Here is a 72,089-nt window from a genome sequence, read left to right as displayed (position 1 = left end):
TATAGTTGAGCCGTGGCCTATGTGTTGTGATGACATTGGTATTGCTGATTTTGAAAATGTTGTAGCATATGGGTACGGTACACATGGTGCGAGTTGATTATTGTGTTGCGATATTGATGTGCATGCAGTGGTATAAGGGTGGGTATTGATGTGCATGCGGCGAGATAAGGTGGGATTTATATGCATGTTGCTTGTACGGAAATTACTTGAAGCCACGCGGTCAGATAAGGGGGCTAAAGCACGTGTAACTATTTCAAAAAAATGTTTTAAAAATAAATACAAGGCTCACACGGCTATCTAAGGAAGATTGAGATTATGACTTGTGAAAAGTCGATATGAGGTGTGGTACCTCGGTTGTGATGCTTGTTGTACATTCTATATTAAAAAGGCTTGTTGATTTGAATGGTTATTGATTTTCCTTCATTCGTTTTACTTGTATTTTGATTGAATTTGATTACTTGTTATTCATATCATACGTTCACTCATTGTTATCCTTTATTGCTTTAATTTTCATTGTTATTCATATATCATCATTATGTTTCGTTGTCATTTATCCCCTTATTTTCCGTTATTAGAATATATTAATATTCTGTTCAGGTTTCTATAACTAGTATGTATCATGACCTTGCCTCGTCACTACTCTACCGAGGTTAGGCTTCATACTTACTGGGTACCGTTGTGGTGTACTCATGCTACGCTTCTGCAAATATTTGTGCAGATCCAAGTACTTCTGCTCATGCCGGACACCAGTGAGTTGACCCAGATATTTCGGAGACTTCAAGATATATATGCTCGACGCTCGCAGGCCTCGGAGTCACCTTTTATTATTGCCTTTACTATTGTTTATCTTCATATAAACAGTGTTGTATTTAGAGATTCCTAGTGTACTTCTTTAGATCTTATGACTCAGTTCTATCGGTTTTTAGGGATTATGTACCTGTTGTTCTGTGCTGGTTTTATTGTGATAATTATCAGTTTAATTTTATATCTTATTCGTTAATTCTATTAAATTCTCAATGTATGTTAGGCTTACCTAGTCTTAGAGATTATGTTCCATCACGACTATCTAAGGTGGGATTTTAGGTTCGTGACAAGTTGATATCAGAGTTCTTGGTTCATAGGTGCTACGAGTCATAAGAAAGTTTAGTAGAGTCTTGCGGATATGTACAAAGACGTCTGTACTTATCTTCGAGAGGCTATAAAACTATTAGAAAAAATATACTTCTTTGATTCCTTATTGTGCGAATTTGTTGATTTCAAAATCTGAGCCTTTGTATTTCTGTTGTCTTACAGATGGTGAGGACACGCACTGCTAGATCAGATGATCAGGAACATGCACCCCCTGCTAGAGCCGCGAGAGGCCGGGGCCAAGGTTTAGGCTGAGGAGGCGCACGTGCTACAGCTAGAGCACCTGCACTAGCAGTAACTGAGGAGCCACCAGTATTTTCGGTTGGGGAACATGCACCCGAGGCACTTTGGCATATTATTTGAGTATGATAGGCACTTTAGTACAGGCGGGGTTGATCCCGGTTGCACCAGCTACATCACAAGCTGGGGGAGGAGCTCAGACTCCTGCGACCCGTACTCTAGAGCAGCGGGTCCATGTTGATCACGTTTCAGGAGTTATGTTAGCACATCCCATTATTTCTGTTCAACCTGAGGTCAGGCCAGAGGCATCTGAGAATGAGCAGAGGAGACTTGAGATATTCAAGAAGTATGATCCTCCTACTTTCAGTGGCGCAGTTACAGAGATGATGCGTAGGACTTTTTAGACAAGTTCCATTGTATTCTCTGAACTATGGGCATTGTGGAGGTGAGTGCAGTTGCTTTTACTACATTTCAACTTTGAGGGGCACCATATAGGTGGTGGCAGGCTTATGAGAAGGGCAGGCTAGTTGATGTAGCGTCACTCACTTGGGCTCAGTTTTCAGATATGTTTTTGAGGGAGTTTGTTCTCTAGATACTCCGGGATTCATGGCACAAAGATTTTGAGCAGCTGCGTTAGGGGACTATGACAATGTCGGTGTAAGCCATCAAATTCAGTGAGTTGTCCCGTCATGCACTTGCTTTGGCTTCTACAGTTAGAGAGTGAGTCCGTAGATTTATTGAGGGGGTCAATTATGGTCTTAGATTCAGTATGGCTTGGGAGTTGGAGATAGATACTCAGTTTCAACAGGATGTAGAGATCGCTAGGAGGATGGAGCGTATACGGGGCTCGGAGAGTAAGGATAGGGAGGACAAGAATTTTGAAGGATTTAGTGGTGCTCGCGCAACAATTTCAGCTCGTCACGGCAAAGGTTATGTGAGTCAACTAGTTCACTCAGAACTTCCAGCTACTCGCAGTGCTCCACCTATTTTGTGGTCTCAGGTCGCCCATTATGCAAAGCCACTTTCCAGTGCACCTCCTGCACGAGGTTCCTTCAGCGCTCAGTCTAGCCGACCAGGTCAGGTTCAATTTCAGTAGCCACGCCCACTGAGAGGTTGTTTCGAGTATGGAGATACCAGGAATATAGTGAGGGACTATCCCAGACTTAGGAGGGGTGCACCTTCACAGGCTCCACGGATTCCATAGGGTTCACAGCTGTAGTTGTTGCTCCAGTTTCCACTCCACCTGCACCGCCAGCTAGGGGTGGAGGTCAGGCAGGTAGAAGTCTCCCTAGAGGGGGAGGACATGCTCATTTCTATGCTTTTTTGGGTAGGACGGAGGCTGTTGCATCAGAGTTTGTCATCACAGGTACTATTTTGGTCCGTCATAGAGATGCTTCAGTTTTATTATATCCGGGTTCCACTTATTCGTATGTGTCATCTTACTTTGCTCCATATTTGAATATATCTTTTGATTCTTTATGTTCTCTTGTATATGTTTCCACGCCTGTGGGAAATTCTATTATTGTAGATCGTGTTTGTCGGTCATGTGCAGTCACTATTGGTGGTTATTAGACTAGAGTTGATCTATTGCTACTTAGTATCATATACTTTATTGTGATATTGGGCATGGATTGGTTGTAGCCCTATCACGCTATTCTGGACTGTCATGCTAAGACTGTGACATTGTCTATGCTAAGGCTGTTGCAGTTGGAGCGGAGGGGTACGTAGGATTATATTCCTAGCAGGGTGGTGTCCTATCTGAAGTCACATCAAATGTTTGAGAAGGGGTGTAAAGCATATCTAGCCTTGTGAGGGTTGTTAGTGTTGATACTCCTACTGTTGAGTCAATTTCGGAAGTTAGAGATTTCCCAAAAATGTTACCAGCAGACCTACCGGGCATGCCACCCGATAGGGATATCACTTTTGGTATTGATCTGGTGCCGGGCGCTCAACCCATTTCTATTCCACCATATCGTATGGTACCAATGGAGTTGAAGGAATTAAAGGATCAGCTTCACGAGTTTCTTGATAAGGGTTTCATCCGACCGAGTGTCTCGCCTCGGGGTGTTCCAGTTCTATTTGTGAAGAAGAAAGACGGCTCTATAAGGATGTGTATCGATTATAGGCAGTTGAACAAAGTTAAAGTGAAGAACAAGTACCCACTACCATGTATTGATGATCTATTCGACCATCTTCAGGGTGCTCGGGTATTCTCGAAGATTGATTTGAGATCGGGGTACCATCAGTTAAATATTTGAGATTCAGATATTTTGAAGACTACTTTCAGGAGTCGCTATGGTCACTATGAGTTTTCGGTGATGCCATTTGGGCTGACCAATGCCCCAGTATCATTTATGCACTTGATGAACAGTGTGTTCCAGCCGTATCTTTATTCTTTCATCATCGTGTTCATTGATGACATATTGTGTATTCTCGCAGTCGAGAGGATCATGAGCAACACTTGAGGATCGTGGCGAGACCTTGAGGGAGAAGAAGGTATATGCAAAATTCTCCAAGTGTGAGTTTTGGCTTGATTCGGTGACATTTTTGGGTTATGTGGTGTCTAGTGAGGGGATTAAGGTGGATCCAAAGAAGGTGGAGGCAGTTCATAGTTGGCCCAATCCGTCTTCTACTAAGATATCCGCAATTTTCTATGTTTGGCTGGCTATTATCTTCGTTACGTAGAGGGATTTTCATCTATCACAAATCATTTGACTAGGTTGACTCAGAAGGGTGCCCCATTCAGGTGGTCCGACAAGTATGAGGAGAGACTTCAGAAGCTCAAGACTGCATTGACCATAACTCCAGTTCTGGTTTTGCCTTCAGCATCAAGTTCTTATATAATTTATTATGATGCTTCGCGGATTGGCATTGTGTGTGTATTGATGCAAGAGGGTAGAGTGATTGCTTATTCTTCGTGGCAGTTGAAGCCTCATGAGAAGAACTGCCTCGTTCATGATTCAGAGGTGGCATCCATTATTTACGATTTAAAGATTTGGAGGCACTATCTCTATGGCGTGTCTTGTGAGGTATTCACAGATCATCAGCATCTACAACAATTGTTTAAGCAAAAGGATCTGAACTTGAGGCCGCGGAGGTGGTTAGGTGTATTAAACGACTATGATATCACCATTCTTTATCACCCTGGGAAGACCAATGTGGTGGTTGATGCCTTGAGTAGGAAGGCGGAGAGCATGGGTAGCCTCGCTTATATTCCAGTTAGAGAGAGACCGTTTACATTGGATGTTATGACTTTGGACAATTGGAGTCTTTGGACAATCAGTTCGTGAGATTGGATGATTTGGATCCTAGCCGGGTTCTTTCTTGCGTGGTTTTTCTATCTTCTTTGTATGAGTGCGTCAACGTGCGTCAGTATGATGATACCTATCTTCTTGTCATTAAGTACGCGGTGAAGCACGGCGATGCCAAGGAAGTTTCCATTGGAGATAATGGGGTGTTGCAGATGCAGGGCGGATTTATGTACCCAATGTGGATGGGTTGCGTGAGTTGATTCTTGAGGAGGCCCACAATTTTCGGTATTCCATTCATCCGGGTGCCACAAAGATTTAACGAGATTTGAGGCAGCACTACTGGTGAAGAAGAGTGAAGAAAGATATTTTAGAGTATGTGGATCGGTGTTTGAACTGTCAGCAGATGAAGTACGAGCATCAAAGGCCGGGTTGTTTGCTTTAGAGACTTGATATTCCAGAGTGGAAGTGAGAGTGTATCACCATGGAACTTTTTAGTTAAACTTCCATAGACCTTGTGGAAATTTGATGCATTATAGGTTATTGTGGACAGACTGACCAAGTCTACACACTTGATTCCGGTTGTGACTACTTACTCTTCAGAGCAGCTAGCTCATATCTATATTCATGAGATTGTTCATATTCATGGCGTGCGGTGTCTATTATCTATGATCGAGGCACGCAGTTCACATCATATTTCTCAAGAGTTGTGCAGTGTGAGTTAGGCACGCAGGTCGAGCTGCGCAAATCATTTCATCCCCATACGGATAGGCAGTCTGAGCGCACTATTCAGATCTTAGAGGATATGCTACGTGCATGTGTTATGGATTTCGGGGGTTCATAGGATCAGTTCTTGCTGCTCTAAGAGATTGCCAACAACAACAACTACCAATCGAGTATTTAGATGGCTTCTTATGAGGCCTTATATGAGAGGTGGTGTCGTTATCCAGTTGGTTAGTTTGAGCCGGGGGAGGCTAGGTTGTTGGGCACAGATTTGGTTCGGGATGCCTTGGAGAAAATCAAGTTGATTTAGAATTGGCTTCGTACAACGCAGTCCAGGTAGAAGAGTTAAGATGGTCGGAGGGATCGTGTTGTTGTATTTATGGTGGGAGAAAGGGTTTTTCTTAGAGTTTTCTCGTGTTGTTGTATTTATGGTGGGAGAGAGAGTTTTTCTTAGAGTTTCACCCATGAAAGATGTGATGAGATTCGGGAAGAAGGGCAAGTTGAGCCCTTGGTATATTGGTCCTTTTGAGATCCTTGAGAGGGTTGGTGAAATGGCCTACAGACTTCTATTGCCACCTAGCTTATCGGGAGTTCACCCGGTATTCCATGTTTCCATACACCGGAAGTATTTTGGTGATCCATAACATGTATTAAATTGTAGCTCAGTCCATTTGGACAAATATTTGACTTATGTTGAGGAGCCGATGACTATATTGGACAGGCAGGTCCGAAAGTTGCGGTCAAAGAACATTGCTTTAGTGAAGGTTCAATGGAGAGGTCAAATGGTCGATGAGGTGACCTGGGACACCGATCATGACATTTGAAGTCATTATCATCACTTTTTGGCACTTCAAGTATGTATCTATGCATGTTCGAGGACAAACGTTTATTGTAAGAGAGGGAGAATGTAACGACCTGACCGGTCATTTTGTGTATTTGAGCCCCGTTTCCCCTTTTGAAGCTTCTCGTATGTGTATTTGTGGTTTTATGATTTACACAGATGGTTAGTTTTGTTTCTGGAAAGTTTTGGACACTTTGGTTCGTGGTTTAGAATCTTAAGTTGGAAATATTGACTGAGGATTGACTTTTGTTAAAACGGCCCTGGAACGGGGTTTTGATGGCTTCGATAGGTTCGTATCTTAATTTTGGGGCTAGGCATATGCCCGAAATTAAATTCAGAGGTCCCTAAGTTGATTTGACTTATTTTTTTCAAAAGTTGGTGATTTGAAGTTTAGAAATTTTCTTAAGTTTGATCGTAGGTTGACTTTATAGCTATCAGGGTCAGATTTTAGTTTTTGGACTTGGAATAGGTCTGTTTTGCTAGTTTGAACTTATATGCAAATTTTGGTATAATTCAGAGTTGGTTTGATAGGATTCTGATGCTTGGTTGTGATTCTAGAAGTTCTTGAATTTTCCTTTTGAATTTCATGCATTTTGGTGTCCGATTCGTGGTTTTAGATATTATTTTGGTGTTTTGATTGCGCAAGCAAGTTCGTATGATATTTTTAGACTTTTGGGGATGTTTGTTTTGGAGCCCTTAGGGCTCGGGTGAGTTTTTGGACGTGTTCCAGAATGGTTTGAGCTACTTTCAGGTTTGATGGTATGCGTGCTGGTGCTCTAGTTATCGCAATTGCGAGCACCAACATCGCATTTGCAATAATAGCAGTGGGGTCTTAGGTATTACATTTGCGATACCTTGGTCGCATTTGGGAAGTTTAGGCTAGGCTGGCTAGTTCGCAATTGCGACCAATTGGTCGCATTTGCGAGAAAGACAGACTTCGCAAATGCGAAGTCAGTGTTGCATTTGCGGCTTTCCTCTAGGCTATCAGGCACCGCATTTGCGAGTCACTCTTTGATGTCCTCTACCTCTAAGACGACCTCTACCTAGAAGAACGTCACCTCTAGCAGGCTGGCCTCCACGCCTGGCTAGTTGACCCCACATCTAGTTAGCTAAGTGGGTGATGTAGCCACCAGTGCTAAAATCATGGCATGAGTACCCTTGTTGTAGCATATTGCTCTACAACTTGGGACAAAACCTACTGATGTGACCTGTATCTCCGCCCTCAAAGAAATTCTTCTGCTAGAGTGGATGCTGAATCTGATGTTGTCCATGATGACCGTAAGGACCACCATAAAAACTCTATATCGGGGGTGTACTAATAGGACCCTGAGCTGAAGGTGCACTGTATGATAACTGTCTCGGACGAGAAACATAAGCACCATGGCCACCTAAAGTACAATGAGAAACCTAAAGAGCTGACTGCACTAGTCGAATAACATGAGCTTTACCATAAGAACCCATGCCTCTAGACGAAGCGCCACTTATACCAGAAAAATGACGAGGCCACTCGTCAAATGTCACCTCTCTCTCCCCTGGACACTAATCTGCTCAATCCTCCTAGCAATCTCAATCACCTCAGTGAAAGAAGTCTCAGTCTCAGCCTCTCTAGCCATCGAAACTTTGATACCATAGGTAAGACCCTCTATGAACCTCCACACCTTATCCCTTTCAGTAGGGATCGGGATAGCTGCAGGACAAGATAAATCAACAAACCCCGTCTCATATTGAGTGACTGTCATACTACCTTGCTGAAGACACTTAAACTGGCTGCGTAGCTCATCTCTCTGAGTTAGGGGAATAAACTTTTCCATGAACAACTGAGAAAACTGAGCCCATGTAAGAGGAGATGATTTGTTGGTCTACCCATCTCATAAACTTGTCACCACCTCTTGGTTGAACCATGCATCTGAAAGATGGTAAAATTCACTACATTGGACTCAACTAGTCCCAAATTGCACAGAATCTCATGATAACGGTCCAAGAAGTCATGTGCATCGTCTAAAGATGTACCGCTTAAATGCGGAGGAGAAAACTTCAAGAACTTATCCGTCATCTTCAGCTCATCAACTGACATAGCATGCCTAACCTCATGTTGTGCGAAAATAACAGGATGAACCACCCCAACTGGTAACAGCCCTAGAGTCTGATATCCCTGAGCCATCTACTCTGGAGTACGAGTGGCATGAATCTGAACTCCTCCCCCAACACCAGAAGCTACAGTTTCTATTGGAAACACACCAGCCTCAACCATACTCTCCAAAAGGCCCACCATATGTACCAAAGGGCCCTAAAGCACCGTACTAGCAATAAACCCCTGTGGGACCTATGTTGGTGCTACTAGCTCAACCTTAACTAGAATCTCATCCACTGGATCCATCTGATGCTCAATTGATGTTGCACTAACATAGGCATATGTGGCTGTGTGTGTTGTTGCACATGCCCTGGGCTGGGCTCTAACTTTGCCCTTGCCCCGACCTCCACCTCAGCCTCTACCCCTTATAACGCCTATGATCTGGGGATTCGACTCATGATCAGCTGCGGCTGAGGCACGTGTCCTCACCATCTGTGAGAGAATAAGAGAATGTATATTCAATCCTTAGGACAGAATAAAGTCGCATGATAAAAATGAAAGAAAGTGAAGTTTCTTAAGCCATATAGCCTCTCGAAGATAAGTACGGACGTTTTCGTACCGATTCTCAAGACTCTATCAAGCTTGCTCATGACTCATGAGACTTGTGCAACCTAGGTCTCTCATACCAATTTGTCACGAGCCAAAATCCCAACCAAGAGATCGTGATGACGCCTAACACTGCTTGCTAGGCAAGCCAACACTTAGCAATAATAAGTAAAGCAAGTTTAACAATTAACAACATTATAATAAACATAAAGAGCAAAAACTCATAAATATATAATAAGGTTACAAACCAACACTGTCTAATCCTCTTCCCAAGATTTGGTGTCACAAGTACATGAGCTAATAATAGTACTAAATACAAAGTGTGCAAGAAAATACAATTTTGTTTGGTACAATGAATAATAATAAAAGGATGGGAAGGGGACTCCAGAGTCTGTGAACACCATGCAATACTACCTCAAGTCTCCTAAATAGTCAGAGCTAATCACCTCTTGGAGCACCGCTAGGACCAACATTAGGATCTGCACAAAAAGTGCAAAAGTGTAGTATGAGTACAACCGATTCCATCTACTCAGTAAGTATCGACCCTAATATAAGATACATAATATAAACCTGTGCAAGTAATCAGCAGAAAGCAATGGTAGAATAGAAAGGCAAGTAAAGTCATAGAATTTAAATAAGAGTATAAATAAAAATCTCAAAAATAACATCACGACACAATCTTATAGTGCAAACACCATAGCCGAGAACAACAACAAAGAATAACTACAAGACATCTTATCCTTTGCAGCGTGCAACCCGATCCAAACATATACCATTGTAGCATGCAACCAGATCCAAAAACGTACTATTGTAGCGTGCAACCCAATCCAAACACATACAGTTGCAGTGTGCAACTCGATCTAGTATCAATATTTTTAATATTCAATATCTTGCGACATACAACCCGATCCAGCATATCAATTCATATTAAATCACCCAATACATGATCAAGTATGACGAAAATAAGATAACTAAAATGCATTATCCCCCAAGGAAATATGAATACGAACAAAGAATGATAGACAATCCAATGTTCAAGAACTAGCTACCCTATCCATATGTCAACAAAGACTTCAACAAGTCGAATAGAACAATCTAAAGGTCACACAATCCGACATAGCATAGTAGAGTAAACAAGAAATAAGTAAAGTCAATAAAGCAAGTAAAGGCATGAAGCAAGTAAATGCATCTATCTAGTAATATGTAAGGGCATGTAACAAGTGAAGTCATACGATAAATGAAGGAATGAAACAAGTAGAATCATGTAACAAATAAAGGCAGGTAACAAGTGAAGGAATATATATATATGAAGGAATATATATATATATATATATATATATCGAGTAAAAACATGTATCAAGTAAGAGCTTATAACAAGTAAAAGCATGAAATAAGTAAAGACATGATATAATTAAAGGCATAAGATAGACTAGTCACCTTGTATATAGACCGTCCCCGTTCATAGATCACATTTAAAATAGGTCAATCACATCCTAACTCCCTCAAATCAAGGTCAACCACAATACTTACCTCTTTACGAAACTAAATCAATAATCCAACATAGCTTTTCCTTTAGAATAAGCCTCCAAACCACTCAAATCAAGTTAAATAATACCCAAATACGTCAAAACAAGATTTCAAAACTATCCTACTATAAAAAAAGTTTGATCTTGAGATATTTGAAAAAGTCAACGAAATTTTAACCAGGGCCCACATTGATGAAATCCAAAATTAAGACCAATTCCTGTTTACTTTTCTCCACCGATCCAAATATGTTATTTGCATCAAGATTCAAATCGAAGTCCAACTACCCAAAATTAGCTCCCATATATTTTTCCTCAAAACCCTAATTTCTACAATTTAAAATACTAGATTTAGGGATAAAAATCTATGGGGATTCACGAGAATAAATTAAAACTAGGTAACTTACTAAACTTAGAATTTGGGATGAAAATGCTGTCAAAAATCTCCAAAATCTGTGCTCAAGGTCTCAAAATGGTGAAATATGAATAAATCCCAATTTTCAGCCTTTTATATGCCTGGGTGCCTGGTGTTCTTCACGTAGAACCTGTCGTGTTCGCGAAGGTCACTAGCAAACTGGAAATCACGTTCGCGAAAGCTTTCGCCCCCTAAGACATCGTGTTAGCAACCCTGTTATCGCGTTCGCGATGAAGAATGCTGCAGCAACCCCCCAATGCCCAGAGTCTACGCGTTTGGATGAGGCAACCGCGTTTGCAAAGGCCAAATTCCCTCAGGCCATCGTGTTCGCGAGAAAACCGTTGTGTTCATATAGAGTAAAGCCACCAACCCCAATTAACCCTTCGCAAACGTGAGACACGCGCCACGTTCGCATGGCACACTACACCAGCAGCAGATGAGCTGCTGCAACATGTGCAAAAATGATCCAAAACCACCTCGAAACTCACCCGGCCCCTGGGCCCCACTTCAAACATTTGCACAAGTATATCAATCTCATAAGAACTCGCTCGTAAATCGAAAATATAAATTGACACCAAGAACCAAGAATCACACGTCAAAACTCAAAAATTTAAAAGTTCTTATGTTTAAATTTTTTACTTTTCACAATAAGTGCCAAAATGGCCTCGAGTCACCCCGGGACCCCAATCAAAGAAGCATACAAGTCGAAATTCATCACACTAACCTACTGGAATTGTCAAAACTTAGATCCGAGGTCGTTTACCAACAATATTGACCGTGGTCAACTACAACCATTTTAAAGTTCAAAAATCAAGTTTTCTTTGGAAAATCATATTAACTTTTCTAAAATCAAAGCAAACCATGCACGCAAGTCATAAATTGTCAAATAAAAGCTATAGAATGTCTCAAATCGCGAAATGATAAAATATAACTCAAAATGACATATCAAGTTGTTACAATCTTCTTGCAGAAAAACTGTTAGCATAGTTCGATAGAAACAAAAAGCAAAGAAGAGGTGCAGAAACTAAATGAGATAAGGATTTTTATACCGGTTTGTGTTCCGATATCGTGCCTATATCCAGTTCCCTTGGGTCACAGGGGTTCTCTTAGATCTTCAACTTGAGTTTGGTTACAACTTGAGTTATGATTCTGTATGTTCATCACAAACGATCTACAATTGTTGAATTCTCTCGTTTCAACCATAATTTGTGATACAACCTCTCAATTTGTTTTCTTTTCTCTCTATCTTTGATGACACTAGTAAACTGGAGACTAAAGTATGATCCCGGGGTCACTTTTATATCCAGTTATCCTTTTATGTCTGGGCTCATTATTTTGAATATTGATTATTACCTCTAGACAAAATCTTGATTCCTCATTTTGTGTTTCTTTATGTCTCTTCTTTCTTTTTGATGAAAATCTTCTTCGTTTGCTTTGATTCTCATTGATTATGATTTCCTTGAGTTTGTCCTACCCTTTGTGATTGCCGATCTTGAATTGTGTTGATTGTCACTCATGAGTTGTGCTGATTGATATCCATTTCTTTGGTGATCTGTATCTTATTGCATCAGCTATATCTATTCCATGTGATTGCCAATTTTGAGATGTCCTCCTTGAGCTATTAAAATTAAATTATCGTCTGGTATTTTTCTCCTTTTTCACTTAAATATTGACCTGCACATGTAGCACCTTAATTACTAATGCACTTTTCCCTAATTTTTGTCATCATTAAAATAAGCTTAACATCCATCATATTTATACAACTAGGACAATAATATTTCTGCAATTTTACTCCATTTCTCTTGTCAAATCCTTCTCCAACCGGCATTTAGAGCCTCTAATCTGGAAATCGTTGTTACTCGCTCAGTATTAGCAATATTAGAAGGATCGGTACTTGAAGAACTTAGGTCCCTCCTGGAGTAAGTCTGATTTATTTACTGCAGTCACAACTCTTCTAAATTTCTATCTAAAACTCATCTATCACATTCGTATCCTTCTACTTCTACATTGGAGCACCTAACCAGTCCGGGGTAATATTATTATTTGAGGTATAGCGTCTTAAATAAGGGCGCTATACCCAGTTGAACTATTATTATGTCAGTTAAGCCCAGAAGAATTATCGGTGGGCCCACATAATATATATAGAACCTTTCAAAAAGGCTTTATACATATAGCGACTTTCAAAAAGGATTTATACATATAGCGTATTTTAAAAAGACGTTATACTTAACTGGGCAAACGTCTGTTAAGGTATAACGCCCTTTAAAATGACGTTATATATAAAATAGTCACCAAATTATTTTTTCACACATTTTGGTTCTTTGAATCCAAACGAACCACATTTTGGTTCCGGACTCTCCCGTGATGTACTCATGTTAGCCTTCACCTGACACACCTAGGATATCTCCTATTTTTACATCATTAAACACTATACTCTACTCTCATAGAGCTAGAAAATACTTTCTCAAACACAATACAGCGGATGAAGAACTCCCCTATCCTAGCAGAGTATGAGTGTCTATATCTTCTGAGAAATAGTTCTTCCAATCCTATTTCTCTTAATTTTACTGCAACATCCTTCATACCATTCTCTGCATAACAGTAACAATCTTCCCCTTACTATTTTGGCCTTTGTGAACCTTTTCACTCTGTTTACATCACTTTCTTTTGTCGTCATTGACTTTTTCTTTTGTGGCTCCTCTTTTTTTACTTTTTCCTAGGAGTGGAAGAAGAAACAGTTTTACCAACTTTCTTCCCCTTATTTTCAACCATTCTCACTAAAATTCCTCTGTCAAGAACTTCAATGGGTTCCTCAGTAGTGTATTGGACTTAGCTATATTCCCTTTTCCCTTCTTCTTACTTCTTTCAAAAGCTTATACTAGCTCTACATCTGCCTACCTTCTTTGCTCTCGAGTAGTTGGCCATTTAGTAGTTTGAGCAGAGGTATTAAATATTTGAGCTCTTCACTTATGTGTATGTTAGTGTAGCCCAAGTGACCATGAGTTTGATGTTGCTAACTTTTTATTTTTGACTCTACTAACACTTTATTTTCGATGAAGCCTAAAGAAAAAGGTTAAGGATATGTGTATGTTAGTATTGAAATGTTTTAACGATTATCACAAGTTGTGTCGTGTGTTTGCAGAAGAATGTTGAACCGATATGGTTCTTACGCCTAGTCATTTGCAGGGTTACAATTTGGTTCTTAAGCTAAAGACCGTACATAGGATTGACAGAAGATTGAATTGCATAGGGGTTTATCATCATATAAAAAATAAAAAAAAAGGAATTTGGTAAGCAAAGGATAAATTTATTTTGATGATTAACAAATAATTGTCAACGAATCAGGTTTTAAAAATATTTATCATGCCGACATACAAGGTTGCAGATGTATCATGCAGATATCAAAAGAACCGAGTAAGAAAATAAAAGAATCAGATTGCCTAAAGACGTCGATCAGAAGCCAAACGTTGATTCCTATTACGAGTTGGAATCCATGAAGGATTTATTTTTGAGCTAGAAGTAGGAGTGTACAAACCGAACCATAAAACCACACCAAACTGAAAAGTCAAACCAAATCGATTAAAAAACCCGATTAGGTTTGGTTTGGTTTGGTATTGAGTAAAAAACTCGAACAAAACCGAAATATAAAAATATAATTTTTTATATACTTTTAAGATTTTATATAGAATTTTCTTTGAAAAATGTCTAGAAATATTTGGGATTCTCTTGTGGAATTTAATATTTAATAGTATATGAAGTGCTCCATATTTATTAACCTTAAAAAATGGGTTGTATGATCACTTTCTCATCAAGTATTATTGAAATGCGTCAATCTCTTTGTTCTTCCATATTCATATCATATGTTAAGATCGATTAAATTTTTATATTTTTTTCGAATGTGAAGTAATTATTATTTTTTAGGTATCATATTGATTTTTATGTTTAATTATTAAATTTGGTTAACCTTGAAAGTGTACATCAACAAAACATTATTATCAAACGACTAAAAAATAACTATTATATGTTACTAAGAAAATTCTCCCATGAGGATATTTTAATAGATAATATGTTTGTCAATTTTTTATATTTTTACTAAACATATATTTACTTATAAAAAATTTAACAAAGTAAGATTAAAATAATATTTAAGTAACAAAAAAACCCGACAAAATCGAACCAATCCAAACCGATATAGTTGGTTTGGTTAGGTTTTGATAAAAATCGAATCAACCCGGTCCATGTACACCCCTAACTAGAAGTATGAAAAACCAAGATGTATTTTTGGTCAACAAGAATTTATTAATTATGATAATATACTTACATTAAAAGAAAAGCATGTGGAGGAGTCGGTTAAGGACACAAAACAGAAACCTTTTCGGAATTAATTTCCTTAATGAGGTGACCGAATTATTTTAGGCTTTTGGAGCTAAACTTGAAAAAGGATTTCGATCACCTAGCCTCAATCCTATATAAAGTACCATATTGCTTCTATTCAAGATGGCCTCTATTTAACACAAACTCAAAATTTATTCAAGGCAAAGAGCATTAGTAGCAACAGATGCTTTGAGAGATTGAAGCTACTCAACAGATGAACCAGGTCCTAAGACGAAGCAGCTGAAGTTCTATAATTGTTTAGGTTTGAGTTAATTGTTCTTAAATTGTGACATATTTTTCTTTTGAGAATATCAAATCTGAAATGTTTGTTTTGCTTTCTAAGCTAGATAGTTTAGAAAGAGGTAGCTATAATTAGGTTGATTATCTGAAGGTACTAGAGTTAGTCATTGTGGATATTAAGTTGTAATCTAAAACTGCTCCTTGAAGTTAGTAAAATTTTGAGGCAAATCCTACGAGGGTAAGATCGTAATTTTTATTCTCTTGAACGAGGAGGTTTTTCACGTAAAATTGTGATGTAGTTTAATTTTCGTACTTCACTTACAATTTGTGTCATAATTACTTAGGTTAAAGAAACAAGTTCTTTAATATGCGAAAGATCGGATAAGACAAAATTACCCTCTCTTTATCTAGGCCCATGTACCAAACCAAATCACAAGCTCTACTTTTTTCATTGTCTGCTTCCCATAGGATTAAATCTCGGCCATCCATTGTTCGCTGCTTCGCCGGTAAAGCTTCGTCCTCTCCAACGAATGGCCATCACTGGCCAATATTTGGCTACAGTAAAGGATCGTTCGGATCTGGTGGGATTTTCGAATGGCAAATACAAAGTAAATACAGTGTATTTTTTGATCTAACCGGATTTCATTTGTCTTTAGTGACGAAAATCCTGGAAGCCTCATTCCCAAATCTGGCCGAATTTTGGTAAATACATTATAATATTGTATTCTCAGATCTGGCCAAATTCTTGTTCGTCTTTACTTTTAGTTTTAATATAATGTATACAGTGATTTGCTTGGCCGGAAGATACTATCACCAGTGAACTTTCTTCTCTTCTTTGCTATGGAGTCGCATACATTGATGCACTACATACATTGTATTCTTAGATCTTGCCAGATTTCGAATGGTAAATACAAAGGAAATATATTATATTCTTAGATCTAGCTGGACTTTAGTTCGTCTCTAGTGACACAAAGTCCGGAAGCCTCATTCTCAGATCTCCGAATTTTCAAATGATAAATACAGTGTATTTAGTATGATCCCGGATATGACTGAAATTTTGTTCGTCTCCATATTGACTATAAATATAGTGGATACAATGTTTTTCTTGGTCAACAAGTTCCATCTCCGACAAATTTTCTTCTTTTCTTTGCCTGTATACATTAAGAATATAGCTGTATTTGGCTTTGTTTGACTTTATTTATCGATGTTGTTGCTTTTTAATACAATGTATGATTGAGCTATTTGACAACTGTATTCTGATTTTAACATATTGAATGTATTTTTCTAGCATGTATTCAATCTCTCATAGGTTGTAATGATTGTATCCAAATTACAGCCATTATGTGCGAATGACTATAGTTGATATAACTTTCCATACAAATAGTATTCATTGATACAACCATTATACAAGAATAAATACAATTAATACAGTTTTTCTATCAAAATTGTATTCATTGATACAGCCTGGCAACATATTGATACATCGAAATTTGAGTTTGGTTCTATGCGCTTGATACAACAAAAATGATACATTAGCTAAGAATAGTAATTAAGCAAATTGTAGCTACGTGGAGTAATTAGCTATCAAGCTATAGTGAATTCTGAAAGTTTTCTAAAGACAATTGTTTACCCGTAAAATGGTACAATTAAATTTGTTATGTGGGTTATAGACACATGAATTAATTTGATCCAAAAAATATGAAATAGATAAAAATAGAATCAAGATTATGAAAATTACTCAAAAGAAATACAACCCTGGTTGTATGATGAGCCTCTCCGGAAGCGGTAATAAGAACAATATTAAGAACAAAATAAAGCAAGTAATTTTATAATGAGAGAAAATTATAGCCTTTGAGTACAGATAATTTTTTGTGTCCCACTATGGATATATGTTTCCCTATTTATTGATCTATTCAGGGAGACAAGATCCCAAATCAAGATCTTCTTGAAGGAGAATAAAATCCATATTGATGGTTGTATAATGGTTAATCATTAATACAGAGATTTCTTGTAATGGCTGCTCATTGAATGCTGTCTTTTCCTACCGATATTTTACTTTAAACCTTCGTTCTCGGTTTCAATGCCTTCGGAACTCACTCAACACCAGTTACATGCTCGTCATATCCAGTGCCAACTATTTGCTGACTCATATCTTACATGTATTCAATTCCACATGTCATCTAGTCATTCGTCCAACTATCACTAACCAATAAACCCCATATAGATAGTCCACCTACTTTTCTTGGCGGTAAAGTTTCTGAACGATTTTTAACTTGAAAGGACGCATGTCTTCTTGCATTTAATGACCTAAATACGTGTTATCCCGTGATTTATCAAATATTTATTCCAGTTTTCAAGGTAATCATGACCACAAATCTTTTTGTCTATAAACTTCTCCATTACTCATCATTTTTACCCTTCACTTTTACAAATTCTTCTTCTTCTTCAAATTTCCTTAGAACCCTACAGAAAAATTCATCTTTCTCAGTAAAATCTCCCTACTCAGATTTCTTACCAACATGTCTTCCAACACCATTGTTCCCTAGAAACTTTGTCTTCTCTTCGGTGGAGGCCCTAAGAAGAACAAAATGAAGGAGGCCGATATTGAATCTGAACTTCATACCGTTAATATCATTATTCCTCTCCAACTCGACTCCAGTTGGATCTTCAAGTCCAAAAGAACATATTAATCCTAAAAGTGACAGACATTGTCCTATTCGTAGGTACCTTTCTTCCATATGTCTTGCTAGCATTCCCATCTAGAAGAAAGATTATGATTGGAAAAAACATAAAAATCTTCACCCCTAATGAGGTGGAAAGGGTCACCTTCTACATACCAGAGTTCATGTATGTTTATACATACCGCTTAACTTTGGGATTGGGTAAAGAAATTGACCCTATAATTATAGAATTCTGACATCGTTACCAAATCTGCCTGGCTCAAGCAGGTCCATCAATATGGCATACGGTGGCTTGCCACCAAATATTGCGCTCCAAGACTCGAGAAACCTTAATTCTCGCTCACATCATCAACCTCTACTATCCAAAGATCTTTCGTGGGGGTGTACTAAAGCTCGGAAAATGCGAACACCACACCTTCCTTACCGGTGTTGATGATGACAATAATCGTGGCTAGATGGAACCGTCCATTGTTATCGCTACCAGGGATATTCTCCCGAAACCAACACCTGCTATTCTTCAATCGTGGAACCATTTTCGTAAGTCTTCGGATATCTTTTCCTTTCCGTTTTTAAAAAGACTTTCCTCCTCCGTTAACATTGTATTTTCCTCATTTTAGCTACTTATTGGGAACTTCCACAGGTTAAGAACCCGTCCCAATGGGTACAGAAACATTTGAACATTTCTACACCAGACTCTCAAAGGTGGAATGAAATGGTTCCCAAATTTAATTGATAAGCCAAAAATCATGGTAAATAAAAGTTCTTCCTTCCATCTTTCAATCTTTCAACATGAGTTAGAATCAATTCACTAACCCTTTTTCCACAATACATAGGTCTTTCAAAAATATCTTCCATTTTCCACCACCGTTGAGGTTATCTATGAGCTAGAGAAAGCCTAACGAGAATTGAAAAATGTCCTTGACAAGAAGAGAGCCCGTGAAGACACTCTTACTTCTGTTGAAGGCGCCTCCTCCCAGAGTCCCCAACCCAAGACAAGAAACCAAAGAGAAAACTGTGATGACCCAAAAGGTCATCTTATATTTTAGAACTCGAATCTACGCTCTTAAGCCCTAAAAATATCCTTTTTACCCTCCTCAATTTGTGTGCGCAGTCCGAGAATGTTACCGAAAAGCTTTTATGTTGAAAATTGATGAAACTAAGAATTTATGCCTTTAAAATTGATTTTAGTTGACTTTAGTCAACATTTCTGGTAAACTGGCCCAGATTCGTATTTTGATAATCTCGGTGGATCCGTATCGAATTATGGGACCTGAGCGTATGTCCGATATCGAATTTGGAGGTCCCTAGCTCAAGTTATAAATTTTTGATGAAAATTAAAAGTTGGAAAATTAATTATTTTTAAGAATTGATTGATATTTGGCATTGTTAGTGTCTGGTCCGTACTCTGGTTTTGGATCCCGGTATAGGTTCATTATGATATTTAACACTCGTCTGTGAAATTTGGTGAGAAACTGAGTTGATTTGACGTGATTCAGACGTCTAGTTGAGCAGATATGAATTTTAAAGTATTCTTGAGAATTTCATTTGATTTGGTGCTAAATTTGTAGTTCTAGGTCTTATTTTGGCGATTTGATCGTGAGAGCAAGTTCGTATGATATTTTTAGACTTGTGTGCGTGTTTGTTTTGGAGCCCCGAGGGCTCAAGTAACTTTTGGATAAGCCACGAGATGTTTTGGACTTTGAAAATCTGGTATTTTGCCGCAGCAGGTGTTCTGGCATGTCCTTCTTCGCGTTCGCTAAGGTACTCTCGCGAACGCGAAGAGTAAAACTGGGCAGCTGAAGTTTTCTTCTTCGTGAACGCGAAGCGATGGGGGCGTTGCCCTTCGCGAATGCGACCAACTCGTCACGAACATGACCAGCTAGTCACGAACACGTAGTATTAGGCACACCTGGGGGAGAGTCGATTGTTCCTTCATCGCGAACGCGAGCAATGTATCGCGAACACGAAGGCCATGGGGGGTAGCCTATGCAAACGCGAAGGCTTAGCAGCCTATACTCCTCGCGTATGCGATGAACACTGTCGCCCAGCACTTAACAGAATCCAAACATGGGATTTAGCCAAAAAATTATTTTTCTCAAAAACCAAATGGTGAGAGGCAATTTTTCAAGAGTCATTTCTTCCCCAAAGTGTTGGTAAGTGATTATAAAAAACTTTATTTCAATTACCCATTACATTTTATAATTTATCAACCAAATATTTAGAGTTTTCATGGCTGAATTAGCGGTTAGGGTAGAAACTAGGGATTTCAAAAATTTGAGGATTTAGACCCCAATTTGACGTCGGATTCCAAAACTAATTACGTATTCGGGCTCGGGGGTGAATGAGTAACAGGATTTTGGTCCGAATCTCGAATTTTGACCAAGCGGGCCTGGGGTCGATTTTATGACTTTTTGGAGGAAAATTGGGGAAATTTAATTTATGAAATATAGTTGATTCCTTTAGCAATATTTGATGTTATTGAGTCATTTTTGCATAGATACGAGTGATTTGGAGGTGAATTCCTAAAGAAAAGCTGTGATTGTGAATTAAGTGGTGTTCAAAGCAAGGTAAGTGTCGTGTCTAACTTTGGCTTGAGGGAATACGTATTATGTGTTTATTTTCTTCGTGTTTGGTTGTTAAATACGATGTATAGTTGAGGAGACGAGCATCTATGCGTCGTTGTCGAGTCATAGCATGCGAGTGAAATTCTATTCTTGTCTATTTGGTAACCTTAAATTCTACTATCCATGCTTAGCGGGTTATTTGAAATGTTGGGTGACTTATATTTGGTTTCATTGAGATTTGGTAACTTTCGCATATTGATTCAAGGTTGAGGTTACATTGTGCTATTGATTATTGGTAAAATATTGGTTTCTTTGTGATACTCCTGTTTATCCGTTGTTATTGATATTTGAGAGGAGGAGTGTAAAGAACGAAAGGTGATGTCGTGCATGAATTATTTATATTATGAGAAAAAGTGTAAAGCACGAAGGGCGATGCCGTGCATGCATTATTTATATTGTGAGGAAGAGTGTAAAGCATGAAAGGTGATGCCGTGTATATTATGAGAGGTTTAATACACGAAGGGTGATGTCGTGCCGTACTATTTATTTATTTGGTGAGGTTGGAAGCCCTAGGTTGCCTGGGTCTCATGATTCACGAGCAAGCTTAGTAGAGTCTGGAGGATCGGTACAGAGACGTCTGTACTTATCTTCCAGAGGCTATGGAGTTTAGGAACAAGTTTCACTTCTATTCTTCTCCGTCGTGCGATTTTGCTTTCTCAATACTGATTGAACTCTTCTACACGTATTCTCTCACAGATGGCTAGAACACGTACCGCTTCCTCAGCTGAGCAGCAACCAGAGCCTCCAGTGGAAGCTCCTATGCGGGGCAGAGGTCGAGGTCGTGCCAGACGCCGAGGTAGGGGCAAAGCTCAGTCTAGAACCCGAGCAACAACCCCAGTAGTGGAGCCTCAGATAGAGCTTCACGAGGAGGTTCCATCCTAGACTATTCCTACCAGACCAGCTCAGGTTCCGGAGGGGTTCATTTCCACCGCAGTACTTTAGGATGCTTTGGTCCGTTTGGTGGGCCTTATGGAGAGTGTGGCCCAGACTAGCACATTTACCATGGCACCAGCAGTCTCTCAAGCTGGAGGAGGAGCCCAGAATCCCACCACGCCCGCTCCGGAGCATATAGCTCCCCAATATCAGTCTCCAGCAGCTCACCAAGCCGAATTAGTTTAGCCAGTTATTGTGGCACAGGTTGGAGATGGGCCAGCTATGTATTCTGAGGCTTTATGGAGATTGGACAGGTTTATCAAGCTCTTTCCTATTCACCTCAGTGGTTATCCTTTAAAGGATCCCAAGGAGTATATTGACAGATGTCACGAGGTTCTACGGAACATGGGTATAGTGGAGACCAATGGGGTCGATTTTGCTGCATTTTAGATGACTGGTTCCGCCAAGAAATGGTGGAGAGATTACTTGTTGACCAGACCAGCTGGGTCACCTGCTATTACTTGGGACCAATTATCTCAGCTCTTCATAGAGAAGTTTCTGCCTATCACATTGAGAGAGGAGCGTCGCCGTTAGTTTGAGCATCTCCAACAAGGCAAAATGACTATTACTCAGTATGAGACCCGTTTTATGGATTTGGCCCATCATGCTATTTTTCTGCTTCCCACCGAGAGAGAGAGAGAGAGAGAGAGAGAGAGAGAGAGAGAGAGAGAGAGAGAGAGAGAGAGAGAGAGAGGAGGTTTCTTGATGGACTTGCTCAGCCTATCAGACTGCAGATAGCTAAGAAGACTGGGAGTGGTATTTCTTTTCAGGCGGCTGCTAATGTCGCTAGACGTGTCGAAATGGTTCTTACTCAGGGAGGTCAGGGGTCTGACAAGAGACCTCATCATTCCAATGAGTTCAGTGGTGGCTCATCTAGAGGCAGGTGTACTTTTGGTAGAGGCCATCCTTCCAGGTCGTTTCATTCAGCGCTCTAGGCATTCCACGATGCTTGAGGTGTATTATTCTGACCAGCTAGCCTACAGTGCACCACAATGTTCCGATCCGCATATTTTTCGCCCAAATTCGCCGCCTAAAGGGCTGCCAAATGAGCTAAACTAGGCTGGCAAAGACCAGAAGGTCTTTGCACATGGAGGCAACAATCTGACAGGCTGTCCGGGCCCTCATAGAGGCTACTTTCCACCAGCAAAACCAAGTGTTGCGCCGCTAAGTAGGGCCACATCCTGTCTGGAGGAACATGGGAGCAAATCCCGCCAGCAAGAAAGGGATCCCAGCAGCTGGACAAGTCAAATGGCAGCTGGACTGCCAACATCTTCCAGGAATCCAACATAGAGCAGTGCATCCCAGGCTGGCCGGTCCCACAGCCAACTTAGTTGTCTGTGGGCATTTTTCTGTATAAATAGGATACATAAGTCTTGTTAGAAGACAGATCTTTGTACTTGTATTTCCTTCTTTTGTATATGAGATAAACCCCGAAAATTGGCCTTGGCCTCCCATCTTTGTGTCTTTCATTTCGTTATCCCTCCAACCTTTGAGTTTAAGTGATTGCCTTGGTCCCAAGCACGATTTTGTGCTTGTTTCTTGTTAAGGGCTGAAGCAAGAGTAGTAGTCAAGCTATCTTGCTGCCCTCGCGGAGTCCTCAGAAAACGGGTCCGTGACAACTGGTATCAGAGCAAAGGTTATCGACCATGGCAACTGATGGAGATATCGCAAATTTAGACAACAATCGTGGCAGAGACGAGTCACCAACAAAAAGGCAGAAACCAAAGAAGAGAGGAACAAGCAAAGTTCGAGATCCCACCATAGCCATAACAAGTGAGGCGCCAGCTTTACCGCCGCCCCCACAACAGGTTAGACTTGGTGAAGATCATGAGGCTTCTGTCTCAGATCCTTTAAATGTGAGAATGGGTCTCACTGAAGCTAGTTTAGATGCTCTAAACCAGCACATGGGGGAAGTTCTGCATAACTTCCAAGCACTTGAGTCTACGACCCTTGATGGACTTGACGAAGTCAAAGAGTCGATAGATCAAGCGACTTTCGAGCACAAGGAAGGACTGACCAACCTTGAGCTGAAGCTGACCGAGGCTGTATCAGCATTGCACGTGGAGATTGAGCTCCTAAAGAAGTAACTGAAGGCAGTAGAGTTAGCCGGTGGCACTGGTCATGTGACAGTGCGGGAAACCAAGATCGAGGGCCCAAAATCGAAGGAGTTTAGGGGTGAACGAGACGCTCAAGAGGTAGAGAACTTCATCTGGAAGATGGAAGACTACTTTGAGCACCTTTACATCGTTGATGAGGCTGCCAAGATCCGGGCAGCAATGATGTATCTTGCCGAGACCGCCATACTTTGGTGGAGACAGAAGAAGGACGACATGGAGAAGGGAACTTGCTCCATTAATAGCTGGGATCAGTTCAAGTTCGAACTGAAGCGCCAGTTTTACCCACAAAACATTGTCACTGAGGCACGTAGGAAGTTGAGAGAGCTCAGGCAAACAACTTCCATAAGTGAGTACGTGAAAGATTTCACGAAACTCATTCTGCAAATTCCAAACTTAGCAAGCGATGACTTGTTATTCACTTTCATCGATGGTCTTCAAGACTGGGCAAGATAGGAATTGCAGTGACGTCAAGTCAAAGACGTCGATGAAGCTATTGCGGTTGCGGAGTCCTTAAATGATTATAGGACAGAACCCACAAAGGCGAGGGACACCAACTTCCAGACCGATGAAGACCATGGATATCAGGATAGGGGCAAACAAGTTGCTGCCCCAAACCGCGATTCCAGAGAACAAGGCAATCAGGCGCCTTGGCGCGATCGGTACAACCAAAGGAGGAAGGATGCTGGTTCCCGCCCGAGTTGTTACATCTGCAAGGACACTAGTCATAATTGCAAAGATTGTCCTTCTTTGAAGAAACTCGGAGCCATAATTATTACCGAGCGGAAGCTTACAGAGGAAAGATTCCAAGAAGGTGAACAAGCCAGAGAACAACCCCCGCAAATAGCTCATCTTGGCAACATGGTACTGGGCGCAGTAGTTGCCGAAAAGCCTGCTTTGAAGCAGGTCGCCCAGGGGAAGCATGACATTGTCAAACTGGTTCACGTTTTAGGCAACGATGTGATTGACAAGGAGCGTCAATCAGGAGAACCAGGATCACTGTTCGTGGATGCACAATTAAACGGACAATCAGTCCACATCATGGTAGACACCGGCGCGACACACAATTTTGTGTTCGAAGCAAAGGCTATGTCACTTGGCCTTGTGTTCGGTCCTAGCAGTTCTGTACTAAAGACGGTGAACGCCAAACCCACCAACGTGAAAGGTATCGCCCGCAATGTGCAGCTCAACTTAGGAGCTTGACAGGGAAACGTGAGTTTCTTTGTAGCTTCCCTGGATGTGTTTGATCTGGTTCTGGGGCTAGACTATTGGGATGCAGTGAAGGCATTCATCTGCCCATTTCTCAACCAGATTTACATATATGACCCAAGGGGTCCGTGTGTGGTGCAGGCAGTTCGGGTGCCACAAGTTGTTAGTTTGCTGTCCGCAATTCAAACTGTAAAAGGCTTCAAGGAAAAGGGAGCACCGGTGTTGGCAGTCGGGACAGGGACTAAGGAGGTCAAGAGGGACAAAGCCTTGACTCCTTCGGAACAACGAGTCCTTAAAGGTAAGGACTTAATTGTGTGGGCAAAGCCACCTGCCAAGGGTCCGTACATGGCACCTCCAAAGTTGGGGGAATCAAGGAAGCAACGTGGAAAGATACATGGGTCGAGGCATGTCAGTCCGTTCAAGGCACCTTGTAGGGACAAGGGTGATAAGGAGCGGAGGCAATCCAGGCGACCAACAGTTTTCACAAGTTCTTCGGTCGTCGACAAAAAGGTCGAGACCATTATCAAGCATCGGGTGATACAAGGAACAGGTTGGGGCAATTCAAGCGCCCAATTCCTTGTCCGATGGAAGGGGCAACAGACAGAAGGGGCAACGTGGGAAAAATATGAGGCATTGTGGCCGTTCAAAGATCAAGTTCACGACTACTTGAACCGTTGTGGCGCCGAGGTCGTCGCCATTTCAAGTGGGGGAGAGTGTTCCGACCCGCATATTTTTCACCCAAATTTGCCGCCTAAAGGGCTGCCAAATGAGCCAAACTGGGCTGGCAAAGACCAGAAGGTCTTTGCACATGAAGGCAACAATCTGACAGGCTGTCCGGGCCCTCATAGAGGCTACTTTACGCCAGCAAAACCAAGTGCTGCGCCGCTAAGTAGGGCCACATCCTGTCTGGAGGAACATGGGAGCAAATCCCGCCAGCAAGAAAGGGATCCCAGCAGCTGGACAAGTCAAATGGCAGCTGGACTGCCAACATCTTCCAGGAATCCAACATAGAGCAGTGCATCCCAGGCTGGCCGGTCCCACAGCCAACTTAGTTGTATGTGGGCATTTTTCTGTATAAATAGGATACATAAGTCTTGTTAGAAGACAGATCTTTGTACTTGTATTTCCTTCTTTTGTATATGAGATAAACCCCAAAAATTGGCCTTGGCCTCCCATCTTTGTGTCTTTTATTTCGTTATCCCTCCAACCTTTGAGTTTGTGTGATTGCCTTGGTCCCAAGCACGATTTTGTGCTTGTTTCTTGTTAAGGGCTGAAGCAAGAGTAGTAGTCAAGCTATCTTGCTGCCCTCGCGGAGTCCTCAGAAAACGGGTCCGTGACAACAAGCTCCTATTAGTGCACCTCCACTCCAGAGTTATCAGGGTGGTTATTCAGGTCGACAGGGTAAGTTTCAGGGTGAGTAGTTATAACAACCAAGGTTATATTATACTTGTGGTGATCCGAGACATATTACTAGATTTTGCCCTCGGGCAACGGGCAGCTCACAGTATCACAGTTCTCGCACCAATTGCTACACCACTTGCTTCGCTAGCTAGAGGTAGGGGCTAGGGAGCCAGAGGTAGAGGCCAGACTGTTAGAGGTAGAGGTCAGGCCGTTAGAGGTGGAGACCAGCCAGTTAGAGGCCGTCCCATAGCCGTAGTTCAGGGTGGTGGGGCCCAGCCCTGGTATTATGCTTTCCCAGCTAGGCCTGAGGATGAGTCATCTAACGTTCTTATCACAGATACTATTTCAGTTTGCAGTAGAGATGCTTCAGTTCTATTTGATCCAGGATCTACTTACTCCTATGTGTCATCCTATTTTTCTTCCTATTTGATTGTGCCCCGTGATTCTTTGTGTGCTCATGTGTATGTATCCAAACCAGTGGGAGATGTTATTGTTGTAGATCGTGTTTAACGTTCGTGTGTGGTCACCATTGGGAGTCTTGAGACTCGTGTAGATCTTCTACTTTTCAACATGGTTGATTTTGATGTCATACTGGGTATAGATTGGTTGTTACCTTATCATGCTATATTAGAATGTCACGCCAAGATGGTGACCTTAGCCTTGCAGTAGTTGCCTCGATTAGAGTGGAGAGGGAATCTTGGCCATTCTGCCAGCAGGGTTATCTCTTATGTGAAGACTCGACATATGGCCGAGAAGGGGTGTCTAGCTTATTTGGCTTATGTCCGTGATTCTAGTGCGGAGGTTCCTTTCATGGATTCAGTGCCGGTTGTTCGTGAGTTTCAAGAGGTATTTCCTGTAGACCTGTCGGAGATGCCACCCGACAGGGATATTGATTTCTGTATTGATTTGGCTCCGGGCACTGAGCCTATTTTCATTCTGCCATAACGCATGGCCCCGCTAGAGTTGAAAGAATTGAAGGAGAAGTTGCAAGATTTGCTTGATAAGGGCTTCATTAGACCTTGTGTCTCGCCTTGGGGTGCACCTGTGTTGTTTGTGAAGAAAAAAGATAAAACGATGCGGATTTGTATATATTATTGGCAGTTGAACAAAGTCACCATCAAGAACAAGTATCCATTTCTGAGGATTCATGATTTATTTGATTAGCTTTATGGTGCCAAGGTGTTTTCAAAGTTTTATTTGAGATCTGGCTACCATCATTTGAGGATTAGGGCATCTGATGTTCCTAAGACACCTTTTCGGACTCGGTATGGGCATTGTGAGTTCTTAGTGATGTCATTTGGGATGACAAATGCCCCAGCAATATTCATGGATTTGATGAACCGAGTGTTCAAACCCTACTTGGATTTCTTTGTGATTGTGTTTATTGATGATATCTTGATCTACTCTCACGGTCGAGAGGAGCATGAGCAGCACCTCCGGATCATTTTTCAGACTCTAAAAGACAATCAGTTATATGCTAAGTTCTCAAAATGCGAGTTTTGGTTGGGTTCAGTTGCTTTCTTAGGTCACGTTGTATCAGCAGAGGGTATTCAGGTGGATCCTAAGAAGATTGAGGTAGTTTAGAACTGGCCTAGACCCACATCAGCTATAGAGAGCTATAGTTTCCTGGGTTTGGCGGGCTATTACCGTCTATTTATGGAGGGGTTTTCATCCATAACAGCCTCGTTGACCAGATTGACCCAGAAAGTGCCCCGTTCAGGTGGTCAGACGAGTGTGAAGCGAGCTTTCAGAAGCTCAAGTCTGCTTTGACTACGAAAACGGTATTGGTGTTACCCACAGGTTCAGGATCTTATACAATGTATTATGACGTATCCCGTATTGGTCTGGGTGCGGTATTGATGTAGGGTGGCAAGGTTATTGCATATGTTTCGTGGAAGCTGAAGGTTCACGAGAAGAATTAACTTGTTCATGATCTAGAGTTGGCAGCCATTGTTCACACGCTGAAGATTTGGAGGTACTATCTTTACGGCGTTCCATGTGAAGTATTCACTGATCATTGAAGCTTGCAGTATTTGTTCAAGCAGAATGAACTCAATTTGAGGCAGAGAAGGTGGTTGGAGCTATTGAAAGACTATGGAAGGCCAATGTGGTGGCCTATGCTTTGAGTAGAAAATCAACTAGTATGGGTAGCCTTGCATATATTCCAGTTGGTGAGAGACCACTTGCATTGGATGTTCATGACTTGGCCAACCAGGGAGTGAGGCTGGATGTTTCTGAGCCTAGCCGTGTTCTAGCTTGTACAGTTGCTCGTTCTTCTTTGTTTGAGTGCATCAGAGATCGGCATGATGGCGATCCTCATTTACTTGTCCTTATAGACACAATGCGTCACGATGGTGCCAAGCAGGTTACTGTTGGAGATGACGGAGTTTTGAGGATGCAGGGCCGTATTTGTGTGCCTAATGTGGATGGACTTCATGAGTTGATTCTTGAGGAGGCCCACAGTTCCCGATATTCTATTCATCCAGCCGCCGCCAAGATGTATCAAGACTTGTGGCAGCATTATTGGTGTAGGAGGATGAAGAAATACATAGTTGCATATGTAGCTCGGTGTCTAAATTGTCAAAAATTAAAGTACTAACATCAGAGACCTGGTGGTTTGCTTCAGAAGATAGAGATTCCTGGGTGGAAGTGGGAGCGTATCACTATGGATTTTGTTGTTGGACTTCCACAGACTCAGAGGAAATTCGATACAGTTTGGGTCATTGTGTACAGGCTGACCAAGTCAGCGCACTTCATTCGTGTGGTAGTTACCTATTCTTCGGAGCGGTTGGCAGAGATTTACATTCGTGAGATTGTCCGTCTTCACAGTGTGCCCGTGTCTATTATATCTGACCGAGGAACACAGTTCACCTCGCACTTCTGGAGGGTAGTACAGCGTGAGTTGGGTACCCGGGTTGAGTTGAGCACAACATTCCATCCTCAGACGGACGGGCAGTCAGAGCGCATTATTCAGATCTTGGTGGATATGCTCCGCGCATGTGTTATAGACTTCGGAGGATCGTGGGATTAGTTCTTTCCCCTTGTAGAGTTTGCCTACAACAATAACTACAAGTCGAGCATTCAGATGGCTCCCTATGAGGCATTATATGGTAGGCGGTGCCGGTCGCCAGTTGGGTGGTTCGAGCCGGGAGAGGCTCGGTTGTTGGGCACAGACTTAGTACATGATGCCTTGGATAAGGTCAAGATTATTCATGATCGACTTCGTACAACTCAGTCCAGGCAGAAGAGTTATGCCACCCGTAGAGTTGTGATGTAGTATTCATGGTCGGAGAGAGAGTGTTACTTCGGGTATCACCAATGAAGGGTGTAATGAGGTTCGGAAAGAAGGTCAAATTGAACCCTAGGTATATCAGACCTTTTGAGATTCTAGAGAGAGTGTGAGAGGTGGCTTATAGGCTTGCGTTGCCACCTAGTTTAGCAGTTTTTCATCCAGTATTCCATGTGTCCATACTTCGAAAGTATCACGGCGATCCGTCCCATGAGTTAAATTTCAGCCCAGTCCAGTTGGACAAGGATTTGACTTACGAGGAGGAGCCAGTGGAAATTCTAGCCAGGCAAATTTTCCAGTTGAGATCAAAGAGTTACCCTTTAGTTCAAGTGCAGTAGAGAGGTCAGCCTATTGAGGCAACTACTGGGGAGTCTGAGTTCGATATGTGGAGTAGATATCCCCACTTTTTCACCAGCCCAGGTACTTTTCTATGTCCGTTCTAGGACGAACAATTGTTTTAGAGGTGGAGAATGTGATGACCCAAAAGGTCATCTTATATTTTTGAACTCAAATCTATGCTCTTAAACCTTAAAAATTTCATTTTTACCCTCCTCAATTTGCGTGCACAGTCCGGGCATGTTTCCGTAAAGCTTTTACGTTGAAAATTGATGAAAATAAGAATTTAAGCCTTAAAGGTTGATTTTAGTTTACTTCGGTCAATAGTTTTGGTAAACGGGCCTGGATACATGTTTTGACGAGCCTGGTGGGTCCATATCGAATTAACGGACCTGGGCGTATGCCCGGAATCAAATTCGAAGATTCGTAGCTCGAGTTGTTAATTTTTGATAAAAATTAAAAATATGAAAATTAATTGTCTTTAAGAATTGATTTACGTTTGGCATTATTAGTGTCGGGTCCATATTCTGGTTTCGGATCCTGGTATAGGTTCATTAAGATATTTAAGACTTGTGTGTGAAATTTGGTGAGAAACAAAGTTGATTTGACGTGATTCGGACGTCCAGTTGAGAAGATATGAATTTTAATGTGTTATTGAGAATTCCATTTGATTTGGTGCTAAATTCATAGTTCTAGGTGTTATTTTGGCGAATTGATCGAGCGAGAAAGTTCGTATGATGTTTTAGACTTGTGTGCAAGTTTGGTTTGGGGCCCCGAGGGCTCGAATGAGTTTTAGATAGGCCACGTGATGTTTTGGCATGTCCTTCTTCGCATTCGTGAAGGTACTCTCGCGAACGCGAAGCGTAAACTGGGCAACTAAAGATTTCTTATTCGCGAACGCGAAGTCTTGGTCGCAAACATGAAGCGATGGGGACGTTACCCTTCGTGAACGCGACAAGCCCTTGCGAACACGTGGTGTTAGGCATTGGGGAGGGGGAGTCAGTTGTTTCTTCATCGCGAACGCAAGCAATGCCTCGTGAATGCGAAGGCCGGGGGGAGTAACCATCATGAACGCGAGCTGGGTCTCGCGAATGCATAGGATTGGCAGCCAGTACCCTTCGCGAATGCGACAGTGCCTTCGTGAACACCATGAACACTATCGCGCAACACTTAACAAAATCCAAAAATGGAATTTTAGCCAAAAAATCATTTTTCTCAAAAACCAAATGGTGAGGCAATTTTTCAAGAGCCATTTCTTCCCCAAATTATTGGCAAGTTATTCTAAACCATTTTCTTTCAATTACACATTACATTTCTTGAATTTGCAACCTAAAATCTAGAGTTTTCATGGTAGAATTACGGGTTAGGGAAGAAACTAGGGATTTCGGGAATTTGAGGATTTAGACCCCAATTGGAGGTCGGAGTCCAAAACTAATTACATATTCGGGCTTGGGGGGTGAATGGGTAAAAAGATTTTGGTCCGATTCTTGGGTTTAGACCAAGCGGGCCCGGGGTCGAATTTTTGACTTTATGGAGGAAAGATTGGGAAATTTAATTTATGAAATATAATTGATTCCTTTAGCAATATTTGATATTATTGAGTCATTTTTGAATAGATACGAGTGGGTTGGAGGTGAATTACAAAGGAAAATCTATGATTGTGAATTAAGTGGTCTTCAGAGCAAGGTAAGTGTTGGGTCTAACTTTGGCTTGAGAGAATAGGTATTGTGTGAGTATTTCCTATGTGTTTTGTTGTTGAATACGATGTATAGTTGATGTGACGAGCATCCATGCATTGTAGTTAAGTCATAGCATGCGAGTGAAATTCTATTCTTGCAAATTTGTAGTCTTAAATATTGTTATCCATGCTTATTGTTGTTGTTGAAATGTTGGGAGACTTGTATCCGGTTCCACCAAGGTTGATAAAATTGTGAATATTGATTCGAGGTTGAGATGTTAAAATGTGAAAGTAATCATTGATGAAATATTGATTTCTTTGTGAAACTTCTCTCTATCCGTTGTTATTGATTATGTGAATTGTGAGGAAGAGTGTAAAGCATAAAGGGTGATGTTGTGCATGATTTATTTATATTTTGAGGAAGAGTGTAAAGTACGAAGGGTGATGCCGTGCATGATTTATTTAAATTGAGAGGAAGAGTGTAAAGCACGAAGGGCGATGTCATGTGTGATTTATTTATATTGTAAGGAAGAGTGTAAAGAACAAAGGGGGATATCGTGTGTGATTTATTTATATGTTGAGGAAGAGTGTAAAGCACGAAGGGTGATATTGTGGTTGAATTATTTATATTGTGAGGAAGAGAGTAAAAGCACGAACGGTGATGTCGTGCAGTCTTATTTATTATTTGGTGAGGTTGAGAGTAAAAGCACGAAGGGTGATGTCGTGCAGTTTTCCTTGCTGTTTTAATTTCTCAATTCATTTAAGGATTTTCGGTTTAATTCTGTCTTTTCATTATTCTCACTCTTCATGTTATATTTCCCCACTATATGTTCCCTTCCCATTATTTCCATGTTGTTTCTTTATTTACTATTAGTGCCACTAGCAGGATTATATTGTTCAAGTTATATGTGGGTGTCTTGTCCTAGCCTCGTCACTACTTTGCCGAGTTTAGGCTCGACACTTACCAGTACACGGGGTCGATTGTACTAATGCTGCACTCTCCACTTTCTGTGCAGATTTTGATATCGGCTCTGGTTGATCGAGATTTGATATTGGTCTGCTATCCGGAGACTCAAGGTAGTTCTGTCGGCGTTCACAGACCTTGAAGTCCCCGTCTATCTTTATGTCTTACTATTTTCTTTCATTCAGACAATTGTATTTCTTTCAGACTATTACTTGTAATAAATTCTAGAATGCTCGTGAATTATGACTACAGATCCGAGTGGTAGTAATTAATACGGTTTTATAATATTTCGCACTTATTATATTTTATCTTAGTTAATTATTGTTATTTACTCAATGGAAATAAGGAATTGGTTTAACTATTTTTCTAACGTTGGCTTGCCTAGCAAATGAAATGTTAGGCGCCATCACAGTCCCGTCGGTGGGACATTTTGGGTCGTGACATTTGGTATCAGAGCACTAGGTTACATAGGTCTCATGAGTCACGAGCAAGCTTAGTAGAGTCTGAAGGACCGGTACGGAGACGTCTGTACTTATCTCTTAGAGGCTATGAAGTTTAGGAACAATATCACCTCTTTCATTCCTTATCGTGCGGCATTGATTTTGCTTGAAACTTATATCTCACATTCCTTTGTATCTACTCGTGCATGACATTGCTCACTCAGTAGCGGCGAAGGTTCATAATGGTGCATATGAACTACGAGGGAGCTAGAGATGCTCAAACATTGCCTCAACGTGTGATTTGGCTGAAGATGCGGACGTATAAAGAGATCACCCGGTGAATAATGTCGGGGGGGGGGGGAATATTGTATGACTCGGGAGCTATAGACTGATACTTCATTTCCACTAGTGGTAGAAATTGCCAAGATATTAGAACGTGTTCGGGGTTAAAGGAGACCAAGAGGTCTCGAGGTTCTAGTAGATTCAGTGGATTCTACTCTGCGAGTATAAATCATTATGGCAGGGGCTCGGGTAGTTGGCCAGCCCAGTTCGGACATCAGATTAATCGAGGTGCTCCAGTAAGTTCTTTTAATGCACCACTGACATGAGCTTCCTACAATGGTTATTCCAGTTATCTGGCACTGACTCAATATGAGCAGCCAACCCCGCAAAGGGGTTGTTATGAATACGGCGATACTAGTAACATCATGAGAAAATTGTCCCAAACTTGGGAGAGGCATATTTCATGAAGGCACTCATGCTACGTGCCCCATTGCAGTTACTACACCACCACACGATCTGTTAAGGGTGGAGGACATGCGGGTAGAAGGCGTCCTAGAGGTGGAGACCCAACCGTTGTTATATTTGTTTTATGGTATGGTGGAGGTCGTTATATAATATGGTGTCATTATAGGTACGACCTCAATTTAAAATAAAGGAATAATTTCCTTAACTTGATTCGGTTCTGAGTATCAATATGAATCCTCCTATTGTGCTCCACTTATGAGTGAGCTTCGTAATTCTATAATCTACTTATGTTTTTATTTCTGTTGGGAGGTTTTATGGAGATAACTACACCTATTATTCCATGATGGACTCTAATAAGATCTGTAAGGCTAAAGGTGCCTTTCTGGTAGTTATTTTGGTATGTTTTGATGTATTTCCGGATAATTAATTACAAATTGTGAATTATATGCCCTACCGGTGTGGGGTTCATTATGTGTTGTGATTTTTTTTAATGAATGTTATTTAAAAGGAGAAAATGGAAAGTTTCGATTGGCAAGATGTGCATGTTACTTGTGATTTATAACTGAGGCCGAGGTCCTCGTGTTTTAAAATAAATTAATATGTTTAAACCGAGCTATGAGTTGCGGTGGATGTTATATTAGGACGAGATCCTTGTGATAAAATTTTTTGTGTTTAAATTCTCCCTTGTGAAATTTAAATTTGTACGATAGTACTAATAGGGAGTCATGCCTGCTAGGCTTATTTGGAATTTTATTGTATGAAATTCTCTGTGCATACTTGCCAAATTCGTGTTGTAATATTGAGTTGTAACCTCCGCGGTAAGTGCCCGCCCAGGTGGCGTTAAATGTGACTCATTAATTCGGATAAATAATTATGAGGTCTTCATTCCTCGCATCTCGTTATTAGTATTGTGAAGGTTTGAAACGAGATTTTTGTTGACATGAATTTAATTGACGATTCTGTAATTAATTATGAACAACTATTAAGACCAGATTGACCCAAAAGGGTGCCCCGTTTAGATGGTCAGACAAGTGTAAGTTGAGCTTTCAGAAGCTCAAGACCGCTTTGACTACAACGCTAGTGCTGGTATTATCCACAGGTTCAGAATTGTATACGGTATATTGTGACGCCTCTCACATTAGGCTTGGTGCAGTATTAATGCTTGATGGAAAGGTAATTGCATATGCGTCGCGGCAATTGAAAGTTCACGAGAAGAATTATACTATTCATGACTTAGAATTGACAGCCATTGTTCATGCGCCGAGGATTTGGAAGCATTACCTCTACGGTGTCTCGTGTGAGGTATTTACTGATCATCGTAGCCTTTAGTATCTGTTTAAAGAAAAAGATCTTAATTCGAGGCAAAGAAGAAGGTTGGAGTTGTTGAAAGACTATGATATCACCATTTTGTATCATCCCGAAAAGGCTAATGTGGTGGTCGATGCTTTGAGTAGAAAGGTTGTGAGTATGGGTTGTATTTCGTATATTCTGGTTGGTGAGAGGCCTATAGATGCAGATGTTCAGACTTTGGCTAATCAATTCGTGAGGTTAGATGTTTCAGAACCCAGTCAGGTTCTAGCTTGCACAGTCACTCGGTCTTCTTTATATGAGCGCATTAAAGAGAGGTAGTATGATGATCCTCATTTACTTGTCCTTAAGGACACGGTGCGGCGCGGTGATGCCAAATAGGTTGCTGTGGGGGAAGATGGAGTTCTGCGAATGCAAGGTCATATTTTTGTGCCTAATGTGGATGGGCTTCTTGAATTAATTCTTGAAGAGGCACACAGTTCCAGTTATTCTATTCATCTAGGTACTGCCAAAATATATCAAGATTTGCGGCAATGTTATTGGTGGAGGATGATGAAAAATGATATAGTTACATATGTAGCTCGGTGTCTGAATTGTCAGCAAGTTGTACGAGCATCAGAGACCTGGTGGTTTGCTTCAGAAGTTAGAAATTCCTGAATGGAAAGGGGAGCGTATCACTATGGATTTTGTTGTTGGAATCCCACGGACTTAGAGAAAATTTGACGCAGTTTGCGTAATTGTGGATAGGTTAACTAAATCAGCACATTTCATTCCAGTGGCAGTTACCTATTCTTCAGAAAGACTAGCTGAAAGTTACATTCGTGAGATTGTCCGCCTTCACGGTGTGCCCGTGTCTATTATTTCAGATCGAGGTATGCAGTTTACCTCACACTTCTGGAGGGCTGTACAGCATGAGTTAGGCATGCGGGTGGAGTTGAGTAAAATATTTCATCCACATACAGACGGACAGTCAGAGCGCACTATTAAGATAATGAAAGATATGCTTCTCGCTTGTGTTATAGACTTTGGAGATTCTTGGGATAATTTCTTGCCACTCTCGGAGTTTGCTTATAATAAAAGCTACCTGCAAAAGTTGATATTTGATAAAGAGAAACTTACTACGGAACGAAATCAACTTTTGAGCAAATGCAACCAGCTTGCCGAGAGCCTCCCAGTGCTGGAAGAAAATGTTTCTCAAATGGGTGAGCTCGAATCTGGATTAGAGCAATCCGAGCAAGACATAATGGCCTTAAGCTAAGAAGCCTCTCTATTACACGAATATCTCAAGGAGGCGAAGGCCAAACGGGCTGAACTACATGATACCGTTACTGCTGCAGCCGAGCATGAGTGTATTTTTATGGAGCAAATCAATAACTTAGAGGCTAGCTTACGCTCGAAATCCAAAGAGGCTACTTCTTCCGATGAGAAGTGATGAATATAAAATATTCATATAATATATACTTAAAAATATACTATTTTAAAAAAGGATTTACATAATATTCAGATTCTATGTATTTTCTAACAATGTTTTGTAGGAGATAAGAATACTATTAATAAAGCAAGAAAATGAAGGAAACGAAAATGTTATATCCGATTCAATTTACAACACAAGAAGGTTATGACGCATCTTCTTCAAGACGCATCTTCTTCAAGATGCATCTTCCTCGTGACACATTCTCCTCATTATGTATCTCCTTCTGTTAAGATCACAACATTTCAAGAAGAAATGTACTTCTATAAATAGAAGGCAACTCTCTGTGTAGTAGGTATCAAGGAAAAAAGTAACAAAAGAGCTACTTTATTTTCTAAAGCTTTGGTCTCTTAATATTTCTTGTTCTTCTTTCTTTACTTCTTGTAATTTTCAGATTTCTTGGTAGTTTTGGCAACATAGGCCATATTATAAGAGTCCTTTCTTTTTCAAATACTCTATAATGGAGTAGTACCTTTTTGTTGGGATAGTTAATGAAGCTTGATATATATTTATAATAGTTTTCTCAATCTTATTACATATTTGGCCTGAGATTCTCTGGCTCTACTTTTATATTATGCTGGGATGTTAGATTTTAATTAGTCACATCTATATATTTATTTCTAAAGTTACTTGTATTGATTTTGTAATTCTCATGAAGCAAAATTGATACATATTGACTAGCGTGAATAAATAGATAGAGGGTAATTTTCAGAAATCTAGCATTTTAAATCTTGATTTAGCTTACTTCAATTCTAATTCTCACGAAGGAATTGTTATAAGCAATATCATTGATATTTTCGTAAAGAGAATCTCAAGAGGTCTTTACTTCTTCTTGGCACAATTCAGGCAAGATATATATTTCAGTCTTATCGTCACTAGTCGTAAGGCAGTTAATAATATAATCTCAAAGAGTATTATTAATTGTTTACTTTCTAGTAAGCAAAGTATAATTGTATTAGAAATACGCAATTATCCATTAGTGAAATATATGTAAAATTTGTGATTTCATTATAAAAATATTGTCAAGTGAATTCAATGATTCCCAACACTTTTTAAATATAAATTTTCCAAATGTTATTTTTGTTTAAGTAATTTACAAATTCTAAATCCTACTCTCTTTCCATCAATTTGGCTCTCTCAAATAGTAGCTAAAATAATACAAGTTTGTAGCATAGATTTTCCAATCTCTGTGGGACGATATCTTAAACTATTCTAGAATTTGACAAAGTACGAGCAGAAATATCCTATACACATTGGCCTCATCAAAATTTTGGCATCGTTTCCGGGGATTGGCATACATCTACTTCAGATTTAATATTTTGTTACTAATTTGAGATCTTATTATTGTTATTTTTCTGTTAATATTATCACTACATATTAATAATATCATTTTTGTTTTGTAACAACACTTTAAAAATAAATTTAATTGTACCTCTTCCTATTATTGCTATCATAAGCTTTCCCTCATTATATTTAGTTTAATTTTTTCTAGTACTATCACATTTTGTATCATTTTTTGTTTCTCATTGCTAGTACTTTGACGTACTTCTCTTTCTATTTTCAATATAGTTTGTTGTTTACGTATTATTATTTTCTTATCATTATTATTATTATTATTATCATTAGTACTTCTACAATATTATTCTCACTGATAACTATTATTATTCAGTAGTCCAACTTTTGTTTATACTTAATAATTCTCTATTATCTCAATTAGTTGTTAGTATTACTACTAACGCTTACTTGTTAGTTTCATTGTTTTTATATATTTCTTTTTATATTTTATTACTAGCCTAATTACTAGTATTATTATCTACAATATTATGGTATTTGTTTTTCTTCACTAACTATCTATCTTTGAAATTTTATTTCATTTAGTTATCAATTGCTAGCACTACATTGGGAATTAATATAATTTGTTTTTACTTTCAAAATTTTAAGCAGTTTATGACCCGTTCTTCTGCAAAAGAGTTGGCTAATTACGATCCTAAAATTGAAAGATCTCTTCGATTGCGCAGGAAAGAACAAGCATTATCTTCTCAAAGCATAACTTGTGACAGAATGGAGCATCAATTAGAAGATGATAACAATCTACCCGGAGTACCACCAACGATCAATTTAGAAGACCAGCTTGATGAAGTTGCACCAATACCAGAAAACAGAATCCTAAGGCATTATACTAGACCTGACCGCTTCAACTGTGAATATAGTGTCAGGAAGCCTCCAGTGGCAGCCAACAACTTTGAAATCAAGACCGGTCTGATTCAAACAATTCAACAATCTTGTATCTTCACTGGAGATTCAAGTGAAGATCCACACAGTGATTTAACTGATTTTCTGGAACTTGTTGAAACTGTTAAGTATAATGGAGTACCTCCTGAAGCTATCAAGTTAAGTTATTTCCTTTTTCTTTAAAAGGAGATGCCAAAATATAATTGCGAAGTTTACCTCAAGGGTCAATTACCACATGGGGCCAGATGACTCAGAAGTTTTTGAATAAATATTTTTCTCCTGCTAAAACAATAAAGCTAAAGCAAGACATATCTAATTTCTTATAGACTGATACTGAGTTAGTTTATCAAGCTTGGGAAAGATTAAAAGCAATGCTAAGAAAATCCCCGCACCATGATATTCCTTAACACATGCAATTGTATATATTTTATCACGAGTTAAAACCCTCTTCTAGAAATGTGATTGATGCAACTCCAGGAGGTTCTGTGATGGGAAAAACCATAGACGAAGCATTGCAGTTATTGAATGAAATTTCTGGAAATGCCATTCAATGTTTATCTGAGAGTGTAATCGTCATAAAGGTCTTTACGGTAAATCAAGTTCATGCTTTAAACACACTAACACAACAGCTTTTTGCTTTGGCACAAAAAACAAATGAATCTTTTCAGGTGAATACAAAACAACTAAGCCAGTGTGAGGCTTTTGATATGTGTGGAGAAAATCATCTGAATCATGAATGCCAAGCACTAAATAGAAATGACGAACAGGTTAATGCAATCGATTACAAGCAGTAACCCTTTGGAAGTCCAATGGCACATAAACATCCAAGATTTCAATGGAGCAATCCAAATGGTGCTGAGAACTCTCAGAGCTTCCAAAAGCCACAAGTACAAGGCCCACCTGGTTACCAAAATCAAAACCACGGGCAACCAAATTTCAGACCTTATCAGCAAGCAGCTCCATATCAGCAAAAGCCTCAGCAAACACATCTAAGTCTTGATGACCTTTTGTACAAATATATTAACGTCACTGATGAAAAAATGAAAAGCCAAAATTCAGCCCTTAAAAATTTGGAAATCCAATTGACCCAATTGGCAACTATTGTGTCAAACAATTCAAGGCCCCTTACCGAGCAATACAGAGAAAAACCCAAAGGAACACCTTAAGGCTATCAACTTATGATCTGGTAAGGAGCTTGATGAACCCAATTATGTCAGACAAGAAAAGAACTAGTCAGAACAATAGGTAAACAAGTGTAAGAATTTTGAAACACCCTCTGAACAATTAGAAGATAAAGAAATCAAGAAAAATGATGATAAGAATATTGAAAAAATAACACCTCTCCCTGTGACAATTCCTTTTGCACAAACAATGAAGAGAGAAAAGCTTGATAGTCAATTTGCAAAATATTTAGAGATTTTAAAACAGATTCACATTAATATTCCTTTTACTGATGCTTTGTTGCAAATGCCTTCTTACGCCAAATTCCTAAAAGAAATTTTATCAAGCAAAAGGAAATTAGAAGAAGTTTTTGTGGTAATTCTAACAGAAAAATGTAGTTCTATAATTCAAAATAAGCTACCGCAAAAACTAGGTGACCCAAGCAATTTTACAATTCCATGCACTCTCAGAGGAATGTATTTTGAAAAAGCATTCTGTGATTCTGGAGCTTCAATAAACTTTATGCCATTTTCTATTTTTAGAAAATTAAATCTTGGTGAGTTGAAAGATCTTGGTGTCTCTCTTCAATTTGCAGATCAGAGTACTAAGAAACCTAAGGGAATAATTAAAAATGTACTTCTGAGAGTAGATAAACTTATTTTCCCTGTAGATTTTATAGTGTTTGAAATGAAGGAGTGCCTAAATGAACCAATTATTTTGGGTAGACCATTTCTTTCTACAGGTAGAGAAATTATAGATGTTCATCAAGGACAACTAATTTTAAGAGTTGATGAAGAAATGGTCATTTTTGACATGCAAAAGATACTAAGATTTTCCAGAGATGAGTCATCATCTTCATCCTTTTCAATTGACATGATTAGTTATCTTATAGATGAATTTATAGATGATCAATTAACTCCAGACTTGATGGAAAGATGCTTGGACAAATCAGGCACCATACAAGATGATGATCCCACCATCAGAAGAGAAGCTGAAATATTGGAAAAGGATTCTGAGGATCAGGAGATGCAACCAGAAGAAGTTCAACCAAAATATCGATCTCAAAATTCTCCCATCACATATAAAATATGCTTATCTTGAGAAAATCAGTGTCCAGTGATTATTTCATCTTCTTTGACTACAGAACAAGAAGAAAGATTAATTGAAGTCTTGAAAACACACAAATGAGCCTTTAGATGGAAAATAGCAGATATCAAAGGGATTAATCCAACTGTTTGTAGTCATAGAATCCTCATGGAGGATATCTACAAGCCAATAGTCCAACCCCAAAGGAGATTGAATCCAACAATGCAGGAAGTGGTAAAAAAGGAGATTGTAAAACTTCTGGCGGCAGGTATCATTTATCCTATTTCAGACAGTCCTTGGGTAAGTCCTATTCAGGTAGTGCCAAAGAAAGGAGGTATGACAGTTATTAAAAATAAAATAATGAACTCATACCTACCAGGACTGTCACAAGATGGAGAGTCTGTATTGATTACAGATGTCTCAATGATGCTACTAGAAAAGATCATTTTCCTTTGCCATTTATTGATCAAATGTTGGAATGAATTGCAGGATATGTGTTTTATTGTTTTCTTGATGGCTATTCAAGGTATAACCAGATACAAATTGCACCAGAAGATCAAGATAAGACAACCTTCACATGTCCACATGGAACATGTGCTTATAAAAGAATGCCATTTGGCTTATGCAACACCCCTGCTACATTTCAGCGTTGCATGTCAGCAATTTTCTCAGACATGATCGAGAAATTTATCGAGATTTTTATGGATGATTTTACACTCTTTGGAAAAACATTTGAGCATTGTCTTTATCACTTGACGTTAGTTCTTAAGAGATGTGAAGATACAAACCTGAGTTTTAATTGGGAAAAATGTCATTTTATGGTTGCTAAGGGAATTGTTTTATGACACAAAATCACTGCTAAAGAGATAGAAGTTGATAAGGCTAAAGTTGATCTTATAGCAGGATTATCCCCTCCCACAACTGTTAAAGGCATTAGAAGTTTTCTAGGTCATGCAGGTTTATGCAGACGGTTCGTAAAAGACTTTTCAAAGATTTCAAAACCGCTGACTAACCTCTTGATGAAAGATACTAAGTTTAATTTTATGGTGATTGCCTAGATGCATTTGAGACCCTTAAGAAAAAGTTATCAAATGCCCCTGTAGTTGTGTCTCCAGATTGGAATCAACCTTTTGAGGTTATGTGTGATGCTAGTGATATAGCAGTAGGAACTGTTTTAGGCTAGAGAAAAGATAACAGTTTTTGTCCCATTTACTATTCTAGTAAAACATTGAATGAGGTTCAACTTAATTATGCCACAACAGAGAAAGAGTTACTAGCAGTAGTATTTGCATTTGATAAATTTCGTTCATATTTGATAGGAGCTAAGGTCACAGTTTTCACTGATCATGCTGCTTTGAAATACCTCTTAACAAAGAAGGATGTTAGACCTAGGTTGTTAAGATGGATTTTAATTCTGCAAGAATTTGATCTTAAGATAAAAGATAAAAAGGGGACGGAGAATCAGGTAGCTGACCATTTGTCTAAATTAGAAATCCTCCCATTGAGTTTAGTGAGATAAAGGAATCAGGGATACGAACTTCTCTTTATTCCTCGTTATCAAACTCATGTAGTTACGGGATCATGCCAAAATGAAGAAAGGTTTATCCTTAACATACCTTATCACACTATTTCCAATCACCATGTTGAACTCGATACTTTTTACCTTAATAAACAATAATGATAATAATACTATCATTAAGTTACAAAAGGTACAACTATCGCACAACGAACGACAAGCTTATTTTGTATTAGAACGGGTAGCATTTCCCCTATGTATACACAGACACCACAAGAACACAAAAATTTTAACATATATACATTATTTTCTAACCTTATATACACCACAAAATACTAATATATCGAAACACACTCCAATATCTTCATACACAAAAGGACCACCGTAGTAGTGTCAAACAGACCGAAAATGTTAAGACGAACGACCAGACCACCAACCTGAATTTATGTGGTGTTTATCCACACCCTTACTCCTTCAAAACTCCATAAAATAGTAGTAAAACACGCAATCCAACAGCAACACAAAACAGTCCACAAAAGAGTCCGCAACAAGTGAATAACCCGAACTCACAGCTTCCGATCACCGTCTCGTGGGTTCTTACAATTATATAACGACTTTCTATACATATCCAGCAGAAACAATGTATGAAAGATAGTAGTAAACCTACCTTATTTGTTGAATAGCTCATCTCCTATTTTGGTTCTTCAAACTCTAGGTTTTACCTCCAACTAGAACTTGAAAAGGAGAGAAAATCAATTAGGGTTTGTGGGCAATTTTTGGGAGGATATTTGCAGGGTTTTAGGTCTGGTTATTGTGTCATATAATGAATGTTATATTTCAGTAGATAATCCATAAAATGGGATATTTGGACGACCCAAAATATCCCCTTTTTGGACTCTCATTTAAGCAAGTAGGTGACACACCTACTTGTCACCTAGCAGTCTGCGTAGTCTCGCAAAAACGCATATTTCTTTCTACTAGAAAACGGTTTAATGCGTTTGAAAATAGACTCATAGATATTCAACATGATGGGTGGAACACCCCGTAACTCTAAGTATATTGGGAGAAAATCGCAGTTATATTTGACCCAAATTTCAGTAAAACTTATGAACGTAACTTGTGATGACTTTCATCGACTTTTGTTACACAACTCGCTTGACACAAAAAATAACACACGACTATCATACTACTAACATAACTCGTAACATAACCTACTTATCATGTTAATCACCCTAGTATCACCCCAAAAGTACATGTTACAACATTCCTAACTTGTCGACTTTCGACGAAATATTATTTTCTTCAATTCCTTTAGCTTCTGAACCTGCCAACCCTATTTGTACTTGTTGTTCATGATCTTTAACATTTGTAACCTCCGAGGTAACATGATTAAATTACTTTAAATACTTTCAAAGATGATCTCATTTTCTGTCCTACATTAGTTTGCTTACGGCGCACTATTACGTACGAAATATATAGGGTGTACCATCATTCCCCTCCTTTGGAACATTCATCCTCGAATGTTTACTCTTAGAGACTTTGGAAAATTTTGCAAAAGTCTCCTCCGTATACTAGATGAAAACCAACCTGCATAGCCAGAAAATATACTATACATGCTACATATGGTCAATATCTATAAATAGCAACACTTGGCCTCACATGTCCGTCAATCATAAATACTTAAAGTCAAAAATAAGAGCTTACCTGGTGACCTACTGGCCTGAATAGAGTTGTGATGAAGTATCCCATATCGAATCATATCTTAAGTTTAAAACAGGTGGGGATATTTAGACTTCATTTCTTCCTCTACTTCCCATGTCATCTCTTCCACGTTCTTGCTTCTCCATAAAACATTCACAGAGGCAACCTACTGATTGTGTAGATTGCAGATTTGTCGATTTAGGATGGCAACTGGAAATTCCTAGTACGATAAGTCCTTTGTAATATGTACATCATTAGTGGGCACCACTCGGGTAGGATTGCCAATGCACGTCCATAGCATAGATACGTGAAAAATCGGATGGACAGACTCCAATTGCGAGGGCAAATCTAACTCATAAGATACTTGTCCCACTCTCCTAATAATGCTATAAGGCCCAATATACTGTAGGCTAAGCTTGCTTTTCTTGCCAAACCTTATCACAACCTTCATAGGAGATACCTTTAAGAACACCCAGTCATCAACCCTAAACTCTAAGTCTCGTCGCTACACATCATAAAATGACTCCTGACGACTCTGGGCTACCAACAGTCACCCCTGGGTAAGGTTTACCTTCTTTATGGCCTGTTAAATCAAGTCTGGCCCATGTAACCCAGATTCTCCAACATCAAACCACCCTATGTGAGATCTGAACTTATGCCTATACAAAGCCTCGTACAGAGCCATCTGGATATTGGAGTAGTAACTGTTATTATATGCAAATTCTATAAGAGGGAGATGTTCATCCCAACTTCTTTTAAAATCCAACACACATGCTCGTAACATATCCTCGAGCGTCTAAATTGTGCGCTCGGCTTATCCATCAGTCTGTGGATGAAAAGATGTGCTAAGATTCACCTGAGTCCCTAGACCTTTCTGAAATGACCTCCAGAAATGTGTTGTAAACTGGGCCCCACAGTCAAATATAATAGATACTGGTACTCTGTATAGCCGCACTATCTCCTTAAGATATAAATTCTCATAATCTTTAGTTGTATATATAGAACTGACCGGTAGGAAATGAGATGATTTCGTGAGCCTATCGACTATCACCCATATAGAATCGAATTTATAATAAGAATGAGGCAAACCCGTGATGAAGTCCATGTTTATCGCCTCCCATTTCCACATCGGGATCTCTATAGTCTACATTAACCCTCCGGGCTTCTTCGTTGTCAGAATCTGCTAACTGAACCCCCAAACAATCCAATTGATGAATCTCTCTAGCTAATTGTCTTTTCTCAGCCTCTATATGTGCTAAGCTACCGATAAATCGGTGACTGAAGGCATCTACTATAACATTAGCTTTCCTTGGATGGTAGAGAATATTCACATCGTAATATTTCAACAACTCTATCCATCGCCTCTCTTGCAAATTCAACTATTTCTTCTTGAATATATATTGCAAGCTTTTATGATCTGTAAATACAGTAACATGACACCATATAAATAATGCCGTTATATCTTAACTGCATGGACATCCGCAGCTAACTCGAGGTGGTGGGTCGGATAATTCCTCTCATGCTTCCTCAACTACCTTGAAGCATACATAATTACCTTCCCATGTTGTATTAGGACACATCCTAATCCGACAGTTGAGGCATCAAAATACACAGCATTACCCTTTGGACCCTCTAGAAGTGTTAGAACTGGCGCTGAGGTAAACATGTTCTTAAGCTCTTGGAAACTCCTCTCGCAAGACTCTGTCCACTGAAACTTAGCTGCTTTTTGAGTCAGCTTTGACAATGGTGCCGAAACGGAAGAAAAGCTCTTTACGAACCTCCGATAGTAGCTTGCTAAGCCTAGAAAGCTCGAACCTCTATCAGAGTGGTAGGTCTAGGCCCTAATTTCACGCCCTCAATCTTTTGGGTGTCTACCTTTATACCTTCATCGGATACAATATTCCCCAAAAATGCTACAAACTTCAACCAGAACTCAAATTTAGAAAATTTGGCATACAACTTACGATCACGAAGGGTTTGGAGTACCGCTCCCTGGTGGTCCGCATGATCCTCCTCTAAATGTGAATAAACCAGAATATCATCAATAAATAATATCATGAACATATCTAAAAATGGTCGGAATAGGCTATTCATCAAGTCCATAAATACGGTGGATGCATTCGTCAACCCGAAGGACATGATAAGGAACTCAAAGTGGCCATATCGGGTCCTGAAGGCTGTCTTCGTAATATCTTTCTCCGAGCTCTGACCTGGTGGTACCTCGACCTCAAATCTATCTTTGAAAAGCATCTAGCCCTCTACAACTTATCAAACAAGTCATCCATCCTTGGGAGTGGATACTTATTATTAATAGTTACCTTGTTTAACTGTCTATAATCTATACACATCCTCAGCGAGCCATCTTTCTTTAGCAAAAACAGTACTCAGTACCCCAAGGTGAGGTACTAAGTCTAATGAAATCTTTCTTCAGCAAATCTTTTAACTGCTCTTTCAACTCCTTCAATTCGGCAGGTGCCATTCTATATGGAGGGATGGATATTGGTTGAGTTCCCAGAAGCAAATCAATGCTAAAATCAATCTCTTTCTCTATAGGAATACCAGGAAGTACATCAGGAAACACATCTACATACTCTTTGACTACTGGAATAGTTTGAAGTGTAGGTATCTCAACATCTACATCTCTAATTTGCACAATATGATAAATGCACCCTTTTGAGATCATTTCCCTCGCCTTCAGATAAGACAAACCTACCTCTGAGTGTCGCTATATTACCTACCCATTCAAGGACTGGATCACCCGAATACTGAAATCTTGCTGCCTTTGCTGGACAATCAACTATGGCATAGCAAGCTACCAATCAGTCCATGCCTATGATAGCATCAAAATCCCTCATCTTTAGCTCAACTAGGTCGGTTGAGGTCTGGCGACTACAAACTGTCACCGTGCAACCTCGGTAAACCTGTCTAGCAATAATCAGTTATCCGACCGGTATAGATACGGCAAAAAGAACACTTAGTATTTCAGGCACTTTACCAAACTTTCGCGTGCCAAATGGGGTTATATACGATAATCTAGATCCTGTATCTATCAAGGCATAAGCATTATGAAAGAAATGGTCAATATACATGTCACAATGTCTGGTGAAAATTCTTGGTCCTGTCGACCCGCTAAAGCATAGATATGGTTCTAGTTACCAACTGAACTAGAACCTCTACCTCTTCCTTGACGTCTACCAGTCGAAGACTAAGACTCGCGCCCTGAAGGATGCACAAACATAGATGATCCTATTGATGAACTCGTTGGTTGTGCCATACCCCCCAGAATCTCTATTTGGGCAATCTCGCATCATATGCCTCGTACACCCACATGTATAACAAGCGTCGGAATCTGCTCGACATTGGTTCAAGTGTCCTCTAACACAGATGTCACACAGTGGTGAAAATGACCATGTCTGCCCTGAACCTTGTCGTTGTTGCAAACCCGGCACCCGTGAGCTCTCCCTTGGTCCTGACTAAGTATAATGGTCATACCTGTAACCCTGTAGCTGAGGTGGTGGAGGCCTGGATGGCTGACTGAAGTACTCGGGCTTATAACTACCATAAGATTGCTCTTGAGACCTTGCAAATATCATCCTCTTATATTGCCCTTGCTCATTACTCTCTATACCCTAGAGCCTACGCCCACCCCTTTGTATATTCTGGGCGAATGCCAGAATCCCGGAGATATCCATACTATCCCGCAATGCAATGGTGGAACATGACTCGGTCAACTCTGGAGCTAACCCTGCTATAAATCTGTGGATCCTGTCCTGCATAGTAGCAACAATGGATGGTGCATATCTAGCCAATGAGTCAAAACGGAAACTATACTCCCGAACACTCATGTTGCCATGCTTGAGGGCTAGAAACTGATTGACTCGACCATGTCCGATCTCCCGCGGTAAGTACTGGTCAAGGAAGGCATTAGTAAAATTCTCCCAAATATGTGGAGGTGCATCAAGTCCCCTGGACCTCTCCCATCCCTCATACCAAAAGATGGCTAAATCTCGGAGTCAATAAGCTGCTAGCTCAACTACCGCTTTCTCTGTAGCATACAAAACCCGAAAGATCCTATGAAGCTGATTTATGAAATCATGTAGGTCCTCCCACTGATATGTCTTAGTGAACTTTGGGGGACATGATCTCGCCAAAATCACACCTCATTTGGGACTTTGAACCGGTCGATAGCAATAATAATTATTACCCAACTAAGAGTCGGGATCGAATCCACATGGAGCGTAGATGGGATTAGTGGTTTATATTTGGACTATGTGCGTAAAGTGTCTAAGTTGCACTTCCACAAACTTTGTTTTGATTCTACTTCTAAATTATGATACGGTTTGCAATTATAAAATATGAAACTAGATATTAATATTTTTGTGGTTGTTTTTCCAATATGTAAAAGGTCTAGGGTTGTGACTTTCACCTAGGTGTTTGCCTAACGGGTTAAGGTCTTTAGAGAAAATTTCGTTGGTCGGGGTGTATTATATAAATCTACACATAATTACGCACTCAATACCTCTCGGTAACAGAGTGAGTTTGCCCAATTTTGCTTCTCAAGCACAAATAGGTATTGTACAAAACAATTGATAAATGATCAAGTCGGGTCTTACTATCTCTAGGTTCAACCCTTTAATCGGGACTATCAATATCTTGAGTTCATCCCAATTTCATGTTAGCCTAATTTTTCTAGACTAAGTCTCTCTTTCTTAAGTACAGACTAAGTCAAATAAGCTTGAATCAATGTTTGCAACCATCAATTCTACAATTATAGCAAGAACTAGGCTAAATAGTACACACCTAACCATAAACAAGCCCTAAATCAAACACCCATTAGATACCCACACTAGGGTTGGATCACAACCCTAGCTAGAAATTTAGCTACTCATAGTGGGTAATGAAGAAACTAGAGAAGCAATGATAATTAAACTCATATTGAAAGATTAAAAGACGAACATCTAATGTTTAATCACTAAAGTAAGCAAAAGTTGCTAAAACCAGTAAAGAAAAGCGGCTATAGATGTTTGGATATTCAAAACTTGCCCTAAATTTGTCAAAAAAGACTATTTATACACAACTGGATATTTCGAACAAAAATACCCTTATGGAGGTTCTGCGGCCGCACAAGTCCATGTGCGATCCGCACTTCTTCTTCAGTCTTGACAGGAGCTGGTCTGCGGCCGCATAATTCTGGCTTGCGGCCACATGTTGCTTGTTCTGCAGTCCACAAAATAGTGAGTGCGACCGCACAGGCCCTTTATGCGGACCACACAAATCTGAATGTGGCCACATGGCTGACTTCTGTGAAATCACAATAATTGTTCGGTATGCAAATATTTGAAGCTCAAATTGGAACTTCTCTGATCTTGAACTCTTTGGTGGCTTCTGCGGCCACACAATAATTGTGCGGTCCGCACTTTATATTGGACCTCTGTTAGATTTCCTTTGTATTTTGCGGCCACGTAAGGAATTCTGCGGTACGCACATTTAGCCTTTTACCTGCTTTTTGCCCTTGAATTTATTTTACTCCTTTTTGAGTTGGATTTCATCTTTTTGGCTCATTTCCCAATGCTCCCGCATTTAAGCACAATTCATCAATTTTCGGGAATACAATTAAGCACTTTTAGACTAAAACGAAAGTAAAAAGGTGCTAATAAGTAGTCAAAATCCCCACTTATCAACTCCTCAAAATTTAAGCTTTTGCTTCTCCTCAAGAAATTAAAGTAATTCCCACATCCACAAACTAAGATCCTTTCCAACTATGCTAAGGTGAATCAAACACATATCAATTGGGACCAACAATTACCCACAACACTTATGAATTATCAACAAGGTAATGATTTGACTTTTTAAAGCATAATAGTTCTAATGTGACACTAGAGCATCAAAATTTTACTTTAGTCATCAAGGAAGCTCGCCCTTTCATGTCGGTCAATGTGGATCCCAAACACATCCTCCTCTACTCTCTGTTAGCATATATCACTTATGAATGTAGCCCTCAATTAAAGGATTTGTGAAACGTTCGCTCATCTCTCTCAAACATATGTCACAAGTACGGCTCTAAGTACCATATCCTTGCCCCTCATGTAAATCACCACTAATGCAAGTTCACTCAGCTTGAAATCATGTAGGGCTTTTTCGGAATATAATTAAGGCTTTTGGACTAAGGTTGGGAATGATGGAATAGATCGAGTTCGTCATTTCTTAAGCACTCCATTTTTCTCTTTTTTGCTCATGTTTTGCCCACTCTTTGAGTCATTTTCTTTTTCCTCATCGGAACTAGAGAGACTTAACATCACTCTTTCTTGGTCATGATGTTCATTTTCTGCTTCTTTATTTTCTCCATGCTTTGCATTATTGCTTTTCTTTGAATCCCTTTAAATCTTACCTTTATTCACTTTAGTTTTGCATTTTTCTTTTATTCTTTATTTCTTTTTCTTTGCCTTTACCTTTCTTCATTTCTTCTCTTTTTGTGCCTTGATACCACTTTCAAACTCGTCGTCTTTCCCCCCAAACTTATGTTTTTGCCAATCTTCTCAAGAGTGTTAAGGAATGCTCGGGTGCCAAGAGAGGGTTACTACAAAATGGGTAAAGGCTTGTAATGTGGTTATCAAATGAGAAAGATCTTAGGCTCAAAATGGGTTGACTAGGGATAACAACATTGGTGGGACATAAAAAATTTCAAGCGGGCCAAGGAGAGCCTGCAATCACTTCTCAAGCTAAGCAGAAGTTAGAATTTTTCTTAGAAACACATTCGGGGCAAGTTCTAGACCATTCACACGGGTACTTGGAGTTGCAATAAAAATCTCACTTCTCACACAACTGGATTTTTAAAGAGAATAGAGTTGAGGGCCAACAACAACCATATTTAATATTGAAAATTGCTAATGGTTCAACTAAAACACTCGATGATTGCATAAGTCAACACAAGAGTCAAAAGGTCACTAACTAAAACTATTTCTTGCCAAGAAATTATTTTTCACCATAAGGCCATAGTTAAATGTGTTGATACCAAGTGAAGCATGTTTGACCCTTTTTCATTACTATTATTTTTAACTAAACATCAAAAACGGACTCAATCCCTTAAGAAGGTTGTCGCGCCATCCCTCATTGGGAAGAGCCACCCGGTTCACACAAAAACCACCCTTGGAAAGAACCGTGGCATTAAGAAAACCAAAGGCTTATTGATCACTTAAATATAAAAAGAAGCTATCAAGTCAAAAAGAAGCTAACAACGTAAATAAAAAACTATTAAGCTAAACATTGACTACTACGAAAACTAACTAAAGAAGCTATGAAATAAACTACTGAAAGCATAACTGAATATACAAAATAAGAAAGGGAAAGCGATTATATACAACAATAGAGAGAAATAAGAATATGTACATAAATAAAAAGGAAAATAGAATGTTATCAAATTATTACAGGCCAACTGTCATCAAATCAAAATAAGCTCCACCCCCCTAAATAAAAACAAGCATTATCCCCAATGCTTAACAAAATAAAACTAAGGAAGGGAAAGAGTAGAAAAAACTCCCTATGTAGGCTCAGTGTCCATAGCATCATCACCACTCTCAGGCTCCTCCAACTAAATCTCATCGTCCTCTACTCGGGTAGTAGCGGTTTTGATGAACATCTGTAACACCGCCTCAGCAGTGTGGGCAGTGAGGTCTAGCTTCTTAAACTGGGCAGCTGGTGCCTCTGGTACTGATGGTGTTGATGGTGCTGTTGGTGCTAAATCCATCAGTAGATTAAGTGGGAGATCCCCAGCTGATGCTATCTTGGCCACCTCCATGGTCAGCTTATCAAGTGCTTACTTCGAGGTCTGTGATTTCCGCATCTTCTTCACCTTCTTTCCTAACTCCTCAATTACTCCCCTGTGTGCCACTAGAGTATCCATAATAGTTTGTTGGTTTTCTAGAATTTGTTTCAAGGTCTCCTCCACTATGGGAGAAGTTTAGGGTGCTGGGGTGGAAGACTGTGCTGTAACAATATTGGATAAGTCAACCATCTTTGCAGTAGTTATCTGTATCCAGTTCTTGATACTTACTAGAGTCTAGGAGACTCTCAGCGCTGTGAATAGATAGGTAGAAGATGAAGGCACTAAAGCTGATGGTGGCCCTGGAGATGGTGGTGGAGGAATGGCATTTGTGCTGCTAGAAGGCCCTACTGAAGTGGCAGTCTTGTCAGCGGAAGGTATGGCTGCTGAAGCTGTAGCTACCACCGAAGGCTCTTCAGACCAGCCCTCGGTAATAGTTGGTTGACCCTTGCTCTTGTTCTTTGGGCTCCTAGGGTCCTTGAGAGAGTACTATGAAAAGGGATGTTTTTCCCGAACCTTTGTATCAAATGGATTTGATTCCACTCCCGCATCCGTAAGGTATTATGTGATGGTCTTAGGTTATGGGTAGGATCTCTCACCCTATTGGACAACAACTAACATGTTAGCTGACATGATGGTAGCTATATTGATGGGTACTCAGCCATGATGGATGCCACTAAAACAACCTGAGGGATAGGGAGGATGTTCTCATTTCTACATGGGTCAATTCGGCTGCAGATAAATGTTTGCCAACCTTTGGCTTCAAAGTTGAGGGTGTTCCGCTGAATGTGAACCGCATCACCCAATTAACATTTCTCTAGATATTGTATGGGCTCCATATCCTCAAACCCCAAGTAATAGTTCAGGGATGTCTGATCAAATATAACCTTCAAATATCTCACCTTGGTCACTTTAGTCCCTTTCTTGAAGTATACCACATTGGCGTAAATTTCTCGAACTAAGTGATCCTTGGCGTCCACCACAGCTTGGATGAAGCATGCTGGCCACCCTTTCTTTCCCTATACTATTTTGCCATGTTCTAGTTGTATCTATCCAAATCCTTGAAATAAAATTTACGCTCAAGAGTGAGCAATCTTTAAGTCCACAATCCTCTGAAGCTGTTGAAAGCAGTTATGCCTACGAATCTGTCCTCCCATACTTCCTTCTTCTTCGACCTCTCTAGGCTTGCAACTCGAGTATCACCTCCTCGACCATTATCAGGCATATCATTATCATCAACTGGGATAGGTGATGTGGGGGCATGTGAGGAAGAAGGCTCTGAACCCTGGCTATCCTCTTCCGAACCCTCAGAAGAGCTAGCTGGGGAGGAAGGCTCATCTCTGAGCTGAAATCTTCTTTGTAGAGATTTTGCATTGGGTTGACCTTGCACATAATTGGCCTCTAAGGCTTCCCTACACGGGAGATATTCACTAGATCCTGTAGGCTCTGGGACTCTCCCACTAATCTAAATATAAAAATCTAGGCGTGAGGTGTAATTGTGAAAATAATTGGTGAAAGAATAATTGTTTGAGGTTGTCGATCTTTTTAGATGTTGCCATGAGACTTGAAAAAGATAGTTGCTTTTGAAATTCCAAAAAAAAAATATTAAAAAGAATGGGGATAGACACAAAGGAATGTCGGCATCTCCATAAAAGAAATCGTGAAAGGGAAGAAACAAAATAGAGGTCATTGTTTAAATAAGAGCAAAGACAATTGTGCTTAAGCGATAAAATGAAGTGCAGTGCCCATAGAGAATTTAATTCACTATTATCCATATGTATCATACCTATCCCTAAGCCTATATTATAACCTTACAAAAGTCCTACATGATCTCGACTTAAAAACTACTATATTAGTGGAAAACCACATGACACTCAAGCTTATGGCATTTTCAGTAGCTTGAGGTACTTCTTTGTTGAGAGTGAGCGAATTTTTCTATCTTTGCCCTGCTTTGTTCTACATCTATATATTGTGTGATTGATGTGCATCTCTCTTCATTTGGTGAGACACACTAGGGATTAGGAAATATTATGATTTCAATTCTCAATAAATGAATGTGAGTACGGTAAAAAGTTGTTTGAACTCATGAATAAGTCTTAGTTAATTCTTCTATATCGAAAGTTTTCATGATTTTGCTTGAAGTGTTTAGTTATCATGCTCATTTTATTTTTTTTGCTCGAGGACAAGCAAATATTCAAGTGCGGGAGAATTTGATAATAAAAAAATATCATATATAAATTTAATAAATTATCTTTAGAAAATAGTACTAGTTGTACACTTTCTTTGCGGGGAATAACAAAATTATAAAAATATCAATAACTCTATCACTTGGAGAATCCTGGAGCAACATAGACACAACTTCCGTAACAATCAAATTTGGTCTTTGCCACAATTAAATTTTAAATAAAAGGAGAAAATGAAGGAAAGAAAAGAAACATTCGAAGCACAAAGAAGGCACATGTGAATTCTGCACAATTCAGCAAACAAGTGGGCTGAAACCACTTGCCAACTTGGACAATTAATTGGCGTGAGCACCAATCTTGAAACCAAAGCAAAACTGCAACTTGCCAACTTGCAACTTGAGATTTGCCAAGTTTAGACACAGCCATGGAATCTATAAATAGCATCATTAGGAGCTGCTCAGACGGGGGAGGAGGAGCAAATTATAACTTCTCTATCTTGAGAAGTCATTTTCTTTCTTCTTCGTATTCAGTTATTCAGTGTACGAAATTACTCTAGTTCCCATTTTTAATTAAATAGTGAAAATTATTCTCTTTGAATATTTCTCTCTATTTTCTTATTTAATAGGAAATAATATTTGCGTTGCTAGTACTAGCTCCAGTATAGAGTAATTCTTCTTGTGTTGGGAGAATGACAGATCTTAATATTTTTATATAATAGTAAATTATTCCTCAATTTCACATGCCTGAGCTGAAACTTTTTATTTAAATCTTATGTGCTTTATAGTTAGGTGTCATTTAATTTGTATTATCTATTTATTTTGTACTACATATTAACTTCTTACTAATTCTTTAATCGAAAGACGGAAGAAGTAATATAGTAAATTTTGGCATTGATAGATGTTAACTTCTATTTAGTGACATCTAGCTTTTATATGTTAAAATTGATTTTACACTTATTTGTAGTCGATTGTAGTAATCAGTTATAACAAGTAGGGAAACCGAAAGAGACTTACTAAAAAAGAGTATGCTTTAGTTCAAGTATATATTTCTCACTCTGTAATATTACTATTTTGTCGATTAATTTATATAACCGAGAAGAGTGCAATTAATTGTTCTACTTAAGTAATAATATATAAATATAACCGTGAGAGGTATTTATACATTTGTGAGAAATAGAAATTGAAGAATAAGTATATTTAATATATAATTAAAATATTAAGTGAAGTTAGGATCCCAACACCTTTTATTAAATTTATGAAAAACAAAACATTTTCTATTTTTCTATTCATGCATTTTTAGTTTGTTAATTCACCACTCAACTCTCTCTAGTTTTCTCAAATAGTAATTAAACAAGAAACATCTGTAGAATAGATTAACCAATCTCTGTGGTTTCGACATCTTTATATATTATAATTTGACAGAGTACGAGTCAGAATTTTATATACGGCAGACACTCGTCAACTGCCTATTAAATTAAAAGCATGCCTATGTTTCTGCACGGTTGAGTTCATCACTACCTTTCAATCAAAATTTTGGACTTGTTACTTACTAAGTTGGTTATACTCATGTTACTCCCTGCACCTCGTGTGCAGATCCAGGCACTTCTGGTCACGGCGGCGGTTGCTGATTGAGGCTTCAGAGATTGGAGATTATTAAGGTAGTTGCATAGTGTTCGCAAGCCTTGACTCTCCTTCTTTATCACTTGTTGTATTTTCAGTTTATTTCTCTAGACACTGTAGTGGATTGTATTCTGATTTAGACGCTCATGTACTTAGTGACACCACGATTTTGGGTTGGATTGTATCATATTTTGGGATTTATTCTGTTTTCAAAAAAGGTTTCTTTAATGTTAACTGCTTCCATCTTTACTTTCAAAGTTATTTTGCTATGTTGAATTATTGAGTTGATGCTGGCCTAGTTCCACGATAGTCGCCATCACGACGGTTGATTTTGGGTCGTGAGAAGTTATTATCAGAGCCTAGGTTACATAAGTCTTACAATTCATGAGTGGATTTAGTAGAGTCTTGCGGATCGGTACAGAGACGTCTGTACTTATCTTCGAGAGGCTGTAGAGCCCTTAAGAACCTTCACATTCTTGAATCCTTGTCGAGCAAATCTGTTGATTCTCGTAACTAAACTTCTGTTATTCTAGTCTCTAACAGACTGTGAGGCCACGTACTACTGGGCAGGATGGATAGCCACCACTACCTCTAGTCAGGTCCTCAAAAGGCCGAGGCCACGGTAGAGACCACAGTAGGGGTAGAGGTGCAACTCGCACAACAGCTGGGGCAGCACCTGCAGATCCACCAGTTGCCATGTTCAGGATCAGGTCCCAGTTGTGGATGCACCAGCGGTGCCTATTGTGAGTTCATGCCTTTAGTAGGCCTTAGCTAAGATTTTGACCATATGCACCAGTCTTGCTCAGGAGGTCTCTGTTCTATCCACATCAGCCACTTCTCAGGCCGGTGGAGGCACTCAGACTCCCGCCGCCCGTACACCCTAGCAGGTGATGCATGGACTCCAGACACTGGGGGCACTACAAACCCAACCGGTGGCAGCTGCTCAGACTCATGTGGTTCCTTCTATGAGTGATGATGAGTACCGGAGACTAGAGAGGTTTGGTAGACTTCAGTCTCCTTCTTTCAATGGGGTAGAGTCGGAGGAAGATAAGTGTTTCTTGGATAGATGTCAGAGGATCCTCCGCACAACAGATATTCTGGAGACCAGTAAGGTCTCGTTCACTACTTTTCAGTTCACTGGAGCTTCCTTCACCTGGTTAGAGGCTTATGAGAGACGTAGGCCGGTTGGTGCAGCGCCACTTACGTGGCAGGAGTTCTACGTTCTCTTCTTGGAGAAGTATGTGCCACAGTCTCGCAGAGAGGAGCTGTGTAGATAGTTCGAGAAGGTGTGTCAGGATGATATGACTATAAAGCATTACGAGATGAGGTTTTCTGAGTTGGACTGTCATACGGATTTGCTAGTTCCCACTGATAGGGAGAGGCTCGGGAGATTCATTGATGGCCTCACAATTCAGATACGGGTGCTTAGGACTAGAGATAGGGTGTTTGGTATTACTTTTGATGAGGTTGTGGACATTGCTCGAGAGATAGAGTATGTCCACAGCCAGGAGCGGGTTTAGAGGGAGGCCAGGAGGTCTCGTGGATCAGGTAGTTTTGGTGGTGTTCCTTCAGGAGGTCAGTTCCACCACGGTAGGGGTTGTCCTTATAGGCATGCTCAAACGACTCGTCTAGTTCAGCGTGGTGCATCATCTGGCCATGGTTCTCACAGTTCTCAGCAGGGTCACTAATCTCTTAATGCCTTCAAGATTAGATTTCATCTCATGCACCATCATCTCAGGGTTCATCTATGTCGGGTCCTTCAAGCGGTTATCCCAGTGCTCGGGGCTCCCTTCAGTCTCCACTGCCATTTGTAGGGAGAGGTTGCTTTGAGTGTGTAGATTTGGGTCATATCAAGAGGTGTTGTCTCCGCCTTTCGGGAGGTTCATCTCAGCAGAGGAGTCAACCCTCGACTTCAGCACCAGTTACTTCACCACCCGCCCAGCCAGCTCGGGGTGGAGCTCAGTCAGCTAGGGGTCGTCCTAGAGGGGGAGGCCGATCAGGTGGCGGTCAGGCCCGTTTCTATGCACTCCCTGTCAGACCAGATGCTATTGCTTTAGACAAAGTGATCATATGTATTGTCTCATTTGACCTTGGCTCCACCTATTCCTATGTATCGCCGTATGTTTCTTATTATCTGGATATTCCCCAAAAGTTTTTAGCTTCATTTGTTCATATATCTACGCCGGTGGGTGATACTATTAGTGTGGACCATGTGTATCGGTCGTATGTAGTGATTATTTGGGGATTGGATACTAGAGTTGATCTTCTGTTGCTTAGTATGGTTGATTTTGACGTGATATTGGGTATGGATTGATTGTCTACATGTCATGCTATGTTGGACTTTCACGCTAAGACAATGACGTTAGCGATGCCGGGGTTGCCACGGATTGAGTGGCGAGGTTCTTTAGACTATGTTCCCAGTAGAGTGATTTCATACTTGAAGGCCCAATAGATGGTTGGGAGGGTTTATTTATTTTATTTGGCCTTTGTAAGGGATGTTAGTGCTGAGACACCTACTATTGATTCGCTTCCGATGGTGTGAGAGTTTTCGGATGTGTTTCCTGCAGACCTGTCGGGCATGCCTCCTGAATAGGATATTGACTTTGGCATTGACTAGGTGCCTGACACTTATCCCATTTCTATTCCTCCGTACCGTATGGCACATGCTCAGTTGAAGGAGTTGAAAGAGCAGTTTCACGAACTCCTTGAGAAGGGGTTTATTAGGCGAAGTGTGTCACCTTAGGGTGCACCAGTTCTATTTGGGAAGAAGAGAGATGGCACTATGAGAATGTGCATTGATTATAGGCAGTTGAACAAAGTTAGAATCAAGAACAAGTATCCTTTGACGCGTATTGATGATCTACTTGACTAGCTTCGGGGAGCGAGGGTGTTCTCCAACATTGATTCGAGGTCAGGGTATCACCAGTTGAAGATTCGAGACTTGGATAATCTTAAGACAGATTTCAGGACCCGTTATGCTCATTATGAGTTCCTTGTGATGTATTTTGGGCTAACCAACGCCCCAACAACGTTCATGCAGGGTTTCTCGCCTATTTCATATTTGGCCGAGACCATCCTCAACTATAGAGATTCAGAGCTTTCTTGGTTTGGCTAGTTATTATCGTCGGTTCGTGCAGGGTTTCTCGCCTATTGCATCACCCTTGACCAAATTGACCCAAAAGGGTGCTACTTTCAGGTGGTTGGACGAGTGTGAGTAGAGCTTTCATAAGCTCAAGACTGCCTTGACCACAACTATAGTTCTAGTTCTACCATCAACTTTTGGTTCTTATACAGTATATTGTGATGCTTCTCGGATTAGTATTGGTCATGTTTTGATGCATGAGGTGGGGGGGGGGGTGATTGTGTATGCTTCATGTCAGTTGAAGCCCCATGAGAAGAACTACCATGTTTATGATTTGGAGTTGGCTGCCATTGTTCATGCGTTGAAGATTTTGGGGCACTATCTCTATGGTGTGTCTTGTGAGGTATTTACTGATCACTGTAGCCTCCAACACTTGTTCAATAGAAGGATCTCAATTTGAGGAAGTGAAGATGGTTGGAGCTGCTAAAGGACTATGATATTACTATTATGTATCATCCGGGAAAGGCCAATGTGGTGTCCGATGCCTTGAGTAGAAAGGCAGTGAGTATGGGTAGTCTTGCATTCATTTATGTTGGTGAGAGACCTCCTGCAGTTGATGTTCAGGCCTTGGCCAACCAGTTCACGAGATTGGATATTTATGAGCCCAGTTAGGTTCTAGCTTGTGTGGTTTCTCGGCCTTGCTTATTTGATCGCATCAGAGAGCGCCAGTATGATGATCCTCATCTGCTTGTCCTCAAGGACAAGGTTAATCACGATGATGTCAGAGATGTGACTATTGGAGATGATGGGATGTTGAGGTTACAAGGCCGGATATGTGTGCCCAATGTAAATGGGCTACGGGAGTTGATTCTTAAGAAGGCCCAAAGCTCGTTGTATTCTATCCATCCGGGTGCCGCGAAGATGTACCAGGATTTGAGACACCACAATTGGTGGAGGAGAATGAAGAAATATATAGTTAGGTTTATAGCTCGGTGTCTCAATTGTCAGCAGGTAAAATATGAGCATTAGAGACCGGGTGGGTTACTTTAGAAGATAGAGATTCAAGAGTGAAAGTGGGAGTGGATCACCACGGACTTCGTAGTTGGGCTCCCACGGACTTCGAGGAAGTTCGATGCTATATGGTTATTGTGGATCGGCTGAGCAAGTCCGCGCACTTCATTCCTGTGTGTACTACCTATTCTTCAAATCGGTTGGCTGAGATTCACGTAAGAGAGATTGTTCGCCTTCACAATGTGCCAGTTTCCATCATTTCAGATTGAGGCACACAGTTTACATCGCAGTTTTGGAGAGCTGTGCAGCGAGAGTTGGGCATTTAAGTTGAGTTGAGCACAACATTTCACCCTCAGATGGACGGGTAGTCCGAGTGCACTATTCAGATACTGGAGGACATGCTACGCGCTTGAGTCAATGATTTTGGTGGTTCATGGGACCAGTTTTTTTTGCTCGCAGAATTTTCTTACAACAACAGTTATCAGTCGAGTATTCAGATGGCTCCATATGAAGATTTATATGGGAGGCGATGTAGATCTCCAGTGGGGTGGTTTGAGCCGGGCAAGTCTATTGGGCACTAACTTGGTTCAGGATGGTTTGGACAAGGTTAAATTGATTCAAGAGTGGCTTCGCACGACGTAGTCAAGATAGAAGAGTTATACTGACAGGAAGGTCCGTGATGTGTCTTACATCGTTGGAAAGAAGGTTCTGCTGAAGGTTTCACCTAGTATTTCATGTTTCTATGATCCAAAAGAATATCAACGATCCGTCTCATGTTTTGGATTTCAGCAAGGTTCAGTTGGATGGTGATTTGACTTACGATGTGGTCAAAGGATATAGCTTCAGTAAATATATAGTGGAGAGGTCATCCCGTAGAGGAGGCTACTTGGGAGACCTAATGGGAGATGAAAAATAGATATCCACACCTATTTATAGCTCCAGGTATGTTTCTAGACCCGTTCGAGGACGAACGTTTGTTTAAGAGGGGGATGATGTAATGACTCGACCGGTAGTTTCGAGGGTTGTAGCCCTATTCCCCCATTTGTCTGCTTCTTTTATGTTTTACAACTATATTATAAGTTATCGGGTTAGTTGGTTCAGATTCGGAGTGATTTAAGAATGAATTGAGACACTTAGTCTATTATTTGAACGTTTAAGTTGGAAAGGTTGTCCGGATATTGACTTATGTATAAACGACCTCGGATTCAAATTTTGATGGTTCCGTTAGCTCTATTAGGTAAGTTTGGATGCAGGAGCGCATTCGAATTATGTTTTGGAGGACCGTAGTAGGATTAGGATGGAATTGACGAAGGTTAGAATTTTGGAAAGTTTCACCGGGAGTGGACTTTTTGATATCGGGGTCGGATTTTATTTCCGAAAGTTGTAGTAGGTTCATGGTGTCATTTATGACTTGTTTGCAAATTTGAGGTCAATCGAACGTAATTTGATAGGATTTAGCGTCGTTTGTAGAATTTGGAAATTTAAAAGTTCATTAGGCTTGAATCCATGTGTAATTCGTGTTTTTGATGTTGTTTGAGGTGGTTTAAGGATTTGACTAAGTTCGTATCTGTATTTTGGACTTGTTGGTATGTTTGGTTGCAGTCCGAGGGCCTCGGGTTGATTTTGGGTGGTTAACAGACTTGATGTTGAGTTGATGAAGTAGCTGAAGTGATGCTGCTACTGGTGTAACCGCACCTGCGGTGTGGGCACCGCATGTGCGAGCCCGCAGAAGTGTGGCTTGGATTGCAAAAATGACCTAGGAAGAGCTGGGCAGAGGTCACAGGTGCGAAGACTTTCCCGCACCTGCGATGGTCGCAGAAGCGGGCATTTGGGCGCAGATGAGAGTTGGGTCCGCAGGTGCGATGGATTTTCCGCAGCTATGATATGCGCAGATGCGGTCCATTGAATATAGAAGCGGAGGCAGCCAGATTGAAACCCCTTATTATGTGTTATGTGATTGGTATTGAGGTGACGAACATGCCAAGTGACGGGCATGTGGGCGTATCGTAACTCTGGTTGATTTCATGAAACCGTATTGTGACTCTATCTTGTTGATATCCTTGTTTTCATCATGTGATTAAGTAATTATGATGTAAATCATGCTATATATCATGTTTAGGATTTAAGCCGGTACTGTTGGGACCCCTAGTGGTCATTTCTTGCTGTCATCTCACTGATTTCATTGATATACTATACTCAGTCATATTAATGAATTTTATATCATATCTTAGTCTCAATTGTTATTTATTGATACATCATATCATTGCTCCGGGTTAGTTTTCATGACATTGTGAGCCCGTGGGTGAGACTGGAGAGATTGATGACTGAGTGAGGCCGAGAGCTTGATTATGAGTGACAGTTATGGGATCGGGCCGCACGCCGCTACGGTTATACTTATTTGTGATGGAGCTTGGGTTGTAGGAGCCCCTCCAGAGTCTCATCACACCCCTAGTGAGCGCAGTTGATATTATTGAGGGATAGATCTTCCCTGGACCTGGATATTTTCTGAAGCATTTGATACCTGGAGATGGATCTTCTCCATAGGGCTGGATTGGCCTTCCTCGGTACTGTGATTGCTGGTTAGTGATGTATATATTCCGGGATAGACCTTCCCTGGGCCGTATGAGCCATATACATTACCGAGTGGTTGAGTATTTGAGAGTGTGAGCACATGAGTCTGACAACATGGTGCATCACATACAGCATGATTCGCATGTAGAGATAGTAGAGTTATATTCTTTACATTGTTCTTATATGCTCTACCTTACTTTTTTGAACTGCCTATTAAATTGAAAGCATGCCTATGTTTCTGCACATTTATTTCCATTTTGATATGTACCGGTTGAGTTCGTCACTACCTTTCAGCCCAAAGTTTGGACTCGTTACTTACTGAGTTGGATGTACTCACGTTACTCCATACACCTCATGTGCAGATCCAGGCGCTTCTGGTCATGGCGGTGGTTGCTGATTGACGCTTCAGAGATTAGAGATTATAAAGGCAATTACACGGCGTTCGCTGGCCTTGCCTCTCCTTCTATATCATTAGTTGTATTTTCAGTTTATTTATCTAGACACTATAGTGTTTAGACAGTCATGTACTTAGTGACACCCCGATTTTGGTTTGGATTATATCATATTTTGGGATTTATTCTATTTTCAAAAAGGTTTCTTTAATGTTAACTACTTCCGTCTTTACTTTCAATGTTATTTTGTTGTGATGAGTTGTTGAGTTGAGGCTGGCCTAGTTCCATGATAGGCGCCATCACGGTGGTTGATTTTGGATCGTGACATCCTTATATTTGTTTCAAAAGGTCTACAAAAGTCAATGTCGGGCCCTCTTGGATTCTTAATCCAAGCTTACTCGGGCGATTCCCAAACAAATACAAGCTTACACGAATTAAAATCGACTCAATCGGAGTCCGATAGCATAACCAATTCACCAAAATATCGCTCTTGGATGTTCATAACCCAAGAGTCCAACAACACTACTTTGGTCCTATATCTCTGAAATACTTTTCCAAAACTCACCAAATTCGAGTATGATATTCTCCTAATATAGGAGAATAAATCCCCAAACTGAATTGGAAAATAAACGCCTCTAATTCATTTTTAATTTTTAAAATTTAGGACATCACCCTAGGTCAAGATTTAAAGAATTAAATGAGTTTTCAATTTAAATTCATGGATTAAAGCTTAAACGAAGGGAATGAATCAAAGAAAAATACTTAGGTTATGGTTTAGACCTTACTCCATGGAAGAAACTTAAAGAACATCCTTGAATTCTCCGAATCCCAAACTTTCAAGATGAGAAAAACTACAACATTAATAGCCAAAAATGCCCATTGTTCTGCCTCGTTTCTTGTGCCAAATGATCCCAAAACTCACTTTTGTTTCCTGCAATGGATTCCTCGTGAAATTTCAGTAACTTTAGGCTTTTGAATTACTCAATTTGACCTTATAATGAAGGAGATACGTTGGTTTCAATTTTTTGAAATAGTGCATATTTTTAAATACGAATTTAGTGGCAATGTCCTAATTAATCTGCAAAATCTGGTAACCCAATTCGTAGTAAAATGACCATCAATTCCTCATACGATGTCGAAACTTTATGATTTCAGTTGATATGGTATCAAAATTACTATACAAATATAATAGTTTAGTCGAAATACGAATCAAAGGTCATTTGCTCAATTGTGTAACCTCTATGCTCAGCTCGACGTTGAAACCGAAATCAATCATCATACAACCCAAACTTATCCAAAACTCATCGGAATTCAACCAAACTTTGTGGACATGTCCAAAATCATCATACAAACTTATTGGAATACCTAAGCCCTAGTTCCGAGTCCGTTTACCCAAAAGCCAAACTTTGGTTAATTCTTCCAATTTAAAGCTTTTAAAATGAGAATCATTCTTCCAAATAAGTCCTGAACGGCTTGAAAACGGAAACCAACAATACAGGCAAGTTATAATACATAATATGAAGTTATTCAAAGTCTTAAACCACCGAATGGAGTGCTAAAGCTCAAAACGACCGGTCGGATCCTTACTACATTTGACTAAGTGTGACACTTGAACGAATTTAGCATAACATAATCATGTGAGATATTACATTTTTTTTCCTATTCATTCTTAAGTTAATTGATTTGGTATGTGATTTGCCATGATAGCTTCAATTGTAAGTTGTCATTACATCTCATCAAAATAATCCATTTTTTTAGAATACATGGCTATGTAATATATATCTCTCTACTTCTTTCAATCTTTTATTTATATTCATTCTTTGATGATTTTTTATTATATATTCTCATTTATTAAGTAAATCATTGACAGTCATTAGTCATTCATATGATAACTTTCTAACATAATTGTTCTTTCTTCTCATTTTAATCAACTATTTTAAGCATGTCTTTTGAGTATCTTATTCATTTTATCAAAATGACATTGGACATAAATCAAATCTTTTTAAGTGTACTCTTTTATTACATTCATCCTATTAATTAATAAATAAAATATTTGTCGCTACATATTTTGTACGCTTATTAAATCATTGAAAAACATATTTTTCATGTACCCCATCCACATTCTTCATTCACATTTTATTATACATAGATGCTTATATTTTTATCATGTAACACTCATGTTTAGTCAATCTTATTTCCCAAATCACTTTGATAATTCTTGTAAATATTAATATAATTATTCTTTTAAACCTTCCGTCTCTTGTTTGATTAACTCCACCAAAACCACATTTTGTGGATCTTGAGGGATGCCTAACACCTTCCCCTCGAGCGAATTTGAACCCTTACCTAGAATCTCAATGTTTTCGCATATCATAACTAACTTTATGTACAATGTAGTATAGGTGTCCTAGTATATCTTAAATACTAGGTGGTGACCCTAAATTTTAAATAATATTTAGAGTACTATACGTTGTAGTTTGTTTTGACTTGTGCAAAAAAGGGTACAATAATATGGCAACTCTGCTGGGGATACATCAGGTCATAACCACAATGGACTTGAGCAGTTATTTGCAGATTACAGGTTCTCCAATTCTCCAACTTCTATTCATTCTGTCATATGCTTCAAGTTGTATATTCCCTACTTTAAGTTGTATATTCTTTGCTTCAAGTCGTATATTCTTCGTCGCATGCTTCAAGTAGTCTACTCTTTGTCATGTGCTTCAAGTGATATATTCTTTGTCATGCGATCCAAGTTGTATATCCTTTGTCATATGCTTAAGTGGTATATTCTTTTTCACACGCTTCAAGTTGTGTATTCTCTGTCATGCTCATGTTATATATGATTCCCTTATGTCTATGTTGTATATTCAATTACATATGACTCTGTTATATATTCTTTCATACATGTCTTTGGTACTGCCTTATTAAACTGTCATCAATTGTCTATCGACTTTTGCTCATACACAATCTCACACAAGTTATGCGAGGGTTGTCTTTTCACCCCTCTGAACCTTCTTTCAAAACTCTCTACCATCAGAGATTGCATAAGAGGTTAACTACGTACCATCTCGCAGTTGTCCTTAACTCATGATCGAATCTGTTATGCATTCTTTATCTGCTACACATGTCTTCCAGTTGTTATCCACAACTAGGTTGTCTTTGTCTAACCAAACTCAGGTTGACTTGTGTTGAATCGTGACTTTTTGAATACACATACCCATTCCGGTCTGTATGATCATCCATCGCAATCATACCATCGTTGTAATGGCCTGACCAATTAGTTTTCTTTTTATATCCATGTTACCCTAATTAAGACTCCCCATATGTTATTTTTACTTTTTTAGGACTTGCAGTGATTACTAGTTTAGGTTTGGAACGGTTCGGGTTGAAATCATAAAACTTAGTTCCTTAATAGTGACCTAAGATGGCCAAGTTTGACTTTAGTCAATATTTTGAGTAAACGACCTCGGGACCGGAATGTGTTCGGATCAGGTTTGGTAGTGATCGGGGAGTATTTTTGTGCTTAATGTTGAAAGTTGGCACATTGAAGGTTTTCTAGTTCTTTAAATTTGGTTTGAAGCAGATTTTAGTGTTATTGAGGTTCATTTTGGATTTTGAGCCTGATAATCGCTCAGTATGGTGATTTATGACTTGTACGCAAAATTAGGTGTCATTTTGAGTTGTCTAAGTATGATTTGACACGTTCTTAGCTAGTTGAAAAGTTTGAAGTTCATAAGTTAATTCAATTTGGATTTGGGGTACGATTCTTAGTTTCGATGTTGTTGTACGTGTTCTGAGGGTTCGAACATGTCCGAATTATGTTAATGGACTTGGTTGTATAGTTGGATGGGGTCCAGGGTGGCTTAGGTGTGTTTCGGACCGCCCAAAGCCAAATCGAAAAAGATGCAGAATTTCTAATATGGTTTCCTTCTTCTCGAACGCGGAGAAAGAGTCATGTTCAGGGAGAAGGAAATAGGGTATTGGCTTTTACTCTTCACATTCATGATCAACAGTCCACGTTCGCGAAGGTCTTGGACCTGTGGCCTTCGCATTCGCGTGAGTAGGCCTGCGTTAACGAAGGTGTCGTCGCGTTCACGACGCTCAGGTGTCGTCAACTTTCTTCATCAATTTGATGCATTAGTATCACAATATGGGATCATACTTTCAGCAAAAAAGATATTTCATCCTCAAAAAGAGATTGATTTTCTCGGAATGCATATTTTCCAAGGTGCATACAGTCCAGGACCACCTATATGTCAGGAACAACTCAAATTTTCTGATACAAGCCTCACTACAAAGTAAAGTCAACAGTTCTTCGGTGTAGTAAAATTTGTAAGAGATTTCATCTAAAATATCTCAACATACATTTCTTCGCTCACAAAGATGCTCAAGAAGAATGCTCTGTCATGGGTTAAATAACAATATGAAGCAGTTGGTAAAATAAAGGAGATATCTAAAGATGTCAAGTCTCTCTACATCCCTTCAGAAGGTAAGAACATACTGCAAACTGATGCCAGCAATTAATATTGGAGTGCCATTTTATTTGAAGAAAAATATGGCCATAGGAAAATATACGGATATGCCAACGAAAAGTTCAAAGATGTCGAGTAACATTATCACTCCACTTTTAAGGAAATTCTTACAGTGAAGAATAGAATGAAGAAATTCAATTTTTTCCTGATTCATCAGAATTTTCTGATAGAAACGGATATGTAGGCCTTCCCAAAGATGATCTAGATAAATGAAAAAATTACTCCTAATCCTCAGATTCTCAGATGGGCCCAGTGGTTCACTCCATACAAGTTTCAAGTCAAGCACCTGAAAGGAAAGGATAATATCCTCGCAGATTTTCTGTCTCGACTAGAAGAATTCTCAAAGAGATTTTCCCCATCAAGATGAAATCAAAGACAAAGCTAATCAGCCACATCTTCATGTTTTAAAATGTATCAGGATCAAGTTCATTGAAGCCAACAGATCATCCACCGGAGTTGTTCAACCTCATTGATCATTTTGATCCATCAATCATAATTGAATGAAGAACCTATTATGAGCTCCAGGTTTTCTGGCAACATGGAGGATCCATTCTCTAGCCATGCGGGTTAATCTAGAATATCCATTCTCCCATATATTCATAGCACAAGTCAAGAATTTTTCATAGGAACTTTTATGGTTTTTCTGGTACTTATGCCATCAATATTATATTTTCTGGATTATCATCCACCGGGATTGTTCAACCTCATGGAACCCTTTGATCCCTCAATTTAAATGGAAATAAGAACTTATTACGAGCTCCAGTTTTTTCCGGCAGCATGGAGAATCCATTCTCAAGCCATACGGGGTCAATACAGAATATATATTCTACCATATATTTATATCACAAGCCAAAGATTTTCCTCAGGAACTTCTATATTTTTTTTGGTACTTATGCCATCTGTATTATATTTTCATGAAATTCAAGTGCAGCGTCTTCAAAGATTTTGACAACATTGAACATGCACTTAAAGTATTTTTATTATGGTTCAAGCCTCGAAGATATTGGATAAAATATTTCAACGACTCCTACAAAGGTCATGTTCCATAGGCCAGTAAAGATTATTAATGGAAACATCTAAGCGCAAGCAGAAGTATCATTCTGGTGGGAATTTCCTGTGTCTATTTTATCCATAGAAGAAGAATATAGTGACGCATAAGGAATCATCTTTGAGTAAAATAGGTGCATCCTAAGAGAAATATGGCCAAATGATTGGGCGAGCTTGAATTATACGAACACCCATCCTCACTGGGAAAGAGTCCGAGAAGCAGCAAAGTAATACCAGACACCATATGAAGTCATCCGAGAAACAATCACTCAAGACATCTCTTGATTAAGCTTACGAATCACATCTCTCAATCCAAAGGAGAAGAAACACAACGAAGTAGGATCATCAAGTTTTGGGCGTTACTCCACAATATCTTTGAAAAGATGCTTAGAAGACAAAGACGGAGAATCAATGAAAGATAATCATCTAAATAACTGCTAATCCCACCTTAATCCCATATTACCAACCAAAAACCCCTAAAAACTCATCTACCCATACCAAGAAAAAATCCCACAGATTTCCATACTATCTGGGTGTAAGGCTCCGTAAATATTTTACCTAAAAAACCCAAAATTTTGTGGTGTAGAGTTAGGCTTATATGTTAAAGATTGTAGAGATGTACCGCAGCTCGCAAGCTCGTCGCGGTACGGACTTTTTGGATTGAATAGTTCATTGAGGAGTTAAAGGAAAATGTTGGCAGAGAAAGGCATTTCTGCGGACCACTATGCGGCCGCAGAATCACTATGCAGCCGCAAAATCACTCTGTTGGCCGCAGAATGGCCATAGAGTGAGGCAGTCATTTGGGCCATTTTTGGTGTCATTTTCGCCGCCCATTATGCGACCGCAAAACCAGTTCCCGGGCCACACTCTAATTGCATATTCATCTTGGAAATATTTTGGAGGGAGGTTCTGCGGCGCTTTATGCACCCGCAGAAAAGGTATGCTGATCGTAGACTTGTCGCAGACTGAAGCAGAAAATGCCAGTTCCTGAGGGACATTTTGCGGACTGTAGAAGCATTATGCAATTGCATAAGAGACCTCTTATCTGTGTCAGGGCTCCAATGTTTCTGATTTTCAAACCCGACCCCATCCTAATATAACTCATTTGGAGATCATTTTAGTGGGAAAAGCCTTATTCTTCTAGAGAGAAAATACCAAAGAGTGAGAAAGGGAGTCCATAAGCTCATCACTCATCAATTTCAAAGTTACGGAATTTTTAAGAAGAATTCAATACGTATTCATCGTAAGAGGTAAGAATTTATACCCTAGCTCTTAATTTAGAAAATTTGCTAAAAATGAGTAACTTGCAAGATAAATCTTGGGTAGGGGAGTTGTTTATCTTTCATGCATGTGTTATCAAAGAGTGTAGGAAGATTGTGAGCTAAACATGGTAAAGTATGGGTTGTGGGATGATGAAGTCTTTCATGAAAGGACCTTGAAACATTAATGCACACCTAGTGGTTGATAAAATGCTCAACTGAGTTAGAATCATGATCACCTCCCTAATTTTGGTTCAACATGTTATATTTCTAAAATATATTAACATAGCTAAGAGAAACCAAAATACTTTATATTTTAAAGAAGCTTAATTGAGGTATGTTGGCTAAACCCTTCTTCTTAGAATTGAATCCCACAAGGTTCACGTAATTGGTGTAAGTCCCACATTGATCATTATAGAGTTTGCTATTCCGAATATGCTTGTGTTGAAGGATATATGTTCAAGTTGTATTCTAAATTCTTTTATCATGCTATCTTATCACTCGAGGATGTGTTCATTGCTTGGGATATGTGTATATTAAGACTTCAAGTCAAGTTTGAATGAAGATTGTTATGCCAAATTATGTGAAAAGTCTCCATGTGCCTTAGATTCTAAATTGCTCACATGTGTAATCAAAGTTTTGAATGAAAAGCCTTGTTGTTGTTGATGATGATAATAATGTTAGAATGTGAAAAAGAACTTGAATTATGGAATACGGCCAAGGTCTGAGTATGATATAACAATTGTGGACTCTAGTGCCGATGAATTGAAAGATGTGAAAAAAGTATGAAATGAGACGATTGATAGAAAACGGTAATTTCTCGGGCGAGATGGCCTAGCCGATCGGGCCGTGATCGGACTCCATATCATACACATGGTTATGGCTGTGCTGGATAATATATTGAGATTATGGTTGATGTCTCAAATGAGACGACCTAGCCGATCGGGTCGTGATCGGACTCCGTGTAAATTACGGTGGTATTCTGAATGATGGTATAACGGTACTAAAGATCTCCCAACCTAAAATTATGAAAATTTACTTGAAAGCTTATGTGGCTCTTAACTTGATGTTTTGGTATTGTTTGATGTTTCTACTGATTTCAGGATTGTTCCTTCTTGTAATATTGTTCATTCTATTGAGATGGTGTTTAGTTATACATACTAATACTATTCGACGGTACTAACGTCCCTTTTGCCGGGGGTGTTGCATCTTTAATCATGCCACCCTCAAGTGATAATCATGCCAACCTCCTCAAGTGATCCAAACTCAGTTGCAATATATATAACCCGCTGGTAAGGGAAAACTCTCCACAGAATCATCATAAGAATCACACAACATCAGAGCATCCCCCAGGAGATAACCCACCAGCTTAGTCTCAAACTGGCCTTTCTCTATGCCATTCCATGGCCATAACTACTATGAAATCACTAAATCTTCCCGAGTTTTAATTCGTCAACAAGACATAAGAATCTACTTCATCCCACAAATGAACAACACGAGCGATCCCTCAACACGCTCATAACTCGAGACTGTACACAACACATCAAAAAAGAATTCAATCACCCAATAGTCCTTTTTACATCCCAAGCAAACATTTCTCGTCACATCCAAGCCATCTGAACACATTCCGCAGTCACATCATAATCCTCATATAGCCATCCAACCACTCACCGAGCCATAAATCTCACTCCTAGGGACACTACCGGACATATAAGTCCAAAATCACTTGCTTACAACAATTGAAACTACCGAGCCTCCAAAACTAACCTCAATTCCTCCAGATTGGCACATCACAAAAATAAACATCTCTCACCTCATCCATGGAATCCCAAGTCATCGATGCACAACTGATACCGAGCTCCCACATAACATACAAGTGAGTGGAAAGAATTGAAAGATATTCTCTTCAAGCTGAATATATGTCGCACGATAAGGAAATAAAAATGGGAAGTTTTTCCTAGATACCCTGTAGCCCCTCGAGATAGGTATGGACATCATCATACCGATCCGCAAGACTCTACTAGACGCTTGCTCATGACTTGTAGAGCCTACGAACCTAGAGCTTTGATACCAACTTGTCACGACCAAAAATCCAACTAGCCGTAATGGTACCTAACCCGACCCACTAGGTAAGACAAATAACATTCAATACAATCCAAATGAGAATAATAAGAGTAAATGAAAAAATAACTGAACATTTGTTTGGAATATACATAAACAAAAATTAAAATCTAAAACTACCAAGGTCAAGTGGTAGCTATATCCATAAAGCAG

The 72,089-nt window shown here is 39.6% G+C and overlaps 1 protein-coding gene and 1 long non-coding RNA gene across 2 annotated transcripts; both read left to right on the top strand.

Annotated features, from left to right (window-relative positions):
• Nucleotides 1-40,207: 40,207 nt before the first annotated feature.
• On the top strand, nt 40,208-41,098 carry LOC104091287 (uncharacterized). Its single transcript, XM_009596602.1, has one exon. It carries the CDS (start codon nt 40,208-40,210, stop codon nt 41,096-41,098), a length of 891 nt encoding a protein of 296 aa, XP_009594897.1.
• A 13,667-nt stretch (nt 41,099-54,765) lies between these two features.
• LOC108944280 (uncharacterized) lies at nt 54,766-56,155 on the top strand. Its single transcript, XR_001968279.1, has 2 exons — nt 54,766-54,841; nt 55,895-56,155. It is a non-coding gene; the product is annotated as an uncharacterized lncRNA (long non-coding RNA).
• The last annotated feature ends 15,934 nt before the right edge of the window (nt 56,156-72,089 follow it).

This window comes from Nicotiana tomentosiformis, chromosome 9, assembly GCF_000390325.3.
Source record: "Nicotiana tomentosiformis chromosome 9, ASM39032v3, whole genome shotgun sequence".
Lineage (NCBI taxonomy): Eukaryota > Viridiplantae > Streptophyta > Magnoliopsida > Solanales > Solanaceae > Nicotiana > Nicotiana tomentosiformis.
Note: the sequence above shows the minus strand (reverse complement) of the source record. Positions and strands in the feature narration are given on the sequence as shown.

What these genes read in the sequence shown, in the direction of transcription:
- LOC104091287 (XM_009596602.1), top strand. Translation starts at nt 40,208, where the DNA reads ATGAAGAGAGAAAAGCTTGATAGTCAATTTGCAAAATATTTAGAGATT.